This window comes from Oncorhynchus kisutch, linkage group LG7 (genome assembly GCF_002021735.2).
Source record: "Oncorhynchus kisutch isolate 150728-3 linkage group LG7, Okis_V2, whole genome shotgun sequence".
In the NCBI taxonomy this organism is placed as follows: Eukaryota; Metazoa; Chordata; class Actinopteri; order Salmoniformes; family Salmonidae; genus Oncorhynchus; species Oncorhynchus kisutch.
Genome location: NC_034180.2, coordinates 30900329 through 30960870, shown reverse-complemented (window position 1 = coordinate 30960870; position 60542 = coordinate 30900329). Strand labels below are relative to the sequence as shown.

General features: G+C 40.1%; 2 protein-coding genes across 4 annotated transcripts in view; both read left to right on the top strand.

The window, feature by feature from the left end:
* Positions 1–5412: 5412 nt before the first annotated feature.
* LOC109894451 (protein phosphatase 1A) lies at positions 5413–28244 on the top strand. 3 transcript variants are annotated; one of them, XM_020487949.2, is made up of 6 exons: positions 5413–5756; positions 6759–7604; positions 7808–7925; positions 8063–8174; positions 8485–8542; positions 27627–28244. In XM_020487949.2, the coding sequence occupies exons 2-6, from the start codon at positions 6774–6776 to the stop codon at positions 27654–27656; spliced, it is 1149 nt and encodes a 382-aa protein (XP_020343538.1). In that variant the 5' UTR covers positions 5413–5756; positions 6759–6773; the 3' UTR covers positions 27657–28244. The 3 variants fall into 3 exon arrangements, with proteins under 3 accessions (XP_020343538.1, XP_020343539.1, XP_020343540.1); XM_020487950.2 differs by lacking the exon at positions 27627–28244 and adding an exon at positions 13183–22130; XM_020487951.2 differs by lacking the exon at positions 27627–28244 and adding an exon at positions 9470–22128.
* Positions 28245–58500: 30256 nt separating this feature from the next.
* LOC109893924 (homeobox protein SIX6) overlaps positions 58501–60542 on the top strand; it is a 3148-nt gene continuing 1106 nt past the window's right edge. Inside the window, exon 1 of the mRNA XM_020487125.2 lies at positions 58501–59810. Coding sequence (XP_020342714.1) covers positions 59239–59810 — 572 coding nt within the window. The 5' untranslated portion in view covers positions 58501–59238. The remainder of the gene's footprint in view (positions 59811–60542) is intronic.

The window sequence follows — 60542 nt, the reverse complement described above, 5'->3', positions numbered from 1 at the left end:
CTGTATTTATTTATTTATCTTGCTCCTTTGCACCCCAGTATCTCTACTTGCACATTCATCTTCTGCACATCAATCACTCCAGTGTTTAATTGGTATATTGTAATCACTTCGCCACCATGGCCTATTTATTGCCTTGCCTCCCTTATCTTACCTCATTTGCACACACTGTATATTGACTTTTTTCTACTGTATTATTGACTGTATGTTTGTTTATTCCATGTGTAACTGTGTTGTTGTGTGTCGAACTGCTTTGCTTTATTCTTGGCCAGGTCGCAGTTGCAAATGAGAACTTGTTCTCAACTAGCCTACCTGGTTAAATAAAGTTGAAATGTATATATATTTTTAAACTGTCATCTGTGATCTTTGTGATATGACTAAGCACTACCTGATGAATCTGTCACTTAATATTTTTTTCTTCAAGTCTACAAACACACTACATTTATTCACTCTGTGATAAGGTTGGATACTATATGCTACTTTTATTATTCTCCTGTAAATGGTTCAGGGCCTATAATTTAGGCTGTGTGTAGAATGGGGCATAAAGGAAATGACCTCTATTAGATTATAGTGATAAGGAAATCAGCATACAGTTTTGGCCTGTGTATTCATTTGCCTATAACTAATCAGAATTCCATTTTGTTTACATGAAAAAAGAGAATACTACAAAATGAGAAGATCCTGCCATGGAAGAGATGACTGGGCGGACATAAAGTGGAAAGAAGGGGAAATAACTCCCACCATGCAGCAGGACACCTTCAGCTGCGGGGTCTTTGTAATGCAGGTTTGATAGTTATATTTTAAATAATGAATTATTAGCTGTTGAATGTTTTGCATGCCAACGGTGGTTCCATGTGCTGTGCCTAGGAATGAAGACAAAAGATTTCAGACTGGAAGTGCTGTCTTCGTTGTTGAAAATATATGCTATACCCCATCCACACTGAAGCGGCTCTGAATGTACATCAACCAGGGATAAAGAGAATGTTAACACTGAAATGTTTTGCACTTATTTGAAGTAACGTGTCTGTTGACATGTTGGAAAGATTAAAGGGCTACAATTTGTTTAATTTGTCAAAATTAAATTTTTATTCATTGATTTTCTGGCCACCATTACTGTGATTACATGTTCAGTATATGTATTGACCAGCAAACCCACTGCAGCCTACCTCACTCTCCATCCCTGCTTTGGACAATTAATAGCATGACTCTACTTTGCCCTTTTCATTTATGGTTGATATTAAAGACGAAAGGAGCTATTATCTGTCTCTCTCCTATTGTGTACCACTGTTAAATACTGTGGCAAAATAAAATAAAAACAGGGAAAATAAGTACTTAGAACTACCAATTATTATAAATATTAAAGAAAAGGCTTAACACTGGACTGAACCCCCTAACTGTCAAACAAATGTTTATGTACAACAATATAGAAGATACATGACTAGAGGTTATGCAATATGGGTGTATATCCACTGCACACTTCTTAGGTGTGTAATTGACATGACCAAGGAGCATTAAAAATGTTAAACTATGAAAAATGTATATGTTAAACTGCGTGATTTTACAGTACACGAACAAGAGTGTGCAATGTATAAGGCTAGTCCGTGACATTCCGAAGTTTGTTTGTTTGAGTCCAGTAGGTCACATGAAATATTCATGTAAAATCAAGTGAGATGAAAATGGACAAACTAAAGGGTGTGCAATATACAAGGTTAGTCAGTGTACATTCTGCAACTTGTTTGAAGTCATTAGGTCACATAACTAAAGGAGCTATTGAAATTTGACATTTTGAAAAATGCATGTAAAAACGTATGAGATGGAAATGGACAAACTAAAGGGTGTGCAATGTGTAGGCCCACTGAGTGTACATTCTGAACCTTGTTTGAAGTCAGTAGGTCACATGACCAAGGAGCTGTTGATATTGGAAAGTTTGACAAATTAATGTAATAACGTGTGAGATGAAAATGGACAAGCCAAAGGGTGTGCAATATAGAAGGGTAGTCAGTGGACATTCTGAACCTTGTTTGAGTCAAGTAGGTCACTATTGAAATTCGAATGTAAAAACAGTTTGTACTTTGTTTACGCTCCCTAACTAATTCAATTGGCAATACAAAATGCTGCTCACATTTCCACATGTTTATTAGCTTTGGAAAGCGAATTAATGTCCAAATCGTGAAAATAAGACAAATAATTGTGCACAATTTTTCCAACATCATGACACTTATTTGGAGTCTGTGGCTCAAGTGGTTTGAAAGCACGGAATATCCAATTTGAAACGGTCTTAACCTCGGTTAGAGAAACGCCTATGCATCCTCCTCTCTTTCATGTTGATGAAACAGTCTATCACGCTGTCATACAGTACACGCTTTTATTTTTTGTTGTTGTCCTAAATTACCTGGCTAAAATGCTTGCTCGCTAGCCTAACTTCCATTCATCCGCAACATTTGCTAGTTAACATTAGATTTCTACATCTAGTTAATGTACATATTGAACTAACATCCTCTCAGATCAGGGGCACAACAATGACAATGTATGAATTAATGGTTGGATCAGAATCAACCTAATAATCACTGGCCAGTACGAAAAAATAAGTAAAACCACAAGTCCAAATCCCTACCTCCATCCATCCATGGCTAATTTGGGCCAATTTTAGGTAGCCACCGGACGACAACAACACAACAAGATGCAACAATTCAAATTGTTTCTGTCAATGACAGAGGATATGTCATTAACAATGCGATTTTATAGGAGAGACCCCAAATCCAAGCTGGCTTCCCTTGACACTGCCTTTTCTTCACCAGGACCATTCACTGTTAAACTCGCTTGGGGAGTTTTTTTTAGCTCAACGCTGATTGGCTAATTTGCTATACTTTTTTTGTCAAGGGAGGCCAAATCAAAGATTATTATAACTAAGATAGACCAGAGCCTGTTGTTTCCAATGGGAACAAATAAATCATAGCGGGCAGAACAAGCAAGGAGGTGGGCAGAGCCAAGCAACAACCAAGCAAGATCATTTTTGTTACGCTTTCTATTATACATTTGCATATTTCTGTTAGGGAACGCCTACTCCATGAAGTGCGCGTGTGCAATAACTCAATTCGCCTTTGCACTCCTTCTAAACAACGCAATTTTAAAAAACTTTTACGAAGGGTAAAGTCTACTTTGTTCAGCACATATTCTAGTTTGGGGAACAGAAAACTGTATTGAGATAAAAATGTTTCATTGATGAGAAAATGTGCAGAATGTCGGCCAAAATGTTTCTCGTTACGTCTTCTCCCACTGCAGGCCAATTGGCTTTCTCTCACTAACATATTTATCAGAGAGACAGAGGGGCACTGTTTCGCTCGCCCGGGTGCTTTCTTCTGTCATACTTTCAGCGTCTTGCGAATTGAAGGAACATTTTACAAAACACAGCGAGATGATAGATACATTATTTAATAGTATTATATATATATATATATATTTTTTGTTGGGGGGGGGGTACATGTTTTGGGGAAGCCTGGCTCCCCTTAGCGTCCATGAATACAGGCCACTGCTTACAGTGTATCTATCTCATCATACAATGATGCCAGTGGCAACTGCCTGGAGTTCTTGATCAATACAATTAAGGGACTGGTGATGATACCTGGCTTGATCCCAAGCAAAGTTGCCCATACTAAGGTAAAGTCCGAGTCTGCAAATATGAAGTGCACAAATTGTACAAGTGAATTCATGCAACGATCCATATTCTTCTGTCTGGTGTGAAATTTATATTAAAGACAGTCACAACACAAGAACAATGGTCATTTGCAGCCCTTGTGACCACTGAGCTTTAGAGAGGAAGAGGTGAAGAGAGGCCCAACTCGGTGGAAAATCTGTCTTCCTCCAGCAGTTGGCATTTTTTTGTTTTTATATGGAGGTCATAAAACGTTTTGATAACTGTATAATCTCTCTTGGACAATGTCACTATCAATATATTTGCCTGTATTTAACCCCAACAAATTAAATGCTAATTAACTACTAATGTGGCTATCATAAACAACTACAAAAATGTCATGACAATCTGGAGGAGGCTGCCGAATTGAGGCAAAGGTAAGAATCTCTCGCTTTGTGGACATTGAACAACTACTTCTATTGTTCGGGCGGAGAGACATGTATCTTGTTAGTTGTGTCGTGCATAAGAACACACAACTGGTGTGGCATATTGGCCATATACCACACCCTCTCGGGCCTTATTGCGTAAATAACGCATGGTATATTTGCACCATAGAATTGAATGGCTATCGTTCCTTTTTGCATGTTTTATTTGAGCTGTTTTTGAATGCAAAAGTTTAATTGAAAACAGCATTGGTATTGTTGAATTAAATGTTCATATTAGCAAGCTAGGACAGATGGTTTGGTTAGCTGCAGTAGTTGCCGTGGTAACCAAACAGCTATCTAAACTTACTGGCTACTTCATTGGATGTTGAACACATTTCTAGTGGCTAATGTGTTAAATTATAGCCATTATATAAAAGGGTTAACTAGGGGCTCTATGCTTTCTATGGAAAATAACACAACTTCGTGGACGGTCAGTTCCACTCTGTTGGCGCGTTGTGGAACACACCTTTACGTCGTTCATTATTTTCCAGAGAACGCATATGCCGCGTTCAAAACAATTGGGAAGTGTGAACTCTGAAATCTCCGAGTTCCGACTTCAGTGCCTTCAAAACCACTGAGAACTCTACTGGGGAAAAACGATTTGAACGGTCATCCAACTCGGGAAATCGGGCCTCTTCTGTAGTTCCGACCTGAAGATCACTGACGTCATGATTCGACCTTGTATTTTTCCGAGTTCCCAGTTGTTTTGAACGCGGCAGCAGCCCTCCTTGATTAGACAGTCTGCCGTGCCGTGCCGCTTTGTTAATTAACGACTCCCACTTTTAGGGCGGAGAGAAAAGTATCTTATCAGTATATTAATAATATTTGGCTTTAGCAGAAAATCATTTCTCAATAACCCGGAAGCGACTATTAGAAATACAAAACACTTCTGGTTACAGTTTACTCTTATAGAAAAAGATTATCTCGAATTGTAAAATATTTTTCAGTATGAATAGACCCGATTAATATTGATAGTTGGCGCACTGTGCCACTTTAATATAGATGGAGAGTGATACAAATTGTGACTGAAATAAATGCATACGGAGAACATTTTGAATCGCCACAGCCCACAGATATTTCCATACGAAATGTATTGGCTTTATGTTAATATGCGTGCTCGCCTTTACAATGTTGAATCCATAGAATTAGGAATTAAAATACTAATAATAGCAGTAATGTATGTAAATAGTAATGTAATAGGATATATATGGTTGAATCAATGTATGGGCTTTTGTGTTGATTACCAACTGCCTCATAGGGATGATGTAATGCTTTCAAGCACGCAACCTGCAACATCCGGGTATTTTTTGAGTCCACTGTTTGGTTTAGCTAGTGTTTGCAGGCTGTGTCAAATTCAAGTGAATAGGCTGGGGCTTGACACTCATTTGGCCATAACAGCTCCGGCCTAAAAATTCAAAGGAGGGACATTTTAACTATACTTTACGTCGACAAATGTTAAAGTAATGCATCCCTGGTTTAGTCAGAACAGGGAGTTCCGCACTTTCACAAATTGATGCACTGTGAGGTGATTGCTCGCTAGCTAACGTTACCCGCAAACTCCCTCCATCTCGTCCGTGTTTCGGTCACAGCACCTCTGCTCTGTTGCTGTCTTTACAACTTCAAAACAGGTCTTGCGGATTTTGGTAAGTCACGGTGCTTTGTGCCTGTGAGAAATCTCTCTGATTGTCTACCAGGCTAGTCTGTTAGCATTACGGATTAGCTATACACAGCGGGTGTTTCGCGACGAGGATAGGCCGTGGGGCAGTGTAACTAAGGCCTGCCAAAGCTATGGGGCCAAGGCCCACAACGACGCAGCTGTTTGTTTATTTTGGTTTTCATATTATTGCGACCGTAGGATTTAAGCTAACTAGCTAGCTACCGTAGCTAGCCAGCTAGTTAACGTTGTTGAAAACATTGTTGTTCGTAATTTTGTGATCATCAAAAATGTGACTTATTTCAATTTAAGTAACCCTGGCTCTGTCATTGATTTAGTTGAACGATGTCTACAGTAACTAGCTAGTTGGGATAGGAGGCTATTTGACGTAACTACCATTCGTTAGGTAAGATTACCTACTAACTAAGTTACTTCATTGATGGCTAACATCACTAAAACGCTAAACAAAATAGCCAACTACACTGTATTCTAGCTAGCTACAAAACAATAACACGTAGTTAGCGAACGTTGGCTTGGGACCTAGCTGGCTTGGGCGTAAGGAAAGCGGAAAATAGCAAGCGGGAGGATCTTGTTTTGCAATTTGGGTAGTTAACGTTAACTACCCAACTGACTTTTATTGTTGACATCACACAATCAATGGCCAACACCTACAAAATAGGTTATTTAGCTAGCAGCTAACGTTAGTAATTCATTGGTAGATGTTTCTAACTAACGTTAGCTAGTGTTTAAAATGTCTACAGTACTCACCTATTTTTAGACTAGAGGGTGCAACGTATGAGTGCAGCCCAAGGTGCTATCTAATATTTTTGCCATAAAAGGATTGTATCTGTGTCATCTGCTTCGAAATCATCCATATCTTAACTAATTATATTTGGCAAATATTTTGGGGGTTTAATTAGTAAACATGTAGCCGAGTTTAGCAGAATAACAACATATTATATTATATTATTGTTTTATTCCTGCTTTGAAGGGTTTAAGAGCTACAATGGGGGCGTTTTTGGACAAGCCAAAGATGGAGAAGCACAATGCTCATGGTGAGGGGAACAGTCTGACCTATGGCCTGAGCAGCATGCAGGGCTGGAGGGTGGAGATGGAGGATGCGCACACGGCAGTCATTGGCCTGCCTCATGGGCTCGACCCTTGGTCCTTCTTTGCTGTCTATGATGGGCATGCTGGCTCCCAGGTGGCCAAATACTGCTGTGAGCACCTGCTGGAGCACATCACCAGCAACCCAGACTTCCAGAGTGGTCTGGAGCCCAACGTAGAGAGTGTGAAGATCGGCATCCGCACAGGTTTCCTGCAGATTGACGAGCACATGCGGAACATCTCAGAGAAGAAGCACGGTGTGGACCGCAGTGGCTCAACTGCGGTGGGGGTCATGATTTCCCCAGGCCACATCTATTTCATCAACTGTGGAGACTCCCGGGGTCTTCTGAGCCGTGGAGGAGCTGTGCACTTCTTCACACAGGACCACAAGCCCAGCAACCCACTGGAGAAGGAGAGGATTCAAAACGCCGGAGGCTCTGTCATGATCCAGAGAGTGAACGGCTCTCTGGCTGTGTCCCGGGCCCTGGGAGACTTCGACTACAAGTGTGTGCATGGCAAGGGCCCCACTGAGCAGCTGGTTTCACCAGAGCCTGAGGTGTATGCCATTGAAAGGTCTGAGGTAGAAGATGAGTTTATTGTCCTAGCCTGCGATGGCATCTGGGATGTCATGGCCAATGAGGAACTGTGTGACTTTGTCAGGTCCAGGCTAGAGGTGACCAATGACCTTGAGAGAGTCTGCAATGAAATTGTTGACACTTGCTTGTACAAGGTGAGACCTGTTAATTTATTGTTCACTGAGTCAGTAACAGCTAAGCATTTGCATGTACCTGGATGTTACCACAGCATTTTGTCACATGAGTAGGCGTCATAGATGCCTTTTGGATTACTTGAAAATGCTAATGCTAAAGCAAATGTAAATTATTTTCCTTTTTAAGTCTGTCTGTATTGCTCTCGCTTTCTCCCTTTGAACAGGGGAGTCGGGACAATATGAGCGTTGTGCTGATCTGCCTCCCAGGGGCTCCAAAGGTGACTGCAGATGCCGTGAAAAGGGAAGCAGAGCTGGATAAGTACCTGGAGAGCAGAGTAGAAGGTGCAGCATCTAAATATGCCATATAGAAACCTAGATAGTGTAAGAACATTGTCATGAATTTGATGTGGTTGAAGCTCACTTCACTCAGTGTGATATTGTTTCTACTCACAGAGAATGTTGTTCTGCTATTCCCACAGAGATCATAAAGAAGCAGGGAAACGAAGGGGTTCCAGACTTGGTCCACGTGATGCGGACGTTAGCATCAGAGAGCATCCCTAACCTCCCTCCTGGGGGTGAACTGGCCAGCAAGTGAGTGATCTCTTTTAACTGGACCTCAGCCAACTCAAAGTCTGAGGTCGATTAAGTACTAGGGAAATAGTACCATGCTTTGCAGGGTAAGGTTTAATGACTTTTCACTAAAGTGGTTTTGATAGTTTGGACTAGCGTGGAAGTTTGGGCTGTTAGTTGGGCTAATTGATTTTTGCCCTTCAATTCCAGCCTTGTATGCTCAGCATTTAGCTTTTCTGTATAAACTGATTTGTTTTTATTGGGCTTATATACATTGGTATTTTTATTGCTTGCTAAGCTAAACCTGCATGTTAACTTTTATGTGTCCTAGGCGAAACGTTGTTGAAGCGGTGTACAACAAACTCAACCCATACCGAAGTGACGACACAGTAAGTATCTCCTGGCGACTGCTATCCACTCACAAAAGCTTGTTCATTTGAATGTATGTAGATACATGTTTGTGCAGATCTGTTTGTGTTTCAAGGGCAAAATACAATTACATTAATATTTTTGTGTTCGTTTTCTAACTTTCATCAACCCAATTTGTAACATTCAACATATCAATAACCATATCTGTTTTTAAAGATTAATCAAGGGGGGGCAATATATGGATTTCTGTATGTTTTAGTTTATTGTAGCACTCATCTTTTGAGTATCATCCTTGTTTGTAATTCACTTTTGATTTGCTCTGTAATCCACTTTACTCGTTACCATAACATCACAGAACTCATTTAGTTCTTCCCACAGTTAACAGCTGTTTCATGATGTGTATAGTTTAGTTCACTCCTGAATTAACACTGCAGCCAATATCACAGAACAGTTAACACATCTCTAGGCTGTGTTTACACAGGCAGCACAATTCTGATCTTTTTCCACTAATTGGTCTTTTGACCAATCAGATCTAGTCTTGCCAATGATTGGGCTGCCTGTGTAAACAGGACCAATTCAAATCGTCAATTTACTTGTCAAGATAGAACGCTAAATTGTTGCTGGTCCCGTCAGATAACCTGGCACAGGTTAGCCCAATGCTAATCTCACCAGCTGCAGTGAATATTTCCTGCAACAAATTCCACATCAACCTATCAGATCTTAAACTTTATCACTAATCAATGGCATTTCTTAAAATACAGTACCAGTCAAAAGTTTGGACACGCCTATACATTCCTTTGTTTTCCTTGATTTTTACTATGAACACATCAAAACTATGAAATAATACATATGGAATCATATATTAACCAAAAAAGTGTTAAACAAATCAAACCATATTTTATATTTGAGATTCTTCAAAGTAGCCACCTTTTTTGCCTTGATGACAGCTTTGAGACGCAGTGTCGGGAGCCATCCACAACAGATGATTCTAAGAAGTGGCAAAGTGTGGCTCCGGCAGCTCTACACCCCTGTATAGCAGTAGTCTCAGTCTGCAAGAGGGACTCCAATAAGCTCCTTGTTAAATATATGTGTAATCTTAATTTACAAGGTTTTGGCTACACCCTTCACAACACACTAGCATAATAAACGTAATGATACATTTCCCAAAGGAAAAAACAATCTCACCTGGGATTTGAACTTAACACGACCCCCCCCCCCCCCCCCAAAAAAAAAGCTGTCTCACAATACTGTGAGCTATATGTCCAATTTAACTTTTGTGCATGTTTTAGTAACTTTGATTAGAAGATTGTGCCATGTGACTTCTGTTCACCTGTTAAATGTAATGTCAAATTGTAGATTTCCACCTAAATAGACATACCCAAAAGTAATTATTTATCATGAGGGTCATAAACGATACCTAGTGATGCTTATACTGACAACCAAATATTATTATCTCACGTTTCTGTCAAATACAAAATATTTGCTTAGGTATATTCGTAAAGTATTCAGACCCCTTGATTTTTTCCACATTTTGTTTAGTTAGCCTTATTCTAAAATGGATTAAATACATAATGACAGTGAAAACATGATTTTACATTTTTTAGCTAATTTATTTAAACAAAAATTACAAACACCTTATTTACAGGATTATTCAGACCCTTTGCTATGAGACTTGAAATTGAGCTCAGGTGCATCCTGTTTCCATTTATCATCCTTGATGTTGCTACTACTTGATTGGAGTCCACCTGTGGTAAATTCAATTGATTGGACATGATTTGGAAAACACACACCTGTCTATATAAGATCCCACAGTTGACAGTGCATGTCAGAGCAAAAACCAAGCCATGAGGTCGAAGGAGCGCGAGACAGGATTGTGTTAAGTCACAGATCTGGGGAAGGGTACCAAAAATGTTCTGCAGCATTGAAGGTCCCCAAGAACAGAGTGGCCTACATACTTCTTAAATGGAAGAAGTTTGAAACCACCAAGACTCTTCCTAGAGCTGGTTGTCCGGCCAAACTGAGTAATCGGGGGAGAAGGGCCTTGATCAGGGAGGTCACTCTGTCAGAGGTTGTCCTTCTGGAATGTTCTCCCATCTCTGCAGCACTCCACCAATCAGGCCTTTATGGCAGAGTGGCCAGGCGGAAGCCACTCCCAAAAGGCATCTAAAGGACTCAGACCATGAGAAACAAGATTCCCTGGTCTGATGAAACCAAGAATGAACTCTTTGGCCTGAATGCCAAGCATCACATCTGGAGGAAACCTGTCACCATCCCTAAGGTGAAGCATGGTGGTGTCAGCATCATGCTGTGGGGAGGTTTTTCAGCTGAAGGGACTGGGAGACGAGTCAGGATCAAGGGAAAGATGAACGGAACAAAGTACAGAGATCCTTGATTAAAACCTGCTCCAGACGCTCAGGACTTCAGACTGGGTTGAAGGTTCACCTTCCCCGAGGACACTGACCCTAAGCACACAGCCAAGACTACGTTGGAGTGGCCTCGGGACAAGTCTCTGAATGTCCTTGAGTGGACCAGCCAGAGCCCGGACTTGAACCCGATCAAACATCTCTGGAAAGACCTGAAAATAGCTGTGCAGCGACGCTCCCCATCCAACCCGACAGAGCTGAGAGGATCTGCAGAGAAGAATGGGAGAAACTCCCAAAATACAGGTGTGACAAGCATATAGCATCATACCCAAGAGAACTCAAGGCTGTAATTGCTGTCAAAGGTGCTTCAACAAAGTATTGAGGAAAGGGTCTGAATATTTATGTAAATGTAATATTTTGTTTATAAATTAACAAACATTTCTAAACCAGTTTTTGCTTTGTAACTATGAGGTGTGTGTGTGTGTGTGTGTGTGGGGGGGTCATTTAATCCATTTTAGAATAAGGCTGTAAAGTAAAATATGTTTGAAAAGTCAAGGGATCTGATTACTTTCCAAATGTACTGTAAGCTCAAGTGTAATGAACATATGAAAAAAATCTTTTTTTCCCCCATCTCCTATTCAACAAAAGTGGGGGAATAGGGCTTGTTATGTATATTACATATCAAATTATTATTTCACTTTTTAACTATAAAATAAATATTATCGTACTCGGTGACAATACAAAATTGGTACCATTTCAAATTATTGACAGCATTTTCTGCCTAGTGTCTTCTGAGCGACGTGCAGAAGCCATTCAAATGTCTGATGACTTGTACAACTTGAGCTGTAAACACGGGTGATTTAATCTTGTTTCAATTCTACGGAATAATTTTTGCATCCAACCATCTGACAGCACAGCGAGATTAGACTGCGTTTGCTGCAATCGCTAGTCTCCCATTTCATATGCGTTATTTTTAAGCGGAGCTGCAAATTTCAGACGGGAGTTCGATCCTTTGTCTGGATAAGCCAGAAAATGTGATGTCACCCCTTGTGTAAATTAGGTATCATATTTTATATACAGCATCTCAGATGAGAGTGTAGAACGGCATGTGAAGCAGGACAACCAGAGCTGTTACGTAGTGCACAGCAATCAATGTTGCACCATTGACCGAGCGCTCTCTAAACAAAAATGTTAGTCGGAACCGGTCTAGAATCGCTCAGTCCCCTAAATGGGGGACTTAACTTTTAGGACGCTCTCAAGAAAAAGTGACGTCAATGTTTGTAATTGGTTGATACAGAATTTGTTACAGGAAATAATCACGTCCGGCTGGTTGTGTTAACCTGGCATACTTAACCCTATGCAATCTGATGGGGGAAAAGAACACTACTTGTTAGCTATCACGTGCAACCTCGTCAACAATTGTAATTGGCTGATGCGGATTTTGAGACGGAGAAACATTTTTCATTTAAACTGTTTCTAATGTTTCGAGTATGGCCCTCCCAGTGTTTGAAGGCCAAATATGCTTTCTGATCTATGCGGGCAGCATTGTAGTAGCAGTGACAGCTGGCAGAGCAATCTTAGACCATTATTTAGGCTGCAATTATTTGATATCAATCTTGTGTACTTGCTCCCTAAAGTTCCATCAATGGGGATAATATTCAAGATTCTTCAAATGGGAGCATCTTACAAATAGTTTAACAAGCAATATATTCATTGAAGCAATCATTCATAACAACCATTCATATACAAACATTCTCATGGTTATGTGAATAAAATGTTGTGCTTCTTTATTCTGACATGGCTTTCTAGGCAGGAAACAGGAATTTTTATCACAGAAAATATAAGGGTGCTATTCAAACAAACCAGTAATAAAATGCTGTTCCTAAACTGTTTCTGGATTAGGAATAGCATCATTTGGGTTTGTTTGATCAGCCTAAAATGACCTTGTAACAGTGTCACTATCAAATGGCATATGACAAATAAAATCCCCTTATTTTACAGTCCAGAACTGGAAAAAATGTAATTGGTTAAAGTGAAGACTTCAAGATATTGCTGTTAATACCAGGGATCTCAATCTCAATTGCCGGAAAGCTCTGCTCACTTATCCGTACTCTTTCTTGAACAATGTCTTGGACTTTTTACATTTATTCCTGTCCAAGTTCGTAACTAGTGTAGGACTAAATTAACCTCTTGGGTGGAAAGATCAGCCCTCTTGCACGTCTCCAGGAGTTGAAATCGAGACCCTTTGGATGTAGACCCAGAGTCTGAAGGGTTTTTCCTTCCTTCCCTCCTTCAAGGACTCAGCGTCCACAGACGACATGTGGTAACACAACCCCCACCACAAACAGCACAGAGTTTACAACCCGCAACCCTCTCAAGACCCACAGCAGCTCCGTTCAGCAGTCTGTCTCCCCACCACTTTGAGCGTTACATTTTTAAGAAGGGAATATGATGGGAGGACGAGGAGATGCAAACACACCTCTACACCCTGGATAGTGCAGCACCAGTCCGCTCTGAAGTTCAGGATTCCCTCCATTTTGTCTCACCTTTTACCCCCCCCCCCCAACCTTACTCATAACTAGCGAGTCCATTAGGTTCTTTTAAAAAATCAGCTGAAACAATTTATTTTTTTGCTGTAATTAGTTTGATTCACATTTCCTTGTGTTTTGTATATTTCTGTTTTTGTGAAGTGCAATTGTCGTGTACAAACAGCCTGTATTTAATGCAGCTTGAGTTCAAGTAAAACAATGAAAGAAGTGAGAAAGAGAACCTTTTATGCACTATCTGCCTTTTTCCTGCTCTTCTGGAGTTCCAACAAATGTCTATTCAGTGAATATTACTGTTTGTCCTCCAGGTGATATTATCCTCCTGCTCTTGTTCTTTTTTAGTTTAAGTCGTTGCTCATTAAAGAAACGGGTAAATTGTATAGGTTCACAGCACAGTAAGCTCTCTAAATCTAACCATATAAATCCTAATATTTACATGTTCAATTTTAATTATTTTTCATATACCTTTTTCTTTATACGCTGTAGTAACTATGGTAAAGTGTTACACAGTCCTTCATTGTGTTCCTGTCTTTTGGAGAGAAAGGATCTTGTTGCTCTCCTGTAAACACAACAAAGCAGCTCCAAGATGCAAGTGAAGATTATCCCACCTGACACCTTTTAACACTTGCTGTGTTGGATTCCGTGTATGTGTGTGTGTGTGTGTGTGTGTGTGTATATACTGGCAAGCGTGCCTGGGTGCTTGTGTGTATGTGTAGAGGTAGGTCTCTATCTGCAGCACTGTAGCTACTAGCTAATGTTTGCTATGGTGGTGCTGATGTCAGAACCACATGGGCTGGAGATTTAGGCACCATTACTCCTACATACCTCTTCTGCACCTCATCAGTCCTTCATATCAGCACAATACAATCTCTCACTACCCCTCACTCAGATAATCCTTCCACTGTCAAATAAAGTGTTAAGTTGACAAATTGCTATTTGAACTTCAAAATGACATCTACCACAACCACTTTGTAATTGTCAGTGAACTCTGTGACACAGTTAACCTGTCTAATGACACAGTGATTTAAAAAAATGTATATATTTTTTATTTTGAACCTTGACTAGTTGACATGTTTTCATGTGTCATGAGTGTTAGAATATTTACTTTGAATAAACCACATGAGGTTGGTGGCACCTTAATTGGGGAGGATGGGCTCGTGGTACTGGCTGGAGTGGAAAAGTATCAAACGTGTTTGATGCCATTCCATTTGTTCCAGGCATGAGCCGTCCCATCTGCAGCCTCCACTGGAATAAGCATAATATGTGACAGATGCCCACCATGACAGGTGCCACGTGGTCTATGATAGCATAGGTCAGCTTTATGACAGCCCATGCCAAGTGACGTTTTCTAAGTTTCAGAGAGGAGTTCAAATCACAACATTTATCTGATTTTTACAAGTGTTTAAGTGCTGATTGTTAGAAACCCTAGTTACCACCACCAGTCTAAGTGAACATTCAATCATCTGTTTCCAATTTCCAAGTGGTGTTTTTTTCTAAAGAAGCAATCCAGTTGTTACATGCATTTTTGGACTTGTAAATTAATGGTATGTTCACATTTGTTTCTTGAAGAATATAACTTATAAATGCCTAGAGCTTAGTTAGGTCAACTGCTGATATACGCTTGTTTTACTCAAATTCTTGTAAACCAAGTAAATGTGAACAAACACTAGCCTAAAAATATGGATAAAACTATCATTTTGATATCATGGATGGTCAGTCTTTGCATGCATAGCTCAATGAATTTGATTGGTTACATTTCTCCAGCTTCAACCCGTAGCTTTTTACAGAAACAGGGGTGTTATAGTTTCAACTGCTGATTGCTGCTTTAAATGTTGCTATATTCAACTATACAACCAAGAACAAATCTACTAAATGCATTGAGCTCTCCTAGAGCTCCTTGTATTTACTGTGTGGTTTGGGGTGCTCTTACTGTAGAGACCTCAGCCACTGCACCAGGAGCTAGGGCACGGTATGCTGCTAAAGTGTATGATTGATTTGCAGTTAATTTTTCCCTTTTAAGAAAAAAGTGTATAGTATGTATTTCGTGGTGAGATGGTTTTATTTAAATGTGTTTTCTTCCATTGTTTAAAATTCATTGTTGTATGTATATACAGTCAGTGGCCAGTTTATTAGGTACATCCATCTAGAACCGGGTCGGATCCCGCTTTGCCTCCAGAACAGCCTGAATTATTCGGGGCATTCTACATGGTGTCGGAAACATTCCACAGGGATGTTGGTTCATGCTGACGCGATGGCATCGTGCAGTTGCTGCAGATTGGACGGTGGTACATTCATTCTGCGAACAGCCCGTTCCATTTTATCCCAAACATACTCTATTGAGTTGAGGTCTGGGGACTACGCAGGCCACTCAAGTAAGCTGAACTCACTGTCATGTTCCAGGCAATGTTTTTTCACTCCTCAATTGTCCAGTGTTGGTGATCGCATGCCCATTGGAGACGCTTCTTGTTTTTAGCTGATGGGGTGGAACCCGGTGTTGTCATTTGCTACAATAGCCCATCTGTGACATGGATCGACGAGCTGTGAGTTCCCGGATGGTTATTGGTCTGTTTGTGGCCCGCCTGGTAGCTTGCACGATTCTTGCCATTCTCATTTGACCTCGCTCATCAACGAGCTGTTTTCACCCACAGGACTGCCACTGATTGGATGTTTTTTTGTTTGTCGCATCATTCTCTGTAAACCCAAGACACTGTCATGCGTGAAAAGCCCAGGAGGGCGGTCGTTTCTGAGATACTGGATCCGGCGCGCCTGGCACTGACCATCATACCACGCTCAAAAGTCGCTTTGGACACTCGTTTTGCCCATTCTTACGTTCAATCAAACCGTAATTGAAGGCTTCGATGCCTGTCTGCCTGCTTTATATAGCAAGCCATGGCCACGTGACTCACTGTAGGAGCGATCCATTTTTGTAAACGGAGGGGTGTACCTAAAACTGTCCACAGTTTATTAGGTTAGATAAGTGGTGAGCAAGATGCTCTTGTTTTGTTTGTGGATGTTTAATCAATTAGAATGGAGCACTGTAGGTTAAGGTGCCCTTCTAATTCCCGTGGGCTCTGCTCAGGGTTGGGATACTATCCTGTTTGTCTGACACACAGGGCAACATACTGAATTTGAAATTCTCTCTCTCTTTAACCAACTGACAATCTAATGATGTAGGCTAACTTCAGGCAACAAACTACCAAGTTGTCTCCTGAATTTGACCCCTATATATTGTTCAACATTTTGGGGTCACTTCGAAATGTCCTTGTTTTTGAAAGAAAAGCTTCTTTTTTTTGTTGTCCATTTTTAAAATAACATCAAATTGATCAGAAATACAGTGTGGACACTTAATGTTGTAAATCACTATTGTAGCTGGAGACGGCTGATTTTTAATTGAATATCTACATAGGCGTACAGAGGTCCATTATCAGCAACCATCGCTCCTGTGTTCCAATGGCACGTTGTGTTAGCTAATCCAAGTTTATCATTTTAAAAAGCTAATTGATCATTAGAACCCTTTTGCAATTATGTTAGCACAGCTGAAAACTGTTCTCCTGATTTTAAGAAGCAATAAATATGGCCTCCTTTAGGCTAGTTGAGTATCTGGAGCATCAGCATTTGTGGTTTCGATTACAGGCACAAAATGGCCAGAAACAAAGCACCTTCTTTCGAAACTCGTCAGTCTATTATTGTTCTGAGAAGTGATGGCTATTCCATGCAAGAAGATCTCGTACAATGCTGTGTACTACTCCCTTCACTGGCTCTAACCAGAATAGAAAGAGGAGTGGGAGGCCCGGTGCACAACTGAGCAAGAGGACAAGTACATTAGTGTCTAGTTTGAGAAACAGACGCCTCATAATTCCTCAACAGGCAGCTTCAATAAATAGTACCCACAAAACACCAGTCTCAACATCAACAGTGAAGAGGCGACTCCGGGATGCTGTTCTTCTTGGCCGAGTTGCAAAGAAAAAGCCATATCTCAGACTGGCCAATAAGAAAAAAAGATTAATATGGGCAAAAGAATACAGACACTGGACAGAGGAACTCTGCCAAGAAGGCCAGCATCCTGAAGTCGCCTCTTCACTGTTGACGTTGAGACTCAGTTGTGCACCGGGGCCTCCCACTCATGATGATGCTGATGCTCCAGATACTCAACTAGTCTAGAGAAGGCCAGTTGTATTGCGTCGTTAATCAGAATAACAGTTTTCAGCTGTGCTAACATAATTACAAAAGGGTTTTCTAATGATAAATTAGCCTTTAAAAATGATAAACTTGGATTAGCTAACACAACATGCCATTGGAACACAGGAGCGATGGTTGTTGATAATGGGCCTCTAAGGCAATGTAGATATTCCATTAAACATCTGCCGTTTCCAGCTACAATAGTCATTTACAACATTAACAATGTCTACGTATTTCTGATCAATTTGATGTTATTTTAATTACAAAAAAAAATTAAAATCTTTCAAAAACAAGGACATTTCGAAGTGACCCCAAACATTTGAACGGTAGTGTGTATGTGTGTATATAAAATATATTATATTACACACACACACACACACACACACAGTTTAGAGATGGTTTGATATGCCACCCTTTTGTTACTGTGTTTTATGCGTACCTGCAGTTGTTTAGAAAGTAAACCATTTAAAGTATGTCTCAGATTAACGCTTAAATATGTTTGTCCATGAATGAGGGACTTGGACCCAGGTTCTTTTTTGTTGTGAACTTGATATACGAACAGTTGATGTACCCTTAAACTGCTGAAATGTCAATCACACAAACACTTATTGTTCAATTGTATACTTCAGTCAAACAATGCTTCATAATTATTACACAGCATTTGCGATCTTAGAAAAAACATTAAGTGACTGAATGAATCCGGTACCCAAGTCACTTTTTTTTTAAATGAGAAAGAAATGTGGTTAGATTGGTAATCGTAAAAAAAAAAAAAAGGGAACCAAATTTTAGCACAGAGCCGTCCGCTGTAACTTTGGATCTTCCCCTGAGGATTGCAAACGTTCATTGTCCTTATACTCAAGTATTTTCTCCAGAAATACTGCAGTATGTATATAATTTTCAAGTACCTAAATGAAGTCAAAGGAAAATCTGTCTTAACCTGTTTTAAACTTGCAGGTTACTTGTTTACTGTCAATGTTTTTATAAGGCTAGACTGGAAATAAATATATTTTATTTCAGAAATGCATTACTTTTATCTTTAGGTTAGCTGCATATTTTTCAGTCATCTGTACAGCTTGACACTGATTTTGTGCTGCGGCGCTTTTGTTTTTAAAGAGTTTTGGATAGTATGTTAGTGTTCTGTTGTCGACACACCAGTTTGAATGCGGATTACTTGCATATATACTGTAAGACTTGCATAGTGACTAAGGTGTTAGAGATGGGGCCTTACATGAACATGTCATGTAATTATGTGAGCCTCATAAGGAACGTATGTACAGTGCCTTCAAAGTATCCATACACTTTGACTTATTCCACATTGTTGTTACAGCCTGAATATAAAATGTAAAAAATATTTTAAAAATCCCTCACCCATCTACTACTCACCACCCTATAATGACAAATTTAATTTATTTTTTTAATAATTTATTGAAAATGAAATCCAGATATAATTTACCTAAGTATTCACACCCAATGGTCAATACTTTTTAGAAGCACCTTTGGTGGCGATTGCAGCTTTGAGTGGTCTTGGGTATGTCTATATCAGCTTTACACATCTGGATTTTGTGATTTATTTTTCCCCCAACCCCCCCATTCTTCCTTGCATATTTTCTCAAGCTCTTAAGTTGGATAGGGAGTGGTGGTGAACAGATATCTTCAAGTCTTTCCACAGATTCAAGTCTGGGCTTTGGCTGGGACACTCAAGGACTTGCACATTCTTGTTCTGAAGCCATTCCAGCGTTGCTTTGGCTTTTTGCTTGAGGTCATTGTCCTGTTGGAAGGTAAATATTTGCCTCAGTCTAAGGTCATTTGCACTCTGAAGCAGGTTCTCATCAAGGATTTGCCTGTATTTGGCTCTATTCATTGTTCCCTCTATCCTTACCAGTCTCCCAGTCCCTGCCGCTGATGGTAGGGATGGTGTTAGATGAGCTGTGCCTGGTTTTCTTCAGACATAGCGCTTTGCATTCAGGCCAAATAATTAAATTTTTTGTCTCATCAGACCACAATCTTTTGCCTTATGCTTTCAGTCTTTCATGTGCCTTTTTGCAAGCTCCAGGTGTGCTGTCATATGCCTTTTTCTCAAGAGTGGCTTCCATCTGGCCACTCTCCCATAAAGCCCAGATTGGTGAAGTGCTGTAGAGACCGTTGTCCTTCTGGCAGGTTCTCCCATCTCACCCAAGGAGTTCTGTATTTCTGTCAGTGGTTATTGGGTTCTTAGTCACCTCCCTGATTTTAATGTCCTTCTTGCTCAGTTTGGTCAGACGGCCAGCTCCAGGCAGAGTCTGGGTAGTTCCAATTTTTTATTTATTTTTTAAGTTCGAGACCACTGTGCTCTTGGAACTTTCAGGAAATGTTATACCCTCCCCCAGGGTATTCCTTACCACAATTCTGTCTCAGCGATCTACAGACAGTTCCTTAGACTTCATAGTTTCATAGTTTCTGCTCTGATATGCACTGTCAACTGTGGGACCTTTTATATAGATAGGTGTATGTCTTTCAAAATAATGTCCAAACAATTGAATTGGCCACAGGTCACTACAACTTTGAGTCCACATCTCAAGGACGATCAAAGGAAATTGGATGCTCCGGAGCTCAATTTGGAGTGTCTTAGCAAAAGGGTGTGAATACTTATGTAAATTAGATTTCTGTATTTCGTTTTCAATAAATGTGCTAAAATCTCAAAGTGTGTGGCTGGCTGGCTGGCAGGCAGGCAGGCAGGCAAAGAAAAAACATGTATTCAATCCATTTTGAATTCAGGCTGTAACACAACAAAATGTGGACTACGTCAAGGGGTATGAATACTTTTCTGAAGGTACTTTTTGCAAAATTCAGAGGCCATATCCTGATCTTAGATCCATTCACCATGCTTGAACCTTTGTAAATCTTTGCCTCCCATTGAAATAGGATATGGCTCTAAAAGAATGCTCAATTAGGGTGTTTTTTTTTCTTCAATATTTGACTTTTGATCAAAAATTGACCCATCTGGTACCATACAAGACTGACCTAATTGTTCAAAAGCGTAGCACTTACTAAGCATCCAATGTATTATTTTTCTTATTTACCATAACTACAGTACCTCATAAATTCATAGAAAACCTATTTGTATTGGTTGTTGTTTTAGACCCCACCCCCTCTGTAGTTTTGCTTTGAAAACAGCCATCATACACTTGGCAGTTCTGACTGTCAGAATCTGTGGAATGTCAGACTGAGTTGTCATCGAGATGGGCAGACCCATTGTAAATGTATTTGACTGAAATGTGCAAATTTGAAATGTTTATCTATAATGTATCCACTGCAAATGCTAGTTTTATTTTATTAACTAGTAAAATCATTGACCTTATACGAAAAATAATGGCCTCAAACCCTTGCTTTGTGTAATTTCACCAACTTGTTTAGCTTTTGTGATATTCAACTAGTTCAGAGATCTAGAATTGTAACAATGTTCAGGGTTCTAGAAATGTAAGATGTGTGAGAGGTATTTGGTGTAATTAATGACAATTGTTAAATATGCACTGATAGTCTTATCAGCTTTTTCACAAATTATTGTTCTAGAAAAAACGATAAAGCTCTCTACAGGTTGTCCCTTTGCTCCGCTGGAACTAGTTCTGTTAGGTTCAGAGGTATATCTGGCTGGAGTAAAATAGATTTGAATGCTCGCTCCCATATTGTCCATATTGATGTACCTCAGTTGTGACGTTACTGTGTGACCCTTAGTGGTGGGTTGTGTCCCCCTAAACAGGGGACCTGAACCCCATGTTGCTGACCTTTTCAGCTCACTAATAAGCTCACCGATTTGCCTTACCCAATCTAACCCTATCACTTAAGTACTTGTTTATTGGAACACTTCAAGGAGAGATGTAGACATGACTTTCTTGTAACTGAGAAATAAATCAAATCAAGTGTTTCCATGTTAGGGCGCTTCTCTTCAAAGTGGCATACTATGTTGGTAGTTACATGGTACACATTTTCAACCGTTTCTGGTTTGTATACATTTATTTTTCTTCACGTTACCTTGTTGAATCTTGAAAGCTTATTTAATTGCTCACTCCTGCAGATGATGTAATACTTTAAGCAAATGCAAGTGTATACCAATTGGGTAACCTTGTAAGCATTAGAAATGTGCATACATACATTCATGTCTGCTATATTTATGAATACATTCAAGAATGGCTTTAGACTGCTGTAGTATTGTCTATGTTAATTCAACTGCTTCTCAGAGGCCTCTGTGATTGACTTTGCAAAGTTCAATAACTGTATATTTTGTATTATGTCCCATCTCCAAAGGAAAGACCGAAAATAAAATGTTAAAAAGCTTTGTTCCCTGAACTAAATTGTGCTACTTGTGTTGAGTCGATTGAACAAATTGCATTCCTTGCTTGTGAATTTTTTTCTCTTCTTTCCCTGAATTTCCTCGCCGCCTTTCCGTCCTTATTTCTTTCATTTTTTTTTGCCTTTTGAAGTTTGAAATAAAATGTATAGTTTGCAGAATGTATCACTAAATAAATGGGTTGTTACCTTGCATAGCTCTTCTCATTTCCTGTCTTGATCTGTTCAATTCATTGTCACATATAAATAATTATATAACATTTAACTCCATGTCAGATTCCTTCATAAAAGACCGGTGTTTTCATTAACACAGTATACTGAAAGACCCACCAACACAAACTAAGTACTGATTCATGTTTTGCGGATACAAAAAGGGCATCCCCCCTGGTTATCTCTAAAACTGGGGTACTTAAATACTATTTGAGAAGGTCTGGTCACACACACTTCCTAGGTGGCAAAGGTCCCCGGATTAATGTTATTTATAAGAAACCCCTACCTCGCAACCAATTCAACCCCCAAACTGTCCACACCCCTCTTGTTGGCAGAGAGAGAAATATGCTGTTTTAAATTGTATTTCCTATAATTCTTCACATTATGTCAGGGCGCTAAAGAAACATTTTGCAATTCCACACATTTTCCATGTCTTATGTGCATGTGTTCATATACCAGAAGTTGAAACCCAACCGAATTTGAAAATAAATGTGTATTTAAGTCGACCCGCAGTCCGTATTGACCCACTTCTGTGTCTGGATCCGGCCTGCTGTCCGCCTGTTGAGTATGGCTGTTCTAAAAGATACATTGTAACTGTAATTGATCCTAGCCAACAGATCTGACCTTTTTAGCAGTGAATCCTCTTTTGGACTGTGCTGCTGTATGCAGCAGTATAACATTATCCAGCCATGCATGGACAACAGAGGAGTGGAATCAATGCCAAATGGGTGTAATTGTAGCACTGAGCTTTGTGGGGTGTTTTACCCTGAGGTGGGGAATGTTGTAGTATTGTGTAGTACAGTTGACTGGTGATGACTTGTAGGGTTTATTTATGTTTTTATTGAGTGCTACACATTCACATGTACAGTTGAAGTCAGAAGTTTACATACACTTAGGTTGGAGTCATTAAAACTCATTTTTCAACCACTCCACAAATTTCTTGTTAACAAACTATAGTTTTGGCAAGTCGGTTAGGACATCTACTTTGTGCATGACACAAGTAATTTTTCCAACAATTGTTTACAGACCGATTATTTCACTTATAATTCACTGTATCACAATTCCAGTGGGTCAGAAGTTTACATACACTAAGTTGACTGTGCCTTTTTAAACAGCTTGGAAAATTATGTCATGGCTTTAGAAGCTTCTGATAGGCTAATTGACATTATTTGAGTCAATTGGAGGTGTACCTGTGGATGTATTTCAAGGCCTACCTTCAAACTCAGTGCCTCTGCTTGACATCATGGGAAAATCAAAACAAATCAGCCAAGACCTCAGAAAAAAAATTGTAAGTCTGGTTAATTTTATTCTATACAGGCGTTCTTATTTTCCCTCTGTCATTTAGGTTAGTATTGGGGAGTAACTACAATGTTGTTGATCCATCAACAGTTTTCTCCTATCACACCCATTAAAATCTGTAACTGTTTTAAAGTCACCATTGGCCTCATGTTAAAATCCCTGAGCGGTTTTCTTCCTCTCCGCCAACTGAGTTAGGAAGGATGCCTGTATCTTTGTCTTGACTGGGTGTATTGATACACCATCCAAAGTGTAATTAATAATGGCACCATGCTCAAAGGGATAGTCAATCTTTTTTTTTTTCTTCTTTTTTTTTTTTTTTTACCCATCTACCAATAGACACTTTGCTAGGCATTTGAAAATCTCCCTGGTCTTTGTGGTTGACTGTGTTTGCAATTCACTCCTTGACTGAGGGACCTTACAGATGTATGTATATGTGTATGTGTAAGTATGTGTGGGGTACAGATATGAGGCAGTCATTCAAAAATCATGTTAAACACTATTATTGCACACAGAGTGAGTCCATGCAACTTATTATGTGACTTAAGCACATTTTTACTCCTGAACTTTTTTTAGACTGACCATAACAAAGGGGTCGAATACTTATTGACTCAAGACATTTCTCAATTTAATCCATTTTAAATTCAGGCTTCAACACAACAACGTGGAAAAAGTCTAGAGGTGTGAATCATTTGGGAATCAAATTAGGTTGAGAAGGTTGGGAGCAATATCCCTCTCTTTTACACACAACGAACACATTTCATATTATACACTGATAATACACATGAACACTGATTCCCATGCCTGCATGTATGTCTGCATTTGTCCCATCACCTTAGTGTGGTTGCACATGTGGGCTCTAGCTTTGCGTGGAATCATTAGCCCTGCCATGGATATTGCTTGTCTCTGTCTGCCTGTCTGCATCCATGGTGTAGTTGCAGCTCAGGGGATGGTCCAGGGCCATCTACAGCGACTGAGATTAGGAACCGTGGGAGGGATTACTTGAAATGTCAACATAATGTCATGAGCCGTGTTAAAAGGTCAAACGGTGCTCAGTGCCAAGCCGTTGATAGATCAGGTATAATTTGGATTGTTATGATCCCCTGAATGGTCTGGTTGGGGGACAGGGAGCAGAGCAATGATCTTTTATCCCTGATTTAGTCAACTCAAATGTTATTTGTCACATGTGCCGAATACAACAGTGAAATGCTTACTTACAAGCCCTTAACCAACAATGCAGTGTTTAGAAAAATACCTCAAAAATAAGAAATTAAAGTAACATAATTGAAGAGCAGCAGTCAAATAACAGTAGCGCGGCAAAATACAGTGGATACAGAGTCGGTGTGCAGGGGCACGGGTTAGTCGAGGTAATTGAGGTAATATGTACATGTATGTAGAGTTATTAAAGTGACTATGCATAGATAATAACAGAGAGTAGTATCAGCATTTAAATGTAAAGTGTGCACTCTTATATAGTCTGGTTTGTTTTCAGAAGAATAGAGTAAGTTTATCCGATTCAAAGTAACATAATACTGTAAATCAATGAATAGTTTATTCCAATGATTTTTTTGTGACGCTATTTGTCTGTTTCTTTAACAATCATCTGTAAATGGCACTGTAGTTATCTGTTTATAGACAGTCGACCTATGTGCATCTCCGTTTCTGGAAATAAAATTGGATAAAGGTATTTTCCTTCAGCCCCCTCCTCCTTTCCCTACATCTCCTCTTCCTATTCAGATCTGTGAATGTGATTGGAGGAATGAGCAAAGTCACAGTTACTGGTAGATCTGCATGAAGCCAGCCAGCCAGAGGGTGGCAGTGTTATTAACTGTGTCAATTAGAGTTGTGTGGAAACACATTCTCACTGACAAAACAGTAGTGGGCAGTGAGCAGACATTCCACTAAAGTTATTGATCAGGGTTTTCAGAGTGGTGTCTGAATTATTTGATGACACAGTTCTCAAAAACCATGTCAAGTACTTATTCCCATATTTTAGCTTTTGCTTAAATTCCAGATGAGACCATAACTCACCATTGGGTGAATTTATCAATGTTACATTTCCTGTAGTTATTTGCTATTTGCATTTTGAGATGTGTGTAATGTGGCTGACTCATTAGGTCTTCAGCCAGCTGCGTCTCATGCTGATTTACGCTGCCCTGATATTTCTCCACATCAAAAAGCGTCCGCATCAGCGGCGGCCATCATCAAATGGAGCTGGCCTGGCGTTGTTTAGTGCATGTCATGCTCTGTTTCTCATGGCAGAAACCCATTTGAGCCTTACTAATGCAGACACAGCAGAAAGAGGCGGGCGGGGGCGGCGGGGCTCAATGCATACTCTGCATTTGGGTTTTATAAACTGAGGTCACTGATTCCTGTAGTTGTTAGTTAGCTTTCTCTTGGTAGCCCAGTGAAAAAGACCTGAAACTGAATGCCATCCCTTTAGAGGATAGGCATTTCTCCTGGATGGTATATAGAGTGTTCATGAGCCTTAGCTCATTGATAATGACTGAACTGGGCCATACAGTAGCTCCTAGAAATGCAAGTTCAAAGCCAACAACACTTAATGGAAATATTGTGGTGAATCAACATTCAAACTTTTTGAGGACTTGCATGGCTTGTCATATCCTTTTGCTCTTGTTTGCTTCTAACCCTGTCTCTCTCATCTTGCTCTCTCTTGCTCTTGCTCTGTCTACCTCACCGTTTCCTATTCTTGAGTGTACTTGTTGCCTGAGGTCAGTTTGTAACAGAGAGCCAAGCTTTTCTTTCTTGGTCACAGCAATTCAATGATGGGTACAAACAAGCGTATCAGGCAGGGATGACATCTAGCTGTTCTTTCCCCTCCTCCTCTCGCCCTTTCCCCCTCTCACAGACACACTGTATCTCTCTCACATACTCACACTCTCTCTCCCTCCCCCTTTTTCTATCACACTCTCTCTCACACACACACACATGCATTGTGGGAGTTTATGTCCCCCTTTTGAGGTGGGTTACACAACCCCCTGCCCTGGGAATCCCAGCCCAGCTCATTATCCTGCACCCCTGAGACGCGGATCACTGTGAATTAGGACACCAAACGAGACGGCCTCATTAAGGGCTCACGGATGCACTCATTAGCATCAGCACCTTTCCTCGTTAGGCCCTGTATCAGCATTCTCTCTCTCTCTCTCCCACCAAATCGTGTCCTGTCATTCCTCCACACTGACTGGAAGGTTTAGGATTAATGTCAGATATGGCCCACAGGTCACTACTGTTGTTTTTGTCCAGTTATGGGACTGATTGATTTATGTCAGCTTGAAACTTTGATATGTGACCCCCAGCCGCCCTCCCTCCCTTCCTCCTACAAATATCACTGCAGGGAAATAAATCCATTGTTAGGATCCCCCTTGTTTTGATATAGCATGACAGTCGAGTTGCGTCAGAGATTCATTATGTGATGGGGCATGGAAACCATCTTCTTGTCACCTCTCCTGTGTTCATTCAAAGTTCACAGCTGTTTTCTGCCTTGTACAAAGCCTGGTCCTTAATTCCAACTTCATGCTTGCCTATTGTATTAAATGTATTATTTTGACTTTTACTTGATGTATATTGCACCGTTCAACCATCTGCTTAGTACAACTTTAATAATATGCTATCACATTCTGCTTCCCTTCGACTGGAAACTGACCTTGCGTGTTCAGCATAATTTCAAGCTCTACCTGCTGATCTGTTCATTCCTTTCTCTCCCCAAGATCAAGTATACTATTTGTTCTTATTTAAATGTGTTGATGAATACATGGCTGTCTGCTTTTTCTCTGTAGCTGACTACCGAAGCACCTGTTCTAACTAAGCATGGTCCGTGTCTGTCTGTCTATCTGTCTGTCAGCTTGTGCTTTCTGCTTTGTGGACTGTGCTGTAGTGAGGTGGAAGTGTTTATCTCCCTCTCTTTGAATTTTTTAATTGCCTCTGCCTCTGGCCTTCAGTCAGTGGTTGTTTTCTTTCTCGGAATGCAATGCGGAAGTCAGTTTTTTCCTTTGTACCTCTGAGAAGGTAGTGACTCACTTTTCTTTCCCTCTGCATACAGACAGTTCTGAGGTTTTTGCATCTCTTGTTAGCATGTAGTCAGTAATGTTTGGTATCCATGTCCCTGCATGCTGTTAGTTACTCTATTTCTCCATCCTTCACCTACATCCTCCCCTTTTCCTCCCCAGGACATCCTCTTCTTCCGGGGTTTCAGCTAAAACAGGAACTAAACCGATGGTCTCCACCCACCTTTCCCCCTGAGTGTTTGCTGTTGTCTATTGTCAGATCTTGAAGTGTTTGAACTATTATTTTCTCACACATATTTTATGAATTTGAATACACCGGCCCCCTTCCTCCCAAAGAGGCTGAGAATAGTCTGAGAATCTCAGTGATTATCGGCACCCTCTTTGGCAAAACTGAATCTTTTTCCACACACCTCACCTGTCTGAATCGATCACATAACATCATTCCAGCCCAAGGTGCGGATCTGAGAGATAAACCGGTACCTCAAAGATGTGAAATATCTTCCTATGACCACACAGTCTATGGGCTAGCACTTACTAGTCTAAATGGTTCTCTCTTTATGATGTATTGTATTTTGACAAGAGTGCTTTGAAAGTATATTTCATTTTGTTTGGGTAAAGCACATCAATGTAGAAAGAGATTAGGAAGAGGGCTTCCTCAGCCTTGGAACCACACACATAACACGCTCAGTGATTCTCTGTTTGATGTTTAGTGCCCAACACCTTGTCAAGAGCGACATGAATAAAGACTCGTGAGCAGATGACGCTCTTTCTCGAAATCTCTTCTTGTGTGGTTGGTTGGTTTCTAGGTGTGTGGTTGGTCGTTGTGATACCCATGCTAACATAGGCTAATTGGTATTTGTAGTGGGTAAGTATCTGGGGGGGGGGGGGGCACTTTTCACCCTTTCACTGACACTGAGGGGTCAAGCATCCTCATTGTGTAGGCTAGACAAAGACACAAAGACCGGTACACTATATTGAACCTCTGATTTGGTTATTACAAGCAGTATGTACAGTTGAAGTTGGAAGTTTACATACACTTAGGTTGGAGTCATTAAAACTTGTTTTTCAACCACTCTACAAATTTCTTGTTAACAAACTATCGTTTTGGGAAGTCTGTTAGGACATCTACTTTGTGCATGACACAAGTCATTTTTCCAACAATTGTTTACAAACAGATTATTTCACTGTATCACAATTCCAGTGGGTCAGAAGTTTACATACAATAAGTTGACTGTGCCTTTAAACAACTTGTATAATTCCAGAAAATGATGTCATGGCTTTAGAAGCTTCTGATAGGCTAATTGACATCATTTGAGTCAATTGGAGGTGTACCTGTGGATGTATTTCAAGGCTACCTTGAACTCAGTGCCTCTGCTTGACATCATGGGAAAATCAAAACAAATCAGCCAAGACCTCAGAAAAACAATTGTAGACCTCCGCAAGTCTGGTTCATCCTTGGGAGCAATTTCCAATTGCCTGAAGGTACCACGTTCATCTGTACAAACAATAGTACACAAGTATAAACACCATGGGACCACACAGGCATCATAACGCTCAGGAAGGAGATGCGTTCTGTCTCCTAGAGATGAACGTACTTTGGTGCGAAAAGTGCAAATCAATCCCAGAACAACAGCAAAGGACCTTGTGAAGATACTGGAGGAAACTGGTACAAAAGTATTTATATCCACAGTAAAATGAGTCCTATATCGACATAACCTGAAAGGCCGCTCAGCAAGGAAGAAGTCACTGCTCCAAAACTGCCATAAAAAAAGCCAGATTACGGTTTGCAACTGCACATGGGGACAAAGATTGTACTTTTTGGAGAAATGTCCTCTGGTCTGATGAAATAAAAATGGAACTGTTTGTCCACAATGACCATCATTATGTTTGGAGGAAAAAGTGGGAGGCTTGCAAGCCGAAGAACACCATCCCAACCGTGAAGCACGGGGGTGGCAGCATCATGTTGTGGGGGTGCTTTGCTGCAGGAGGAACTGGTGCACTTCACAAAATAGATGGCATCATGAGGTAGGAAAATTGTGGATATATTGGAGCAACATCTCAAGACATCAGTCAGGAAGTTAAAGCTTGGTCACAAATGTGTCTTCCAAATGGACAATGTTCCAAAGCATACTTCCAAAGTTGTGGCAAAATGGCTTAAGGACAACAAAGTCAAGGTATTGGAGTGGCCATCACAAAGCCCTGACCTCAATCCTATAGAAAATTTGTGGGCAAAACTAAAAAGGCGTGTGCGAGGAAGGAGGCCTACTACAACCCTGACTCAGTTACACCAGCTCTGTCTGGAGGAATGGTCCTCAATTCACCCAACTTATTGTGGGAAGTTTGTGGGAGGCTACCTGAAATGTTTGACAGAAGTTAAACAATTCTAAGGCAATGCTACCAAAATCTCATTGAGTGTATGTAAACTTTTGACCCACTGGGAATGTGATGAAAGAAATAAAAGCTGAAATAAATAATTCTCTCTACTATTATTCTGACATTTCACATTCTTTAAATAAAGTAGTGATCCTAACTGACCTCAGACAATTTTTACTAGGATTAAATGTCAGGAATTGTGAAACTGAGTTTAAATATATTTGGCTAAGGTGTATGTAAACTTCCGACTTCAACTGTATACTGTATATGCAGTTTGTATACTGTATGTAGAAATATGATGAAGTGGCTAAGAAATCATGGATAGGAATCCATTAGGAATATCAACCCAACACTTTTTCACTATTCTCCTATTTGTGCTTTATAATTACCAGGTCTGTGGCCAGTGTAGTGTTCTGCGTTTCCTAGTTTAATTACATATCATACACACAAACCGTGATTAGGTGACAACTACCATTAGCCTAAGTGTGATTATGAGAATTGGAGGTTGGAAGGTTACTTCCGTTTGCATTCATCATAACAGGCAGTTGTTGAGTATGAGGCAGTTATTTTGCTACATCCCCTGTAGTGTTCTCAGTATAGAACCGCTTCAAGTAAGATAAATGCATGAGCCCCTCTTTCAATACATACAACCACCCGTACAGTTTTGTAAGGTAATTGGTTAAACTGCCTGTCTGACTGAGGTCCCGTCATTATGACACACACACAGGCCTACAGTGTTTACAGAGAGAACCCATTTCAGAGCCAGGTGTGGGAGGAAATATATTTTTTCTACATGAGGATGTGGGTTAAAAAGCCACAGTGACAAGAGAACAAAGGTCTTTTAAAATGGACATTCAGCTTCCCAATGGGGACTCCTCCACTCTCCACTTTAGGAATGCTTGGGCAGCCTGGCAGAGTTAAGAGATAGTGTGTGAGAGAGAAAGATGGGAGGAGGCAGAAATCCTATATATTGAATTCTAACCTAAACAAGTGAACATGATTGTAGAGAAGGTTGACATGGGTGAGTTAGAGCAGTGAGGAGGCCTGAACACATTGTCAAGGACATACATATTACCCATTAACAAAAGATACTGAAAAATGAATCATCAGTCTTTGTGGTTGAGTAAAGTGTTATGTTTAAATTCTGTTCACTGAATGAGGAATGTCAAACTTGGTTGAAAGTTCAAAGCCAGCTCATCAAGGTTAACATTTCAATAAATAATACTTTCCCTTCATATTGAAGTGTGTATTTTGCTAAATGTAATATTTTGTATCCTGGAGGAAAAAATACATTTTGATAAAGCCTTGGTGTTTTGTAGTTCACTGTTCTACCTTTGTGAAGCATTATAATAGAAGACACTAGCTAGGTTTCCTTCCAATTGGCGATAGATTTTCATGAGAATATTCTAAAATCTGTAAACGTTTTCCCACCAGTGGTGTGTTTACACCAAAATGACTTGTTGCGGATAAAAGTCGGTGTGTGATGACGTGGTGCACGCAATGTACTTTTTTGCTTAAGTTTTCACGTACCGAATAAAAATCTAAAGTGTTCAATGTGTTTCCATCACATTTTTAACTCTACCATAGTTTTGTCACTAAATCTGTTGCTTTAAATAGCAAATGTGCCTACTCTGGTCTTGGCACAAGCGCTCTAGCCAACCGCTTGCAGATAGGCCTAAATTGCGGGTAGGCTGCGTGGGTTGCTGAGTCTACGTAATGAGATTATTATGGATAAGAGAGATAATATTTTTATTTGTCAAAAGGCAGTCCAGCAACGATCATCATGTCACCAGGATGAGACCCTCGATTTGTATTGGAAATGCGCATCAAGCTCATCACCATGCACTTCACCCTCCTGTGAAGTTTATCATAATTTATTTAATCTGTAGCCTAATAAACGGCATGATTTCCCGGGTCATAGTGGGAAGACCACACACATAATCGCGTGACTCTCAAGTTTACTTGTATGATGGTTATTATATAAATATTTGCCCATTAAGGCGTTTCCACCACAATTTCTCGCATAATAATTTTTACCAACACAAAAGATCCCACCGTGTCGAGAAAACAAACTCTGTCGGCATTTATAAAATTTGACCGAAATTACCTGTTTCCATCACAACTGTCGTTATTTATATATGTGTATGTGTGTGTGTGTGTGTGTGTGTGTGTGTGTGTGTGTGCGGTATGACTTTGCTCATACAAACTGTGGATGGGAACGTGGTTGGTGTGCAAAATAGGTTTAATTCATATTTCGCTAGGAATTTTTGGCAGGTTTTGAATTAACTTTTTAAAATGAAGTTATAAAGCAATTAAGTGCACATTACAATATAAAATAATGAGGAGAAGGACTTCACTTCTTGGTGAATGACTGATCAACTATTTTTAAATTGGTTATTCAAAGATTTCATAAGTTAAATTAATCTTTACGTTTTGTAAATCATAGGCCATAATTAGGAAATATGTGTAGGTGAATCAATGTTGTGTGAATGAGATATTTGGAAATATTGATATGTTTAATATTACAACATTAGCCTAATTACAACGTGATGTATAGCCTACTTTTATTTGAACTTCTATGAAATAAAAGGAACTTTTAAAGCTTTGTTTAGTGTATAACTGTTCAGGGGGACTACAAGTCTACAAGCTATACAAACCCAGGATATTTTAAACCCAATTCTCAAAACAGTACTTTTAACGAAAAAAAAGAGAAGTTAATTGCAGACGGTCAAAATGAAACTGATTATAGAATTGTATTAAGATTTGTATAAGCTTAAACAATGTGTTCCCTCATGAAATTAGCCTAATTATGCACAGCGGACTGGAGCCGAGTTAACAATAATTAAAACAATAGCTAGAGTTCCATCCAATTGAAGACAGATTTTCATGGGAATATTATCAAATAAAAACATTATGCTCATTTTCCCACAGAGGGGGGTTTCCATCAAACGGATTTGGTGTTGATAAAATTCTATGCGTGATTATGTAGTACACATACAAAGAGAGAGATACATTTTATTTGTCAAACTGCAGCCAAGCATCAATCATCATGTCACCTGAATAAGACCATCGATATTTATTGGAAATGCCCATCACCATGCACTTCACCAACATGTGAAGTTTATCAGAATTTATTTCATCTGTAGCCTAATAAACTACATGCTTTCCGGAGTCAGAGGGAGGACCGCACATATCGTCACATGATGATATGACGGTTATTATAGCCTATCAATATTTGCTCATAAATGAGTTTCCACCGCCATTTCTTGCATAATACATTTTACATACGCAAAAAGATCCCACCTTGTCTAGGCATTTTTTGGTCAACATTTGGAAAGTTTACCGGAAAATTAGCCGTGTCCATCAGCCCTGTCATTCTTCTTTTATTCGACATGGACTTTATCACATAAAAAGGTTGGATGGAAACCTGGGTAATGGCATACAAATTTATCCCCAATAAAACATTTAAAATGTAGGCCTAATTAACAGTTTATTGCACAGCCAATAGGCCCATTCCTTGCATTGGTTTTCACTACGATTGCACACATTTCATGATGTGGACAAACATGTGAAATATAAAATAGCCAAATTAATGAAATTGAAAGTTCTGTCTTTTGTTTCCAAAATACTTGAGCCTTGTGAAATACTTTTTTTTTCTTCAGTTAACTAGGCTTACACCCCGCGATAGGCCTGTACTGGAAATGTGACTGTATAGGCGAACATTGCTCTTGTGAATGTTCATTCATGGGTTTCAGAGCATGGCAGACTCGAGTATCTTTACATTGTCCGTCAAGAAACTAGGGAGAAAATGCTGTCCTGGGTGGTCCAACTCATTAATACACTCCTTAGTGCTTGATTTACGGCTCGCAGTTCAACTGCTACCAATTAACGTGAAAACAGACAAAAAGAGAATTCTCATGATGGAGGAAGCCAGCTCTAATTTTTACTCTTTCTTATAAAATTTTAAGATTAATCATACACTCGACATAAAGGTAAGACATCATAAATCTTAACAGTTTGGCTGATACGTTAACTTATTATATTTTAGGTTGTGTGATCCCGGAATAGCCTGTTTCATCTTTCTTTTCAAAATGCGGTGGGCCAGTAGAAATGAATATAGCATTTTGCCTATATGCTCACATTGAAATAGGTGGCTATTGTGTTGGTTATAGGCTGAAATTGATGTAAATCATTTTGTCCTACACTACTAATAAATGTTGGTCCAAAATTTATCCGGCTATTGAATTAATGTACTTATTAGCCTACTGATGTAAGTCATAGGACCAATTAAATACATGGTTTGATTCTATGGCTGGCTGGTTCTAAATTAGGTGGCAAACTTTGAAGTATTCTATGTGTTATTCGTGAAATTATTGTAAAAGTAAAACAGGGCCAAGTAGCCTAACTTCATGCGTTAGCCTATTACTAGCTTGAACTTGAACTGAAAGAGATGAGCCGCTCTGGTTCTCATGTGCACGCCATTGTGAGACGAGATGACCTTGGATCTTTATCCTCCAGCCCTAGTCATGTTGGACTAGGCTACAGTAGACACCGAAAACATTCACAATAACATAATAAACACATGCATGTAGCCTACAATAAGTCATCCCAACCAAAATGGCACATAGGCCTATGTCCATAAAATGTAGTCTATATTCCAGTAAACTTTTGATAGGCCTAATTGCACAACATGTGGGAAGACATGTTATGGTTAATTAAAACCTGTGCAGTAAAGAGCACACATCTTGCACTAAACTATCCAATCAAAACCGGTTGGCCTGTCTGTCTGGCAAAAGACACATCATTATTATCCTTGTGTGAATGCTGTTTGGAGTCATTCAATCAGTAAAACCAATTATAAAATGGATATAAATTCAAATTAAAACAGGCACAGCACTGAAACTAACATACTACTGCACATGTTTGTTTTATTTAGAACAAGCATGCTTAGGGAGACATGTAGCCTATTCTGACCCTTTTCATAACAATGGGGATGTTCACAATCAGCATTCAAACATTTTCACCATCATCTTTCAAATGTTTTTTCCATCACATAATATGGCTAATATCGTATTAATTTCAGTTGGTAATAGTTGAAAACAGATCACCCTTTTCAGTTGTGTGCCTTTGTCTATCATATTTGCAGGTGTGTCCTTTTGTCAGTGTTTTTCAGTTATATGCCAACCATAATTGGGTATTGGAGATAAATGCTAAATGCTGAGAGGAATAGTTAAAAGGGCATTTGTGTAGCAAAGTAAATTTCTGTTAAGGTCATGCACTGTTGCATGGCCCCATGACCTTGTCAAAAGCAATCACCGTAGTAACAGAGTCGGTTATAGCTTTCCTCTTAGCTTAAGACATAATCTCTTTAATTGGTGTCAGAGTTGGGGTCTTAATGGTGAAAGAGTTCCAAAAACACCCACAGACCCACACTCCTGCTTGTTGCCACTTTTAAAAACAAATAAAACAGGTTCTGGTCAATGTGGTGGAACTCGTTAATTCCTTGAGAGTTGTCACCGCAAGCCCTCAAGCAACTCAAGTGTGACCAAGCCCCTGAGACCACTCACAACTGACCTCACAGACTATTAATTCTTACTTTATACACCAGTTGAACCCTAAATTAACTATAGTGTTACAGAGATTAGGGAAATTGACTATAGTTCTTAGGGATTGTATTTGTCTGAAATCCCACTGCGGTTGTGTCGATGAGAGAGACACTTATTAGTAAATACATGTCCTGTAAGAAGTGTGTGTGTGTGTTCGTGTGTGTGTGTGTGTGTGTGTGTGTGTGTAGACCCATCTACATTTTTGCTTGCTAACTGGGAAAACTGAATTTGTTTGCTGAGTGCCAGTCTCTGACATTAGTTGACGTAAGACAAAATGTGGACACTATCAAAGAAAACAGCTCCATGTGTATGAAAGCAACATAAAGGGTTAAAATAAGCCAGTGGCTCAGAGAAGGGCATAAAAACCGGAATATCGATGTACGGGGGTCAGAAATACTGTCTCCTTTTCCCCGTCTCTTTGAAACGCCTGCCTCATGCTCTCTCATTGATGTGCAGTGAAGGCAGCTGATAGGACCACATCCCAAAGCAATTAAGTAATTCAATAGCAATCCATATGAGGTGTGAGGAGAAACCTTGAGGAATACAACAACACCTTTGCTCTTTGATGGCTACAAGTGTAATTTAACATGTCATCAGTCATGACAAGACTGTGTGGCTGTACATTGGCGAAAAAGCTGCTGACCCCTTGGAGAGAGTGGAATGGTTGTTGTTTTTTTACAAAATTCTTTCAAGCATAATACAACCCTTTCCAAGAACAATCAAATTGAGGGGTCTTGAAATGTGAGGGTTTTCTCTTTGTTTTTGAACTTTTCCTCCCTTGTACATTCACCTGTGTGTTTATTCACCACCTTTTCCATCCGTTAAGGTGGAGGAGAAAAGGAAGAAAACCAAGTGGATGTGGAATGTGGAAAAGTCCAGTTAATGAAACCAGGAAATTAGAGGATGAAGTGTGCAAATCACCCGTGGTTGTGAATGTGTCCATTGAGGCAGTGTTCTGGTGCTAGCCCGATGCTTCTCCTAATGGCCTGTTTATCTGAAGTAGCACAAGGAATTCTACCTCCTCAATACCTCCCAACTCACTGCAGGTTTTAGAACCGGATGACAGAGCTGTGTGTGTGTGCACACCCTTTTCCACTCTGAAAACCCAAATTCCAGCATCCTGTCTTCCATCCTGTATTGAACCAGGTCTTCAGATTGATGTTGTTGTCGCTGAACACTTTAAACACAAGAAGGGTTATAGTAAAGAGAGGGTGGGCCTTTGGGCTTTTTTCAATATTTTCCCCCAGTGCCCCCACAGGGTGGGGGAGGGGGGCTTCTTTACAATAATCAGGTGACAAGAGGAAAATAGTGTGGCCTTAACAAGCCCAAATTTAAAAAGAACATCATTTTCATTACGCAGTCAAACACAATTACAAGCAAATGTTTTCTCTGTGGAGCTGGCCCTGCTTTCAGGGGCTTTGTCCCCAGCTCCTTAGTGTATGCAGAGAAAGGCCCCGGTGGTCAATGGGCAGCTGAGTGGCGTGTTCAGCAGAGGCCCACGTCCTTAGCCCCCAGCACAGAATGCGTTTTGTCAGGAGAGCAGCCATACATTCTGAGCAGATTTGTTGAATTAGAGAGCACAGCGGGAGATGGGGAGGACTTGTTGCTAGGTGACTGACAGACAACTGCAGCATGCCAGTTCTCACTGCTTGGCACTTCTTTCTGTTTTCCTTTTTGTTTTGTTTTCTTCCTACCCTCCTCCCACCAATTTACTTGTCTGTCTTCCTCATTGATGAAGTGTTGATAATGAAGGTAAAGAGAGAGTGGCTAAAACATGCAGGAGTTGTACTGTATATACCGAGTACTACTTAGGAACCCAATCATCATCTTTTTAACTATGTAGACACGTTGAGAGAGAAAAACCTAAGTGTTGTGAGAAGTGCTTCAGAGATGAGGATGTAGAAGTGAATAGCTTCTTTTTTAATGCGAAGGTGAGTATAGAATCTGACATTAAGTATTAGCTTCATAGAGACACGTTTGCAGCATCAGCAGAAATCTGGTATTTTCCAGAGGCTGGTAAGTCACACACAAGAACATGCTGAATTTCCCTTGACCCCCCCCCCAGCCCCCAACCCAGCCTCCTTCATAGCAGGGCTGCCGCCAGGGAGTATCAGCCCTCTCTCCGCTCTTTATTGTACAAATATTTTTGTTACCAAGGAATGAATCTACACAGCAGTGACATATGTCTTATAAAATATTCCTTCACTACCTATTCCTACAAACAGTAGACCTAAAGATATGCACAAACGGTTGTCTTTCTCAGTTTTGGTCCGCCATATTAACAAACCTATATACACAAAGAAGCTGTCTCTTTACTCTTCCTAATAGTTAACATTTCCTGTGTAGACACTCTTGCTGTTCCATCCTCTGTGTGCCTGGCTCCAGCACTCTCTGACTCAGCAGTCTGGCCACTCACCTTGTCACCCCCCATTACAGCATGTCAAGCATGGCACCTCCACTGCACTGATAGCCTGCTCAGGGGCCTCTAGGGCGAGGGAGGGAGGGAGGGAGGGAGACTCCTGAGACAACTCATACACTGTAGCCATCATTGACGTAAACTTCTGCAGATTGAAACAGCATGTGTACAACAGACTGTTTATTGAAACCTTTGAAGACTATAGTAGGGTCTGCAGCTTGATCTTTTTATCTTTCACACAAGGAAGTGTGTGTGTGTGTGTGGGGGGGGGGGGGGTCTTCTTGCCCCTGACTGCATGAATTTTAAGGATGGGTCCAAATCACTTTAAAATGCTGACACCACCCACTGAGACAGGGAGCATCTTAATAGTATAGCTTCAGCCTGTTGTGCCAAGGAGCACTGGACCACGATGGAAGGTTATGCTGTTTATTATGTGCATTTGTTAGTTTGGCAGAATTATGTGAATGTTTGTTACGGTATAATTTTGGTGCTGGTACAGAATTTTCCCAGGTCTCTGTCTGAAAATATAAAACATTGAGAATTTGTATATTTTTTGTAAACACAGTCTATAACATCACGTATTCATCCTTGGCATGGTGCAGAAATTCAGGGTCACCACAATGTTTTGATTTATCTCTTAGTGTTGCATTTATTTGAAGCTTAGCTTGAAGGTCACAACCGAATAGACCGGAAAACACATTGTGGATATGCTTCTCCACCCTGACTGTCCTCTTCCTCTCCACATCGAAAGCACCTTCCCCTCCTTTGTGCTGCTGGAGGCTGCTGAGATTATCAGGGCACACCTGTGCCCTAAGAAAAATTCCCCTGCTCACTCGAAAGCTGTGTATTAAGCGCAAGGCCATGACAGGCAGTGTTTCTAAAAGCATTCGAGGTAGAAAATGGCGATGAGAGAAACTCTCTGGTTCTCAGTTATCCACAAAAGACACAACATTTAAAAAAATACAATTATCTCATCTGACACGCAATTTCTCTGGAATAAACGGCAGGCAACTCATCTGACAGTAACCCTTCTGATTTAAAGGTTCAATGCAGCCATTTTTATCTCGATATCAAATCATTTCTGGGTAACAATTAAGTACCTTAGTATAATTGTTTTCAATTGAAATTATGAAATAAGCATTTCTCAAGCAATCATTTTTCTAGGACTGTCTGGGAGTGGTCTGAGTGGGGAGGGAAAAACTGAAAACTAGCTGTTGTATGCAGAGTGGTTTGGAACTCTCTTTCTTTTGGCCTCCAGAACAGCCTCAATTTGTCGGGGCATGGACTCTACAAGGTGTTGAAAGCATTCCCCAGGGATGCTGGCCCATGTTCACTCCAATTGTTCCCACAGTTGTGTCAAGTTGACTGGATATTCCTTGGGTGGTGGACCATTCTTGATACACACGGAAAACTGTTGAGTGTGAAAAACCCAGCAGTATTGCAGTTCTTGACACAAACCGCTGTGCTTGGCACGTACTACCATACCGGCTCAAAGGCACTTAAATCTTTTGTCTTGCCCATTCACCCTCTGAATGGCACACATGGACAATCCATGTCTCAATTGTCTCAAGACTTATAAATACATTTTTTACCTGTCCTCCCCTTCATCTAGACTGATTGAAGTGGATTTAACAAGTGACATCAATAAGGGATCATACGTAGCTTTCACTTGGCCAGTCTGTCATGGAAAGAGCACGTGTTCCTAATGTTTTGTACACTCAGTGTATATGAAACAGGAAAATCCTATTTTGATTGCACTGAGCCTTTAACATTGTGACATATAGACAGTCTACATAGTGTATATATACATGGTCTGACCTCTCCCTTTGCATTGTGCAGTGAGACAAACACAGTGTGAATATCCTTTGATATCATAACAAGATCCATTCATCTTGATATAATGAGATGGGACACGTATGGGCTTAGAGTGAATATAACTCAGGCATCTGTCATGGAGCTTTACTGACCTCATCAGTGTTAACCCTGTCTCATTGTTAAACCAATTAGTCTCTAGTAAGTCAATGGGCACAGCAATACAGGTATGTACTGTATACGTGGGGGGTTTGGAACATTTGTTCTGTGTAAACAGTGAATGTTTTCTCAAAAAGAACATAACACCCTCCTTATCCCATATCAACTGTCCCTACAACTCTTAATGAATTGAGTATTTTCCACTCTCTCTCTGTAACGGCCGTCGGTGGAAGAAGGTGAGGACCAAAGCGCAGCGTGGTACGTGTTCATCATTTTATTAATGGAACTGAACACTGATTAACAAAACAACAAAAGAGAACAACCGAAACAGCTCCGTCAGGTGCAAAACAGAAAACTACCCACAACCCATAGTGGGAAAACAGGCTGCCTAAGTATGGTTCTCAATCAGAGACAACGATTGACAGCTGCCTCTGATTGGGAACCATACCAGGCCAAAACCAGAAATACAAAACATAGAACAACACATAGAATGCCCACCCCAACTCACGCCCTGACCAAACTAAAATAGAGATATAAAAAAGGAACTAAGGTCAGGATGTGACACTCTCTGTCTCGTCTTTCTTTCCCTCGCTCAATGGCTGTCATCTTATACCAATATCCTCCATTGAATACTTCATAGAATACATTTATTTCCACATGAAGGGTTGTTCAGAAGAAGAAAAAGTATTTTGTTCTCCTTAAAAAGTGACTCCACATCGAGCTAATTGCATAAAGTAGAGAATGTGATATTGCACTTGAGTTTTTCTTTTTCAGTTCCAATGGATCATCATTTCGGTATGAAAGCAAAGGCTTACGTGTAAAAGGGGGTCAAAAGCCAATAGGTGTGTATGTGTGTGCAACATAATGTTTTCTGAGAGCACACACACTGAGTTATTTGAGGCATTTTCGGATCACAACAGAGTCATTAAAGGACCAGTGCAGACTACATTGGAACCAGAAGATAGATGTGGAGGGAGAGAGAATAATTCAGAGATATCAAAGCTAGATGATATCTCAGCCCAAATACCAAAACCCAGGGATACGTTCACAGGACAGTGTACACGGAACACTTTATGTTTATTGTTGTGAAAAGGTATGGATTTGTACCTTGGAGAAATTCAAAATACATTAATTGTTTTTTGTAACAGTACTACTGGTGCTACTGTAGCAGGATGTAGGATGGCAGGATGTCTACTGTAGCAGTGTGTGTGGTGTAGTTGCATATTCAATCAGTGGTTTCTCAGAATTTTGCCATTGAAAGGAACTGTTAGAGAGGAGAGCAGGAATTATTGATTGGCTCAATTCAAAGCCTGGCTCAAAGCATATGGGCTTGTCTGTTAGCTGATTGGATTAACATCCCCTTTGGCCACCCTGCATACCGCCAAAGGACTAAGATGTACCAGGGAGAGCTTCTCTAAGCTATCAGTGCATTATCACTGCCAAGGATTTTACTTATCTGTCTGTGTGTGTCTGTCTCTGTTGTGGGCTACAGTAATGTACCCCTTGACTTATTCCACATTTTGTAGTGTTACAGCTGGATTTCAAAATTGATTAAATAGTTTTATTTTTACACACAATACCTCATAAAGACAAAGTGAAAATGTGTTTTTATAAATTTAAGCAAATGTATTGAAAATTAAATATAGAAATATCTCATTTACATAAATATTTACACCCCTGAGTCAATACTTTGTAGAAGCACCTTTGGCAGTGATTACAGCTATGAGTCTTTCTGGGTAAGTCTCTAAGCACTTTTCACACCTGGATTGTGCAACATTTACCCATTTATTCATTTATCATTGCTAGACAACTATTTTCAGGTCTTACCATGGATTTTCATGTAGAACTGTAACTCTTCCACTCAGGAACATTCACTGTCTTCTTGGTAAGCAACTCCAGTGTAGATTTGGCCTTGTGTTTTAGGTTATTGTCCTGCTGAAAGGTGAATTCATCTCCCATTGTTTGCCTGTGCTTAGCTCTATTCCATTTATTTTTTTATCCTGAAAAACTCCCCAGTTCTTAACGATTACCCATAACAAGATGCAGCCACCACTATGTTTGAAAATATGGAGAGTAGTACTCAGTAATATGTTGGCATATTTTTTCAGTGTTACTTTAGTGCCTTGTTCCAAACAGGATGTGGAATATTTTTATTCGGTACAGGCTTCCTTCTTTTCACTCTGTGAATTAGGTTAGTATTGTGTAGTAAGTACAATGTTGTTGATCCATCCTCAGTTTTCTCCTATCACAACCTTTAAACTCTAATTGTTTTAATGTCACCATTGACCTCATGGTGAAATTCCTGAGAGGTTTCCTTCCTCTCCGGCAACTGAGTTAAGAAGGACTCCTGTATCTTTGTAGTGACTGGGTATATTGATACACCATCCAAAGTGTAATGATTAACTTCACCATGCTCAAAGGTATATTCAAGTATATTTATTTTTACCCACCTTCTTTGCGAGGCTTTGGAAAACCTCCATGGTCTTTGTGGTTGAATCTGTTTGAAATTCATTCAAAAATCATGTTAAACACTATTATTGCACACAGAGTGAGTCCATGTGACTTGTTAAGCACATTTTTACTCCTGAACTTTTTTTAGACTGACCATAACAAAGGGGTTGAATACTTATTGACTCAACACATTTCAGCTTTTCATTTTAAATGAATTTGTAAAAATATAGAAAAACAAAATTCAACTTTGACATTATGGGGTAATCAATTTTAAATTCAGGCTGTAACACAAAAAGTGTGGAAAAAGTCAAGGGGTGTGAATATTTTCTGAAAGCACTGTATAATGTTAGCTGAATTTCTATTCAATTGAATGGTAGCATTATGCTTCTGTTGGATCAAGGTTACCTAGTTGGGATGAATTATATTTCAATTCAGTGAAATTAATAAAATAATTGTTCAGGTTCATTTAATCAAGGATTTGTTTTGAATTGACTACAATTTAGATGAAAAAGACTTCAGCCAAGGAAGGTAAACCCATGTGATTCATTTACACTTTGAACATATGCAGCCATGTGCAAGGATTTTTATCATGCATTTTGACGTTATCTTTATTCCCACTTTTGGACAGTTATCTGCGCAACTGCTGACTTTGGCGTCCCACAGTTTGCTCATTTACATTGACCCTAATCCTGAGAATGTGTATTAAATATGATGATTTAATCTTCTCTGACAGTGTACCCCTCTGCTTGCCCTCCAAACATCCATTTTTAATCAGCATATTAGAAAACTACCTTAAGATGTCACATAACAGTCTGGTCTCATAGCCCTCGCCATTAGCCATAGCAGATGTGCATTAGACTATTTACAGTGGCATTGGGCCTCAGCCGCCGACAGCAGTACAATAATCAGTGTGTTTGCTGAATCTGTTAGTGTAACGAGGGGTTATTTTTATTTAACGCATCATTGTGTAAACATGTAATGTGATGCTGAAGGAAAAGCGTGTACTTTGCTTATGCGCCCAGTGTTTCCTAGTTATGAGAGTGTAAGGAAAGCCATTTTTATGCTGTAGGGTGTTTTTTGGTATGGTTGAGACTGGTTGAGAGAGGATCAATGTGAAGTCGTTTCACTCACTCAGTTGGATACCTCTGCAGTGCCTTGTCCTCCCTTGTCCTCCCAGTGCCTTGTCCTCCCAGAGCAGGACTGCTGATGTGAGGCACTGCACTGAGGAGGCTCTGCAGAGATAAATATTTGAATACGTGTAAGGGGCGAAAGGGAGACGACTCACAGCCTGTCAGTTGTGATTCGAGTCATGGCATCAAGCAGGAGACCTGCTCTGTGACACAGGGTGACTCAAGTAGTCACGAGGACACACACACACCACACACACACACACACACACAGACCTGTCAGCAAAGCCCTGTCAAACTCATCACCACATCAACCCCCTGGTACTAGTACAGCAGGGTTTGCACAGACAATGATGGGGCATCGCGACAGCTCTGTCTTCCCCTGCCTTCCCTCTACCTAGCAGAGCCCCTCAGCCTAATGAGCTCTGTCAGAATGGCATTTGACATAAGCCATCAATAAAGCACAGTTGACAGACATTAAGAATGTGGACATTCAGGAGATTCCTGGTCTCCTGAAGAGGAAAAACACACAACAGCAATGCTGACCTTGTAATCTGTCTGTAATCTGAACACGAGGCCCTCTCTGGATGTTCTGATCTATGGCACAGCTGACAGTTATCCATGTTACATCACTCAGATTGAAATCTGACTTCTGTTCTGCCACACATATTACACAAATGCATTCTCAGAAACGTTATGCCTATGCAATGCATACTTTGGCGATTGCAAGCTAAAACACTGCCTTCTATTGGTTATCACACTGGGAATGCTTTTGTTGCGCAGTGCTGCAACATTCTGCTATAGGTTTTGTTGTAGTTTGAAAAAGAACAGTACCAGAGGAAATGTATACACCACCGGTCAAAAGTTTTTAGAATACCTACTCATTCAAGGGTTTTTCTTTATTTTTTACTATTTTCTACATTGTAGAATAATATTGAAGACATCAAAACTATGAAACAACACATATGGACTCATGTAGTAACCAAAAAAGTGTTAACAATATTTTATATTTGAGATTATTCAAATAGCCACCCTTTGCCTTGATGACAGCTTTACACACTCTTGACATTCTCTCAACCAGTTTCACTTGGAATGCTTTCCCAACAGTCTTGAAGGAGTTCCCACATATGCTGAGCACTTGTTGGCTGCTTTTCCTTCACTCTGTGGTCCGACTCATCCCAAACCATCTCAATTTGGTTAAGGTCAGGGGATTGTGGAGGCCAGGTCATCTGATGCAGCACTCCATCACTCTCCTTCTTGGTAAGATAGCACTTACACAGCGTGGAGGTGTGTTGGATCATTGTCCTGTTGGAAAACAAATGATATACCCACTAAACGCAAACCAGATGGGATGGCGTATAGCTGCAGAATGCTGTGGTAGCCATGCTGGTTAAGTGTGCCTTGAATTCTAAATAAATCACAGACATTGTCACCAGCAAAGCATCCCCACACCATAACACCACCTCCATGCTTTACGGTGGGAAATACACGTGTAGATCATCCATTCACCCACACTGCGTCTCACACAGACATGGCGGTTGGAAACAAAAAATCTCCAATTTGGTCTCCAGACCAAAGGACAAATTTCCACCGGTCTAATGTCCATTGCTCATGTTTCTTGGCCCAAGCAAGTCTCTCCTTCTAATTGCTGTCCTATAGTAGTGTTGCCTTTGCAGCAATTTGACCATAAAGGCATGATTCACACAGTCTCCTCTGAACAGTTGAGGTTGAGATGTGTCTGTTACTTGAACTCTGTGAAGCATTTATTTGGGCTGCAATTTCTGAGGCTGCTAACCCTAATGAACATATCCTCTGCAGCAGAGGTAACTCTGGGTCTTCCATTCCTGTGGCAGTCCTCATGAGAGCCAGTTTCATCATAGCGCTTGATGTTTTTTGCGTCTGCACTTGAAGAAACTTTAAAAGTTCTTGACATTTTCCGTAATGACTGACCTTCATGTCTTAAAGTAATGATGGACTGTCGTTTCCCTTTGCTTATTTGAGCTGTTCTTGCCATAATATGGACTTGGTCTTTTACCAAATAGGGCTACCTTCTGTATACCAACCGTACCTTGTCACAACACAACTGATTCACTCAAATGCATTAAGAAGGAAAGAAATTCCACAAATGAACTTTTAACAAGGCACACCTGTTAATTGAAATGCATTCCAAGTGACTACCATATGAAACTGGTTGAGAGAATGCCAAGAATGTGCAAAGCTGTCATCAAGGCAAAGGGTGGCTATTTGAAGAATCTCAAATATAAAACATATTTTGATTTGTTTAACACTTTTTTGGTTACTACATGATTCCATGTGTTATTTCATAGTGTTGATGTCTTCACTATTATTCTACAATGTAGTAAAACCCTTGATTGAGAAGGTGATCTAAAACTTTTGACCGGTAGTGTATTTCAGGGACTTTTCCCTGTAATACTAGAATAGTGGTGTCCAGGAATGTTCAGCATGTTCCAGACAGCTATTCCAAGACATGATCATCATGCTTTACTGTTAAGTAACATATTGGTGTCTGTAAGCTGCTCGCCGGGATATATGTAGCACTGCTTAAGTTGCCTGGTGATGTTGCCCCTGCACTTTATACGCAAAGCCCAAATACCCATTCCCGCTACAGAAGGTAAGGTGGGTGCCTGGTTGTATTACGGCTGATTCTATTGAAGGGCTTACTTCTAAATAGGAAACAGAACAGTGCTATTTTTAAAGAGACTAATCTAAGGAGCCTCATCATGGAAGTGGTGATGACGGAGTCTCCAGACCGAAGTGTAGCCTAACGATGAGTGTACTGTACTGTTACTCTGAGATCAGCATGAAGTCACTGTGCTACCAGGGACTTGTTATGAATCACCCAGCAGAGCTAATGGACAGACTTCAGGCTCCGTGCAGCTTTGTCCCATTGTCAGTCAGAGCAAGAAGGAAACATGGCGGAATTAATACCCTATTTGGAAGGGCTGGAGGTGTTTCAATCTTATGGTATCACTCCTCAATACTGATGAACTGGCCAGTGAATACACAGATTTTACTGCATTATCGTCCCTCACACAGTTACACTACGTAGACAGCACCATGTATCAAAATACACTAGCTTAGTACCCCCGGTTTGGGTGTCTAGAGGTCGTTATTGCCTAAAAGCTAAGGTCTGCAGACAATAAAAGAGCAAAGGCTGTGAGAGAGAGAGACAACACTGCAGCACCGTGACCTGTGCCCTGACTCGCGCATCATATGGGTCCCTGGCCCCCTCACCATGATGAGTTTTGACTCCTGTCACCATTGGGTGACATCAAGACCCTTTGACATGTACAGGACAGGAGAGACGCTCCCTCTGTCACAAAGGTTCTGCAGGTGACCATCTCTCCTCTGGCTCAGAGGATGAATCTGAACATTCAGTAAAGGTGAAAAACATTGTGCAAAAGCGAAACTCGATCTGATAATTTTACCCATGTCATCACAATGTTCAGTGTGCAAAACATTAAGAACAACTGCTTTTTCCATGACATAGACTGACCAGATGAAAGCTATGATCCTTTATTGATTTCTCTTGTTAAATCCACTTCAATCAGTGTCAGTGCCAACTTGATACAACTGTTGGAAGCATTGCAGTCAACATGTGCCAGCATTCTTGTGGAACGCTTTTGACACCCTATAGAGTCCATGTTGCAACTAATTGAGGCTGTTCAGAGTGCAAGGTGGGGTGTATGTGTGTGTGGGGGGGGGGGATATTTTTCAAAAGTATTCAACATTTTCGCATGGAAAACAAAACTTTGTGTTTCTGTTTTAAAGTGTAATTAAGGGTAAAGTGTACACTGAAAGGCTGGTATTTTGGAACAATAGATTTATCAGAAAAAATTATTGCTGTTGATACTTCCTTGCTGTACAGCCAAGTTGCTAGCCTCCGACTGTGTTTTTGACATCTGTCAAAGATAGTTGTCTTAAGGGATACCACTGTAGCTATTTGTTCTCCTATACCTCCCATTAACTAAACATAACAAGGTAAAGTACTGTAACACTATACAATAAATATTCTGCTTAACCATTACAGATATTTTCTTCTGATTTATATTTTTAGGATTAATTTTTCTATGAATATATCAGTCATATTTCAAGAATTTCTGTGTAAAGTAATTCCTGCTTGTACTGTATACCCAGTTCATCTACAACTTATTACACCATGGTTATGCATATTCTGCATAATTCCAGAGTAAGTGGTTGAATGTGAGCATGTCCACATAGAAGGAAGTGAGAAGGCTTGTGGCAAGAATACTTATCTAAAAAACATACAGTATCAGTCAAAAGTCTGGATATACCTACTCATTCAAAGGTTTTTCTTTATTTTTACTATTTTCTACATTGTAGAATAATAGTGAAGACATCACATCTATGAAAGAACACATGGAATCATGCAGTAACCAAAAAAGTGTTAACAATATTTTAGATTGTAGATTCTTCAAAGTAGCCACCCTTTGCCTTGATGACAGCTTTGGACACTCTTGGCATTTTCTCAACCAGCTTCATGAGGTAGTCACCTGGAATTAATTTAAATGAATTGGTGTGCCTTGTTATTTCATTTGTTCATTTGTTGAATTTGTTTCCTTAATGCGTTTGAGCCAATCAGTTGTGTTGTGACAAGGTAGGGTTGTTATACAGAAGATAGCCCTATTTGGTAAAAGACCAAGTCCATATTATGGCAAGAACCATTCAAATAAGCAAAGAGTAACAACAGTCCATCATTACTTTAAGACATGAAGGTCAGTCAATCTGGTAAATGTCAAGAACTTTGAAAGTTTCTTAAAGTGCAGTCGCAAAAACCATCTCTTATTAGGACCGCCACAGGAACAGAAAACCAAGAGTTACCTCTGCTACAGAGGATAAGTTCGTTAGAGTTACCAGCCTCAGAAATCAGCAATTAACTGCACCTCATATTGCAGCCCAAATACATGCTTCACCTAGTTCAAGTAACAGACACATCTCAACATCAACTGTTCAGAGGAGACTGGTGAATCAGGCCTTCATGGTCGAGTTGCTGCAAAGAAACCTCTAAAGGACACCAATAAAAAGAAGAGACTTGCTTGGGCCAAGAAACATGAGCAATGGACTGGTGGAAATCTGTTGTTTGGTCTGAGTCCAATTTTTTTATTTTAGGTTCCAACCACTGTGTCTTTGTGAGACGCAGAGTAGGTGAACGGATGATCTCCATGTGTGGTTACCACCGTGAAGCATGGAGGAAGAGGTGGGATGGTGTGAGAGTGCTTTGCTGGTGACACTGTCAGTGATTTATTTAGAATTCAAGGCACACTTAACCGGCATGGCTACCACAGCATTCTGCCGCAATACGCTGTCCCATCTGGTTTGCGCTTAGTGGGACTATCATTTATTTTTCAACAGGACAGTGACCCAACACACCTCCAGGCTATGTAAGCGCTATTTGACCAAGAAGGAAAGTGATGGTGCTGCATCAAATAACCTGGCCTCCACAATCACCCAACCTCAACCCAATTGAGATGGTTTGGGATGAGTTGGACCGCAGTGAAGGAAAAGCTTTCAACAAGTGCTCAGCATATGTGGGAACTCCTTCAAGACTGTTGGAAAAGCATTCCAGGTGAAGCTGGTTGAGAGAATGCCAAGAGTGTGCAAGGCTGTCATGAATGCAAGGGTGGCTACTTTGAATAATCTCAAATATAAAATACAATGATTCCATATGTGTTATTTCATAGTTTTGATGTCTTCACTATTATTCTATTATTATTCTATTATTGTATAAAATAGTAAAAATACAGAAAAACCCTTGAATGAGTAGGAGTATCCAAACTTTTGACTGGTACTGTATATAAAAAAATGTATGGCACACGAGACACCTGTCTTATTCACGCCCATCTCAGCGGAGGCTGCCGGGATGGCATAGTCCAAGAAGAAGCCAGCAGCATACCACCCTGCATCTCGCTGCTGGCTGCCTCTCACTCTAAGCAGGGTTGGTCCTGGTCGTCTCCTGGATGGGAGACCAGATGCTGCTGTAACTGGTGTTGGAGGGCCAGTAGGAGGCACTCCAGGACAGTGATTGGGGACATTGCCCTGTGTAGGGTGCTATCTTTCGGATGGGATGTTAAATGGGTGCCCTGACTCTATGCAGTTACTAATGGCACTTATTGTAAGAGTAGGGATGTTAACCCTGGTGTCCTGGCAAAATTACCAATTTGGCCCCCATACAATCATGGCCACCTAATCATCCCCAGCTTCCAGTTGGCTCATTCATCCCCCTCCTCTCCCCTGTAACTATTCCCCAGGTCATTGCTGTAAATGAGAATGTGTTCTTAGTCAATTTACCTGGTAAAATAAGGGTTTAAAAAAGAGGGGAGTGTGGCTAAGCTGCACAATGCATGTATCTCTCCAGAATGCGCTCTCTCCCGCCAATTTGTGCACAGTCATTGTTTCATAACTTAATTTGTTTGATTGTTAGTGTCTATCAATTCCCAATTACATATAAACCCATAGTACATTTTCCTTTTATTTAATTTCTAATCTACAATATTTGTTTGGCTATAGTCATCTCTGTTAATGCATTCAATATATTATTATTCCAGTCGTTTACCGTTCTCATTGTCGGAGTGGACACGTCTCTTGCAGAGCGTGCCCACTTGCAGAGCGCACAAACTATGCTACACATGGTATATTTCATTCCATTTATGAGTTTTGTCAATTTAGTCATTGTCTTTTGTTTGGAGCACTACTTTCAATGTTGAGTAATGATGCGCACCTGATTATGCATAGAAATAGGCCTATAGGCTACCTGGCCTGCGAGCAAATGTAGGCATATAAATATAGTATAGTATTTCTGATTGGCTTAACACACCACCACTGATGACCTGTGGAGCTTCTCAAAGTAATGTTTTCTTCACCTCAAACTGCAAGCAAAGTCTGTTTTCACATCCATTGAGAATGACAATAGTTCCTCAATGTAGACTATTTGAAAAATATTTCCAGCTCTCTCCCTTTCGATAACCACTCAGCTCAAGGGGACAATTCCATGCTCTGATCCAGTGGAAACGTCATAAAATAGACCTACCTGATTACTTCTTATCCCTTGTGCAAATAGCCTACAGCTGTGTCTGTCCCGAGTTCAGTGCCGCAAGAAACTGAGGGCCTAGAATATTTTATATAAGGTTGCAAGCTTTGGCCCGGATTCTAGTTAAGACTCTAGTTAAGTTAATTGTTTCAAGTTATGCAGACAGGCCATGCGTAGCCAATGTGAATGATAGGATATTTATTTTCATCCGGATATTTTCTACCTGCAGGCCGCAAGGTTTTTATATTTTGGCTTTACATACTATTTTTACATAGGCTAGTTGGCAATGGCAATATAAGTTAGTTTTTAGGTTTATATCATTTTCATTTGGATAGGATTTTTGATTAACGGCATGATAATGATTTTAAGATATGAAGACGTTATTATAAATTAAAAGAAATGTTTACACGAAAATGTGCATATGAAAACCATAACTGGCACTCAGATTGGTAGAAATTGTAAGATACATTGGCATTCCACATGAGAGCGGCTGCCGAATCCTCCTGTAGCCTATTACTGGCAACTTCTGAAGAGTAACGGCAAAATCTGTGAAAGCCAGCGGGAGGAGGAGTATGGTCGGGTCTTTTTTTCAGGACAGTTTTTTTTATTTATTCTGGTTATCTTGATCTCTGGCTCCCTCTATTTAATCAAACCGTGCGCTTAAAGCATCAGACAAGCTCAATGCTTATATAGTTGATTTTTATTCAAACAGGGTTTGTCTCTATATGAAAAAAAATACACGTTTTTAAAATGTCGACCAATCCATTGTTGAAAGAACAAATTACTTTCGGTTGACCCCGCAAAATAATTGGAGGGGACAGTCCTGATCATCTATCCTTTTAACCTCTTTAGAAACTTTAGAAAAAGGACTGGGCACAAACATGGATTGGACACAGTTACTGTATGGCTCTACCATGTGCTATCAATGTGGTTAAAAAACAACACCAGGTAGATTCCATGAAATCCCTAATTGCTTTCTGTTGGTCTGCTCGGGCATGTTTGTTTGCATTAAGCCAAATCTATTCTTCTCATGTACTATTTGTCCTGAGAGGGAGATTCTATTGAGCGTTTGATAAGACCCCTCTCCCCTCAGTCTCACAGCATCTGTATTCCATTAACTTGTATTAGGATTCTATTTCAGAGCACAGATTGTGGAAAAGCATATGATGTCGGAGCACAGACTGTGGAACAACATATGAAGTACAAGGTGGATGTTCATGCAATGACACATCTGTCAGTAAATCTGCTTTGCCTGATATAAAATTACACTGACTTTTGCACTCATTCCCTGAGTCTATAAATACATGTAATTACACCATAGTAAAATAATAAAATCCACATGCTTAGCATGTTACAACACCTGTAGTATACTGTATGTAATGGTTCTCTTCTCACCAGTAACATAATCTAGACTAATCCCAATTTAACACAACATACACATACAGTATTGTAAAAGACTATTGTAAAACGTCATAAAGGTAACATTTGTTCTGTTTTATCATGTGCTGATTACACCTGTATTGTGATGCCTATATGCTGTGTAATGTGTGTCTGTTGAGACAGTGTTGTGTGCAGTATCTGTGTAATGCAGCAGGCCATGTGGGTACGTCCCCACACTGGTGGGTGGCTGCTCTAGCCTTGGCCCTCCTCTATCCTTGTCAGCAGGGCTCTCTGACTGAGAGTCGGTGGATTATGCACACTGCAGGCCAATGGGTCACTGGATAAGAAGTCTTCTCTGTTACCGCAAATCCACAGATTAAATGCAGCGTGGAGAGCTAGTGCTACCCCGAGGGCAAATGGGACTGAAAACACGGCTCTGCGAGGTCTCCAGCTTTGGCTTAACCCTTCTGTCTGTCTAGTGATGAGACAATGTATGGATGGAATGGCTTATTTTAAAGTCCTCTGTCGCGGAGTTAAATACATCCAGGGCATTAGAGGGTTATGGCCAGTGTTGTTTTTCATGATATCTTAATTTGAAAGTTAATCCTGTGGCAGCTGAGTAGTATGAGACTAGAGGGAAACAGTCGGTCATGCAGAATGAACTGAACACAATACTACTGAGACAAATCATTCTGTGAGCAATAATTAGACAGTAGTATTTGATGGCTTCCTCAGTGTTTGGCAAGCCAGGGTGACTAACTCCATGCCCTAGGCAGCTCCAGGAAAACACAGCATGGGTATGTGCTCTCCTACATGCCTGCCAGGGCAATATGTTGATATTGTTAGGCTGCTTTAGAATACAGGGCTTATCGGGTTCCGATCTTTAGAGACCAGTCGAAAGGTAGCATGGCGTGGTCGCATCAGGGTTATACAGTGCCTTCAGAAAGTATTTATACTCCTTGACTTATTCCACATGTTGTTGTGTTACAGCCTGAATTCAAAATGGATTTAACAATGTTTTATACACACAATACCCCATAATGACCAAGTAAAAACATATTTTTTTGAAATGTTAGAATTCTTTTTGAAAATTAAATATAGAAATATCTAATTTACATAAGTATTCACTCCCCTGAGTCCATACTTTGTGGAAGCACCTTTGGCAGTGATTACAGCTGTGAGTGTTTCTGGGTAAATCTCTAAGCACTTTCCACACCTGGCTTGTGCAACTTTTGCCCATTTATTTATTTCAAAATTCTTCAAGCTCTGTCAAATTGGTTGTTGATCATTTCCAGACAACCATTTTCATGTCTTACCATAGATTTTCAAGTAGATTTAAGTCAAAACTGTAACTCGGCCACTCAGGAACATTCACTGTCTTCTTGGTAAGCAACTTCAGTGTAGATTTGGCCTTGTGTTTTAGGTTATTGTCCTGCTGAACAGTGAATTCATCTCCCAGTGTCTGGTGGAACCAGGTTTTCCTCCAGGATTGTGCCTGTTATTAGCTCTATTCCTTTTTATTTTTGTCCTGAAAACCTCCCCAGTCCTTAACGTCTACAAGCATACCCATAACATGATGCAGCCACCACTATGCTTGAAAATGTGCTTGAAAATACGGTACTCAGTAATATGTTTTATTAGATTTACCCAAAATATAACACTTTGTATTCAGGACAAAAAGTACATTTCTTTGCCACATTGTTTACTGTATTACTTGAATACCTTGTTGCAAACCGGGTCCATGTTTTGGAATATTTTTATTCTGTACAGGCTTCCTTATTTTCACTCTGTCAATTAGGTTAGTATTGTGGAGTTATCTGCAATGTTGTTGATCCATCCTAAGTTTTCTCCTATCACAGCCATTAAACTTTGTAACTGTTTTAATGTCACCATTGGCCTCATGGTGAAATCCCATTCCGTTTTCCTTCCTCTCCGGCAACTGAGTTAGGAAGGACTCCTGTATCTTTGTAGTGACTGGGTGTATTGATACACCATCCAAAGAATAATGAATAACTTCACCATGCTCAAAGGGATACTCAATGTCTGCTTTTTGTGTTTTTACCCATCTACCAATAAATGCCCTTCTTTACAAGGCATTGGAAAACCTCGCTGGTCTTTGTGGTTGAATCGGTGTTTGAAATTCCCTGCTCAAAAGATACTTGTATGTGTGGGGTGCAGAGAGGAAGTAGTCATTCAAAAATCATGTTAAACACTATTATTGCATACAGACTGAATCCATGCAACTTATTATGTGACTTGTTAAGTACATTTTTACTGCTGAACTTAGGCTTGCCATAACTAAGGGGTTGAATTCTGATTGACTCAACACATTTCAGCTTTTAATTTTTAATTAATTAGTAAACATTTCGTCAAAACAAATATTCCACTTTGACGTTATGGGGTATTGTTTGTAGGCCAGTATCAACAAATCTCTTTTTAATCCATTTAAAATTCAGGCTGTAACACAACTAAATGTGGAAGTCAACGTTATTATTCAAATGTTCAAGTGTGTGTGTGTTTAGGTTAGTGTGAGTAAATGTTACTATACAGTGTGTGTGTGTTTAGGTTAGTGTGAGTAAATGTTACTATACAGTGTGTGTGTGTTTAGGTTAGTGTGAGTAAATGTTACTATACAGTGTGTGTTTAGGTTAGTGTGAGTAAATGTTACTATACAGTGTGTGTGTGTTTAGGTTAGTGTGAGTAAATGTTACTATACAGTGTGTGTGTGTTTAGGTTAGTGTGAGTAAATGTTACTATACAGTGTGTGTGTGTTTAGGTTAGTGTGAGTAAATGTTACTATACAGTGTGCGTGTGTGCTTGTAAGTAAGTGTTTTTATTTTGCATGTGAGTCTGAGGAGGTACTAATAGTGTGGTGTATAGTTAGTAGTGGAAGGGAATGACGAAGGTGGTCAGAATGGGACAGTGGCAGGATGGGTGTTGGTGACAGGGCTCTTGTACCGTCTCGTCTGCTCGACTGATCCGAGGGAATCTGGGTCACTTCCAGCCCGTTCACATGCTACTGTGTGTTCCCATCTCCTTTCCTATTCCCTCTCCTCTGCCCTCGGCACGCTACGACCCAGCTAACTCCATGCTGATGACTCAAAGAAAATGTACTTGTCTCTTATGGCAAATTGAGAGAAAAATGAACAGCATTAGTCTGTGTGGTTGCCTGCACTCCTCCCCCCCCGGAGTCTCAATCTTCTGTTCTGTCATTTATTCTAGTATAAAGATATATCTAGTGGATAGTTATTGTTGAAAGCCTTATCTATCATGGCTTTCGTGGCTGACTATTTTTCTCTTCGTGTCTCTACTCTGCTCTCCATTTGTTGTTGAGAATGAGCACAATGGACAGGTACAGTACTAATAAATCAAGCCAGCCAATGGAATGGTAGACTCCCTCTCCACCTTTCCAAATAGCGCCATAGTCTGTGATGCTGTCCAGTCAAAAAAAATTAAGAATGAATCTTGATTGAAAACAAATGAATTAATCTCAACTGATCATGGCAAAGCTAATGAGAAAAGCAATAAATGGTTACACAGATATATATTTTAATCCAGGCTTTACACATCTGATACAGTGTCACTTGAGAATGTTATCTAGCATAGTGTCTGTGTATCTGATAGAATGGACATGTTACCAACAGCTCTAGAGTACAAACATTACCATAATGTTTTTGCCTTCATTATGTTAAATGTGAATGTAACTGAGTGCTTGTGACATCTGTTGTATTGTGTAGCTTATCCTAGTGATGCAAGTAAGCCCCTTTGAACAGAGCGATAGAGATAGATGGATATCTCCCTATAAGGTGGTTGGGTGATGTGATTAAGTCATTAATTAAATAATTTGCTAAACCATGAGGGAAGGCAAGCCACAGAAATATGGATTAGGAATTTTATGACCTACAATAGTGCAATAATCCATCTTAAAATAGAGGTGGTCAACAAACAATACTGATCATGAGAGATGAGATTACTCTAAATCTGTTTGACTGAAGGCCTCTCAAGTGGATGTATTAAATCCTGCAGTTATTTCAAAATATGTTAAGTAAAAAACAAACACCAAACCATAATGCTGCTCTTAACTTCTAATATATACCAGTAGGTCTATTAGTATTATAAACTATAATATCATCATAGGGTATAGAATTGTTCTCTCTATCTGTGTGTGTGTGTGTGTGTGTGTGTGTGTGTGTGTGTGTGTGTGTGTGTGTGTGTGTGTGTGTGTGTGTGTGTGTGTGTGTGTGTGTGTGTGTGTGTGTGTGTGTGTGTGTGTGTGTGTGTGTGTGTGTGTGTGTGTGTGTGTGTGTGTGTGTGTGTGTGTGTGTGTGTGCGTGTTTAGCAGAACATTTGAATTACTCGACAAATAGAATGGAAGGTGTCCCATCTCACAATGAAAATTTGCCATCTTAAATAACAGAACTTGTTTGGACAATCATGCCCACAATCAGTGCCGAGTTTGGTTGTGGATGGGCCTGTGCGGTCTATGACGAACAAAGCAATAGGCAGAACAGACGTCTTTGTATGAGATCCACTGTCTGTGTTTTGTGTGGTTGAGTTGGTGAATGTCAGTCCGGGGATATCGGTGTAAGGATACTGTCTTTTGGCACAGTTGTATATGCACTTGTAATATGCTCACTGTAGGCCTGCCTACCTTTTAAAACTGTATATTCTACAATGAATAAGTATGTACTCCATACATGGATTGGCAATGTAGCCTAATTGTTTATTTTTGTGTTAATCATCGACAAATATTAATGATTTCATATTTTGCCCCTGTTAACCAATTAAAGGCCTATTTGAAAATGACAAATGCGTACATTATGCATGATTTGGAAAATGTAGTAGTATGAATAGCTATAGGCTAGATAAAACCATAGACTTAAACACAACCATATACGTAGTAATTATATATATTTTTCAATTAGTTACAGTATTTTGGTTTTAGCTTAGCCTATGTGTGTCTATTTGCCCCTCCAAGAAATGTCCGATTTTAATTTCTAAAAACGTGAATGCAGTGTTATCATAGGTCTAGGGCTAGGCTGAGTAAAAGAGTCACAAGCTCATGTTAATTACTATGTTTCCATTTGAAATCAAAATGTACTCCGCCATGTAGTCTTACTGTAAGCTTGGACATAGACTTAAGGCTTCTGTTATGTTTGCGCTGTTCTACTGTCGTGCATAGCCAAATTGTTTATTGACAGACCTCCGTTTATGATATCGAACATTTTACCATCTTTTATTGATGCGCTCTTCATAGAAAAAGAAAGTGTCCTTGTAAATTTAGGTTAGGATTACAGCATGAAATATTCAAAGGCATCTAAATATTTCAAAGCTACACCTTGTCACTCATCTTCACAATTACTTTCCCCTTTTGTCTGTGTCCGGTCTGGAGTCCTTATCCTTTCTTTACGCTTGTTCTCGGACCGGTGCTAAACCTATAATAATATGCTATGGTTTTATGATTAGACCCCACAATTAAGAACTTGAATCGTGTTAATCCGTATACTGCTCTCATATAGACTGTGTCAATCTGGTTACTCTGCCACATTACAGTGACAGGATAGACTTATAACCTACTTTTATCACCTTGTTGACAAATGTGCAAATAACCCTTTTCTGTGTTTGATTATTATTAAGCTATTATGATCATATCAAAGATTTTAATTAAAGATGATTTATTTTGATAAAGTAGGCCTGTTATTTTCACTTTATGAAGGCAGTAGACAAACGTTCAGAAAAAAATAACACATTTTGGAGCTATTTCTGTGATGATTTGAAGAAACTGTGTCGCCGAATAGCCAAGCGCACGTTGCATGAGATGAACAGCTTCTTGCGCAGAAGGCAGGCAGTTTCATAACCCCGCGCCATGAGCCTCCCATAATTCATGCAAAAAGAGCCCTAAGGGATTCAGTTGATCTGTGTGTGTGTGTGTGTGTGTGTGTGTGTGTGTGTGTGTGTGTGTGTGTGTGTGTGTGTGTGTGTGTGTGTGTGTGTGTGTGTGTGTGTGTGTGTGTGTGTGTGTGTGTGTGTGTGTGTGTGTGTGTGTGTGTGTGTGTGTGTGTGTGTGTGTGTGTGTGTGTGTGTGTGTGTGTGTGAGAGAGAGAGAGAGAGAGAGGGAGAGAGTCTGAAAATAATATCAGGCTTTTCCGTTAGAATGAACTTTACCACTGTAGCCAGCCATGAAATAATGTGACCCGACACTTCAAACCATCTGCGCTATCTATCCGCCTTCTTATTTACTAAATCAGCCCGTGCACAAAACGGAGTGTATCTGATACTAAACCCGAGTAGCCCAGCACTGCCACGATAGTTTTATACACAAACGTTCCGTTTTTTTCTCCAGTGTTTAGCAAAAAACGTCTCTTTGATGGATTAGGCTATAGGCAAGTGTGCAGTGTGAATTAGAAATAGAAGCAGTGATTTTATCTGAGAAGAGGCAGATGCAATACAATATGTCATGGCAGATCAAATAAAGATACAACATCTGTCAAATATGTCTGATCAAATAAAGATACGCCTATAATATGTCGATGTAGCCTACATCATCAAAATAACCGAATTTGATGCGAATGACTTCAATTGTTCCAGCATAAAATCCTAGATTCATTCAACATATAGCGTAGTGCCATATTTTTTTATGATCAAATGAGTCCCAACAATTCTAGAGCGTGGATGAACGGGATTTTCTGCGTGCGTTAGGCTATACGACCATTCAATATCATGCTATTGTAATCGCAGAACATTCGTTGTCTGTTTTTATTCTTTATTTGAACCATTTTTAAAACGGTATGATAATCAGCCAATATCTGTCGTGCCTGCTGCGGGGTCTTATTTTCCATTTTCAATGAAAGAAGTAGGCTAAACGTGTGAACGTATTGCGTTTTAATTGACTCGTCGCTTTTCTTCTACACAGCCATGATTTACAAAGGAAGGGATGTAGGAAAACATGGAAGGCAATTAAAGGTTTGAAGACAAAAAGCAAAGGTCAAAATGTTTACATTCTATAAAGCCGCTGTCGAGCACTGGGAGGTGCTGCATTCTCTTAGCGCTCCTTTCCGCGTGATTGGTAAACTTGACAGTGATTGACGGGCATCCATGGCAACCAATCTGCCAAGTCCAATAGAAAATCAGCAGAGGGGCTGACTGTAATTTCCCCCTTCAAAATACATCTCGGGTCTAGTTTTTATACTCTTGTAATTTCTACATACCAAGTTCACCAGCCGAGGGCATAGTTCCTCCGTGTTTTTAACGGTTGATCTGTTAACTTTGGGATTGCCTTTTTGTGTGGATCCGACGATCAGAGAGCGAGAGGGAGAGAAGGGTAGGCGCGAGAGAGGAGCGTGTGAGTCAGAGAGAGACCGAGGTGAAACGAAAAGCCTCCATGTTTCAGCTGCCTATCTTGAATTTTAGCCCCCAGCAGGTTGCGGGGGTTTGCGAGACTCTGGAAGAGAGCGGGGACATTGAGCGCCTCGGTCGCTTCCTCTGGTCTCTGCCCGTCGCCCCAGCAGCCTGCGAGGTCCTCAACAAGAATGAGTCGGTGCTTAGGGCGCGGGCCATCGTGGCCTACCACACCGGGAATTTCCGAGAACTCTACCACATTCTGGAGAACCACAAGTTCACCAAAGAGTCTCACACTAAACTACAGGCCCTGTGGCTCGAGGCGCACTACCAGGAGGCAGAGAAGCTGCGGGGCCGCCCGCTAGGGCCAGTGGACAAATACAGGGTGCGGAAGAAGTTCCCTCTACCCAGAACGATATGGGACGGAGAGCAAAAGACCCACTGCTTCAAGGAGAGAACCCGACATTTGTTACGAGAATGGTACTTGCAGGATCCTTACCCGAACCCGAGCAAAAAGAGGGAGCTCGCGCAGGCTACTGGACTTACTCCCACACAAGTGGGAAACTGGTTCAAAAATCGTAGACAAAGGGATAGAGCGGCGGCTGCGAAAAATAGGTAGGCTACATGCTGCAGTCTGTACCTTTTTGTATTTTTCTCAAAGATGGTGTGAGGTGGCTACAACGTTTATTGTTACATTCTTAACGAAAGGGACCTTGCGTTGCGACTATCTCAGTCAGCCTAAGTATTTGCATTTTTTTCAATAAAAGCAATTATTTGTGAAAATATTGTTCTATCGAATTGTTTGAATTATGTTATTTTGAGTAAACATTGAAATATAGTTGGCTATAAAAAATAAATAGTACATTTAAATTACATTTGTTCATGAATATTCTCAACGGAAATGACACCATAAACGCTGTAGCCTATTGAAATGAAGCAAACTGTATGACAAACTCCATTGTGTGACTTGTCATTTTCATTGCAAAACGAACGCATGTCTTAATGCAGTGTTTCCCCAAATTGACCATTAGCCTATGTATTCTTGCCAAAACTAAACTTGAAGCATAGGCCTAGCTACTCCCCGAGTCAAGTGTCTCAATAATCCCGTTCAGATTATCCTTCGTTTTCCACAATCCATTTAGATTGTATTGACCGCTGTCCGTGTTAAATCTTTGAACATAATTTAACAACAAACATGAACTTGTCTGAAACATTTTTGTATCATGGATGTTGCGTAATTTAATGAAAGACAGAAACACAAGAGCCCTACGGTATTAGGTTATTTGTTCAATCATGTCTGATGCCACTTGTGCTGAACAGCAAATCATGAAGGCAGCACGTGTATTG

Bases quoted from the DNA above. Each gene is read 5' to 3' on its own strand.
- LOC109894451 (XM_020487949.2), top strand. From the start codon at position 6,774: ATGGGGGCGTTTTTGGACAAGCCAAAGATGGAGAAGCACAATGCTCAT. The intron at 7,605-7,807 runs GTGAGACCTGTT...CCCTTTGAACAG, and splicing joins TTGACACTTGCTTGTACAAG to GGGAGTCGGGACAATATGAG. The intron at 8,543-27,626 runs GTAAGTATCTCC...TTTCCTCCCCAG, and splicing joins CATACCGAAGTGACGACACA to GACATCCTCTTCTTCCGGGG.